This window comes from Anomalospiza imberbis, chromosome 1, assembly GCF_031753505.1.
Source record: "Anomalospiza imberbis isolate Cuckoo-Finch-1a 21T00152 chromosome 1, ASM3175350v1, whole genome shotgun sequence".
NCBI lineage: Eukaryota > Metazoa > Chordata > Aves > Passeriformes > Viduidae > Anomalospiza > Anomalospiza imberbis.
In genome coordinates, this window is record NC_089681.1 from 140,005,041 (window position 1) to 140,077,129 (window position 72,089).

At 36.2% G+C, this 72,089-nt stretch overlaps 2 long non-coding RNA genes across 2 annotated transcripts; one reads left to right on the forward strand and one right to left on the reverse strand.

Moving 5' to 3' along the window:
* Nucleotides 1-21,077: 21,077 nt before the first annotated feature.
* LOC137484393 (uncharacterized) lies at nucleotides 21,078-30,483 on the reverse strand. The gene is made up of 5 exons (XR_011004861.1): nucleotides 30,355-30,483; nucleotides 29,904-30,026; nucleotides 22,526-22,606; nucleotides 22,375-22,425; nucleotides 21,078-21,265 (listed from the first exon to the last, which is right to left on the reverse strand). It is a non-coding gene; the product is annotated as an uncharacterized lncRNA (long non-coding RNA).
* LOC137484471 (uncharacterized) lies at nucleotides 30,411-33,193 on the forward strand. Its single transcript, XR_011004901.1, has 2 exons — nucleotides 30,411-30,613; nucleotides 33,043-33,193. It is a non-coding gene; the product is annotated as an uncharacterized lncRNA (long non-coding RNA).
* The last annotated feature ends 38,896 nt before the right edge of the window (nucleotides 33,194-72,089 follow it).

Here is a 72,089-nt window from a genome sequence, read left to right on the forward strand (position 1 = left end):
TTCAGACTTAGATATCTAAAACTGGGTGAAATGAGTCTGATCTACATGCATTGAGGAATTAGATGATCCCAAGGACTGCCAGATTTCTCCATACAGGGCTGTCTTTATGTTTTACCTACAATGGATTTTTTTTCTCTAAGAATCTGCTTCCACCAATACAATGGTAAATAGTGGCTGAGAAATGAATTAGGATCATGAAGGAAATGAGTGTGCAAGCAAATTGGCTTCTTGCCTTTTTACATATAGAAGACCAAAGTTGTGTGGTAAATGGAAGAGGAGTGTCGAGAAAGGATGGTTTAATCATTAAGACAACTAAATGCTGTGAGAATCCAGATCTTTGCATTGGTGGCATTTTTGATGGAGCCAAACAATTCACTTAAACCAAATTTTTCATCAGTAGCCTTTACTGCACATTACTCATTTTCTGATTGCTCATCTTGGGTCATATGGGGACAGATTGGCCAAAACTGAGCACTCACTGCTGCAAATGAAGTCAGTTAGGTTTGAAGAGTGTTCTAAAAAGTGTTGCTGCTCCTAAGAGGGTGTGTTTCTATAAGGGAATAAGTTTATATACTTGACAACACTGAAGTTTATCTGAGCCTCGGCTCTCTGCTCGTAGTATATGAATAATAACCCCATCAAATTCTCAGGGGCTGTGTGAAGTGAAAATCACCTCCTGTGTAAAGTATGTCACCTCCTGGCACAAAAGATCACAGAAATAGCTATAATGACCTCATATTTCCTTCAGAGGTTATCTAGTATACTCTAAACAAGATCTAGAATCACATTGCACCAGATGAATAGAAAGAAATGTTTAATAATGATCATTCACTATGTTAGGCTTGGGAAAGAAAAAAGATTTAGCTTGTCTCTGTAACTGACATAGATGGACGGGCCAGGTAGAAATTACACTGACAGCTCCCCTTCCGTGGTTCTTAAAAGCATAATGTTCTTTTCATTTTCTTTCAACATTAATATTTGGGTTGTGTTGCCTATATGTACAAAACTTTCAGAGGTTTTGAAGGTAAGGGGAACTAGAGGTGTTTATACTGCAATTTATTTTTACCCGGAATTTAAGTTCCATTGAGGATATTGGTCATAAAATTGGGATAACTTTGTTGCCAAACCCACTCAGATGAAAAGGAAAGATTTAAAAGCATTGAAGAGGTTCTGCCTCCTTTGCAGCATGGCAACAGTCAGAGATATCCAAAGGAATGAGATAATTCTGGAACTGGAAATGGAACAGCTATGTCAGCACCCAGCCCAGGTTTCCTACTGCCTGTAGGAAACATGCAGTAATCCTTGGGCTCTGCTTGGTGCTGGAGAGGCCTCCTTTGGAAACCGAGCTCTGGTTTGAACAAATCCCTTCAGGTGAGGTGCAGAGACAAGCCAGAGCAGAACAAGCTGCAGACAACATGACTGGGGAGAGGAAATACTGGGAGGAGCTGGCATTGTGCAGTATAAACGAAGGAAGGTTGAGACAGCTGGTGTCGTGAATGAGTGGTTTAGGTTGTTTAAAGAATCGCTGGCAAAAGTATTGGAAAAGCATGCTTCATATAAAAGTGAAAGCGTGACCAGGCTCACTGGCAAGGTCCACTCTACTTTTTACTTGATGGTTAAAACACACAGAGAAAAAAACAAAACAAAATTCTAAAATCAATCAATCTAAAACCAAAATCAACACAAAAACTATCTGCAGGGAGTGGGGGGAAGGTAAGGATAAGGTTAAGGATACAGGTAAGGGCAAGGGGAAGGGGAAGGGTAAGAGTAAGGGTAAGGGTAAGGGTAAGGGTAAGGGTAAGGGTAAGGGTAAGGAAAAAAAGAAATAAGGGAAACTCTCCCATTTAGTTGCAAGGTTTCAAGTAGACACTTTGCCAGACTGAGCCCTGGACTTCACCAACAGTTTAGGCCTAAATGTTTAACAGCACTTAACCGATTGCTTCAAGCAAACAATTTAAGAAAAGATTCTATAGGATTTACTGTAGAACAACAGTAACCCATTTACAGGCCTAACTTACTAATCTAAAGTATTTAAGGATCTAGGAGAGCAAAGTTCACATTTACTGCAACCTAGACATGCTTGCATGCACACAGACCTAAGGAAGCCTGTACAAAATACACTTCTGTGAAAAATTTCCCTCAAGCTCAGTGAAGTGCTCATGTCAGATGGCTTTGCATCTTCTCTGAGGGTGAAGGATGCCATGAGGAGTGGGGGAATCAGCCCAGGCTTCATCACTATTGCTCGGTGGAGGTCATCCAGGCATAGCAAACTAGAGTTTTCTCATTCTGAGAGGCCCCACTCTGAGGAAGGTTGATGGTTTCAGCCCCCTGCAGTCTAGGAGAGCTCAAAAGATCGCAGGAAGGCTGTTTATAGGGCCACAAGAGAGACATAATAATTTTCCATCCTGACTGCAATTTAGGGAACTTTCTTTGAAAGTTCAGTAACAAAAATGTTATTCCACTTATTCTCATTCAGGCAAGAAAGATAAGTCTCCAAGGCTGTCCTCAATAGACAGCACTAGTTCCTGGGAGCAGACAGTGATTCTGATAAGCTCTAGAGGAGCCGAGCCCTGGTGTTGTTCATAAAGGCCAAGACATAAAGAATTTATCTGAGATCACACACTGGCCCGAGGGGAGATGGGGCAGGGGGACAGGGGCATTGCACCACCATAGTTGGGTTTTAGGGTTTTACTACAGAACTCATAAAGTATTTAAGAATATTTCTTCCGTAGAAGAGTGGAAGAATTTATTCTCACTTTGCAAGACAAAACTAGTAGGAAATACATGAAATTGAGTTTCAGCAGGACCCATTTTAGATATCAGGAAGAGTGTATAATGTAAGCAAAACACTAACAGTGCCCATGGCACTTTGGGAACATCTATTACAGTAAGTCCTTAAGGAAAAGTTCTAAAAGTATCTCAGGATAACCAGAGGGATGGATGAGGTGAGCTATCCAGGACCTGCCAAATTTATCATTCCATACTTCTGTGTTTTAGCTATAAATCACCTCGGGTAAGGCAAATTAACTTATGTTAAAAGCACTACTCTGCACTCTAGTGATTATAATGTTTCAAGAATCCCAGATATTTACTCTGTAATGGAACTGAAGAGATATGAGAGCTATTGCATTCTGTAGTTACCTTTAGTTATTTAAGAGCTTTCACCTAGAATTAAAGTTTGAAAGTTAGCTCAAGAGCCAGTCCTGAGAAATATCCCTCTCCAGTTGATTTTTAACACAAACTGCTATTAATGTAAGAAGAAATGCTACTTATGTAGAAGCAATAATATATATTTGCATGTAGATATTTATATGCACAGATTTATATGTACCTTTATGTAAACATAACAGATCCTTTGAAAAGGAGTCAGAGACTGAGCACTTGTGTGGTATTTTTTTTAAACTGTTCCAGTCAAATACAAGTTATAAACAATATAATTATAAGGGAAGGAAAAAAAATCTCCTCTAAAATGCTTTCATTTTACAATGCATGCATGATGTTTTATACCAAAATCTCTCTCAATAGCAAGCAGTGGTTATTCAGTTTACATTCAATAAAGCAGAAAAACAAAGAAAGTACGACGCAAAATCTTTTAGGAAAATGCTATTCTCTATAGTATGAACATAGCTTGCATTAAAGTTGTCCTGTCTTTCAGCTCCTTTTTCACACAAAATGAAAGAAAACTGTTGTATGAATTCAATCTCTAGTATTAACTGACCATGTCAGAGCACTCCCCTGAAATCAGCAGCATTTACTTGGCTGAACAAGACAGCAATCTTCTCTATTCTCAGCAATTTTCTAGTTCTATTAAAGTTAGAAAGCAAACTGATGAAGGGAAATAAGCTACATACATGAAATGGATGGAAATATATTTCATAAGCATAAAACTATCTTTCCAAAATATGCTTTATTTTTTGATTTGTATCTTTGAATTAAGGTTGTATTCATGAAGTAGCTTGCCAAGACACTCAGAGAGACTTTTATGAGGCATTTTTTAATTACTTTAAAGCACTTCTGAGAAGTATCCTGTGTTCACTGTTTTGTGTTTTTAGGGAATCTCACTCTGGTTAGAAGTTAAATTTACTTCCATTGTTGCTCATTTTAACATCTCTCTTTCTCAAGTCAGTAGTTCTGAAAATCTGACCAATTGGGCAACACATTTTAAAGTGAGATTTCTATTCTGAATGTGCAGGGATCACATTGTGCCATCTGGGCCAGCCTCCCTGCTCAGGCATGGTCTCCTAGAGCACGTGGCACAGGACTGCATGCAGGAGGTTCTGGACTATCTCCAGTGGAGGAGACTCCTCAGCCTCTGTGGGCAATCTGTTTTGTGCTTGGTCACTACACACTCCCTCATATTCAGGTGGAACTTTCTGTGCCTCAGTTTCTGCCTGTTGCCTCTTATTTCACTGTGTAAGCCCTTGAAAATATTCTTTCTCGTGACACTATATTTCTGCCACTGCCCATTTTATTTATTAAGTATCTCCACCTAATTCAGTGAAACTGAGATAAATTAAAGTACAATACTACTATATTCTTCATTACATAAGCTCTCTGTGAGCAATTGCAGTGAACAGACCATTAAATAAGTAAATAAACCTCAGTCAGAAGGTGAAAGAAAACATTTACTACTTGTCCTTGGTAAGATGGTTCTGAAAACATGAAAGGAAAAGCTTTGATAGATATTTGAAAGTAATCAGCTTCAAAGATTAGCCTGATGTTTTTATTTACTTACTTAAACAAGGTATGTCAGCAGCAGGCAGATTAAGGAAACTTTGAAAATGGTACAAGTATTTTAAATTATGAGATCAAAATATGGTGTCTAACTTCAAACCCCTCCACCCCCAAATAGTCTGCTTTATTTGTAGCTAATCATAAACTAATGAAGGATGACCTGAGACATCGAAATTCACTCTACTATTAACATTTCATGTGAAGTAGCAGTACCTCCTGGCTGTTGTGATGTGTTTATGAATGTTAGCACCAGGGCTAAAATTAGTCATCAAAAAAAAAAAAAAAAATTGCAACTAATGCTATTTAGTGTTATTAGGGCCAAGTGAAAACGCAGAGTTGAACAACCAAAGTGAGATTTACCCAAATGCCATCTGGGATTTCTCACACTCCTGCACAGCATTTGGGGACCGTGGTGGCTTGCCCAGTAAGACAGACCCAGCTGTGGGTGACCACCAGCTCCTGCTTGGGGCTGGTGAACCTGTGCCGTGTGTCTCATCTGAGGGCTGGAGAACAGCTGTGTGCTGGGAAGGTTCCACAAAGAGCTGGAGGTTTTTGCTTTGGAAAAAAAAAAAAAAAAAAAATTTGGTGTTTGGCTCACAGCTAATAATTAGTGCTGCTAAAATGATAAGAAAGTTGAAAGATGTTAGTGTTGGCTTTGAAAGAATACAATTAGCTCAGTACTTTCCTTCAACCATTTCTTTTTGAAGTTCTTTGCAGAAAATGCTAAGCAATTTCCTTTCCTTTTTAACATCAATAACCCTTCTTGGTAGAAGTCTTTGTTTAAATAGTTTTCTGTTGTCTGCAAACAAATCAAAGGAAAATAAAGTTAATTAACTGAATGAATGTGTGGCTGAGAAAGAAGTGGGGATTAGTCAGTGTTGGTTCTTTGGCTGTGAGATGTTGATTGCAGATATTTGTGCGAGGCCTCTCTAACCCGAAAAGCTGACACTGTGACTTGATGCCAAGGCTGCTGGTTACAGGGCGAGCCTCAGGCCAAGCCTGAATGACACAGCAGGCCCAAAATAAACTGTAACCTTCTCCTGTGTAATATGCTCCTTTCGATTTGGGTTCCGTGAAAAGCAGTGCTGGTGGGGTTGTTTCAGCTTTTACTGGAAAGCATGAGGTGTGGAGGAGGACGATCCAATCTCACTCTCCCTAAAAATTGCACCTGTGACTCAGACTACAGGCTAGCTGCATGTGCCTGTATGAGTACCTCTCAGGAAGTAAAAAGTAACACTGAATGCAAAAATATCTTTATTAAACAATGTGGTCTTTCCATTCCTTTCTTGGAAGAAGCAGTCTTTTAAAAATCAAATTAGTTTTCTGTGCACAAGCAGATCAAATGGGGTTTTCTCTGTCTTAATTTATTAGAAAAAATTATATACACACTAATTCCATTTAAAAAAAAAAATTATATACACACTGGATTATATATTTTTCCCTATGGTATAGAAGTAATGCTTCAGAGGTCACATATCAGTGCTGAAAGTCCATGTGTTCATGCTGGTCAGGTAGTGGGATTTTTTGATGTTTTCAAAGAAAGAGAAGGTCTCACCTGGAATACAGAAGCTGAAGTGGCTTCACACAATATTCCACACCTGTAGGCTGTCTCTCTCCGAGGATGGTAAAATTTGCCTTCCCAGAAGTTGATAAGGGCACAATGAGAGAGTTTTCTCAAAACAGTAGCAGAAAGGAATCCAAAGAAAGGATCAGACATTCAGGTCATCCTGCTATCACTAGAGGCAAGACCACAGCCATGCAGCAGTTTTTGTTGCTGCCCCTCTTCCCTGGATGTCCCTGTGATGGCTGTAACTCTCCACAGAATGGAGCCAGAGCTCAGAGCCTGCCCTTCCCTGCAGGATGAGACTGATAATGAGCAAATTGCACATGGACAAAGTCCCTAAAACCTGTCCTCAAAGTGTTTGGCTACAGATTTTTCTAGCTGGTGTTTTTTTATGCTAAGATTGTATGTTGGAGTTAATAGCTGCTGCTGTCAAGTACTTACTTCAGAACAGGAGGGACGTGAGGTCAGTGCATGAGTATTGATGATTGAAGGTGTCCCAGTGTCCCAGTGCCATCCTGGTGCAGGAAGGCCAAGCACTGGGGACATGCAAGCACCTCTGTGTGTGACGGGTCTCCAACCCACCCTCAGGGTCTGGTGCCACCACCAGCTGAAGTCCAGGTACCTGATGGCAATACCAGGAGCCTTGCCATAACCTAGTTGCTTCCTGTGAAGTGCTGCTAATCCTCTGGCAAGCAGTTACTAGGAGGAGAAAAAAGGAAATGGAGCACTTGCTGGGAGACCATTTTGGGCACGTCACCAGTGGGAGGTTTCCCTTGGTATCCACAAGCTTTGAGGATACAGCCCAGCTGCTGGGTAATAAATTACTGATTACTGCTGGGTCTGACAGAGTGGGGACATCTTAGGTGTGTGGAAATGTGAGTAGGTAAAATCCACACCAGTGATGCTTGTGAACTGCACCGTAAGGCCATTGCCACATAGAAAGCATCCTATTACCCACAGGGTTGACACAATCCTGGTTGTTGGTTAAAAAAAAGAAAGAAGAGAAACCCAATACTATTTGGTTTAGGTAATGTCATATGTCTGGGTTGCTTGCTGAGATAGTGGTTAATGATATGCAATCCTCTCTTGTAACTGCAGCATAACCATGGCAATGTGATAATAAGTAGTGGAGTCCTTTTGAAGAAAATAGCTCTTTCCACTAAGAATTATATTCCATTTTATTAAACTATGTGTTTAGGTTGCTCAATTAACTGAGTGAGCAAAATCAAGTTTTGTACTTTTTGTTAAAGGGACGTTTCTGGACAGGATGCTCTATGCATTTGTCAGGCCAAAGAATAAAACCTCTTTGATTTCAGCAGAAAAGAATGCTAATTCTGTGTCTTTATTTCTGTTCAAGCAAGCCAGTGGCTTTTTGTTATGTTAGTGTAGCTGATCAGAAATGAACCTAGAAAGAGTAGCAATTGTTAATTGGAACTTCTAATTACAATGTGGCCTGACAATAGGCAAGTGCAGTATTTATGTGTACAGAGACATCAATTTATTTTCTTTTTTTTTTTTGCCTTCCTTTTTTTACATATTTTGTATAGCTGGGAAATAAGCAGGTCTTTAATCACCACGGGAAGAAATGTACCCCAGGTCCAGTTTCAGAAGGCTGGTGGGGCAGTGCATCCTCACGGGTACCACGCAATATGCTATGGCCACTGTGAAACTGGCCCTGAGCAGCTCTTCTGTGAAACATCAGCATGAATGGGTGTGGGCTGTGCAGCAAACCCAAATTGCAACCAGAGACACCTCAGAAATACAGCTTCTCAAAACCTTTACTTCCCTCTTTTCTTCTGCAAAAGAAAAGTCCTGGGGAAAAAAAAAGGATCAGTATTGGAGTAAAAAAGGCAAATAATGCAGAAATGGATGTTGTGCTGCCTTGGCTCCTGTGCTGCCTTGGCTGGTGTTTCATAGAGTACAGATTGGCAAGACTCCTCAACAGAATTAGCTTCAGCAGGAAAATCCAATGAAGGATTGATTTATAACTGTTAGTTGAAGGGGCATCTGCCAGTTGTTGTCTCCATAATGTAAATGTTCATAATGTAATGTGACTTATTTTGAAGCAGAGAAAGCTTGTGTGCCTATTGAATACAGATATGATTCAGACCTCTCCGAGGGCTTGATTGTAAAATTCAGCTTGGTTTTAAACTGGAGTCCCTCATGATTAGGTTTGTAATATTTGAATGTATTAACTGCTTTGTCAAAAAAATTATTGCTTCTCAAATTGCAGACCCAAATTTTCATTAGGGTGGGTATGAAGAGGTGGGGACAGCTGTTTACCAGATTTTTTTTTTTTTTTACATCAGATGAAAATAACATATAGATTTCAGCATCAGAGGTGAAATTTCCTGAAATCCCATATTAGATAAGGAAAGTTTAGCACCTAAGAACTCACAAAGCTTTCCCTTCTGAAAGCTTGTTGGATTTTTGAACTGAGAAAAAACAGTATCATAGTTTAGGACGGGAGATGAATGCCATGTTATATCCATCAAATATAATGGGGAGAAAAATGATTTTGTTGTTTAAAATCTAATCTCTGACAAAGCTTCATCAGAGAATTGCTGCTAAAATCACTACTTCTACATGAAAGTTGTCCCATGATTTTTTAAAGGTGTGCTCAGCATCTATGATTAAAATTAAACTGAAAATAATGTTATCCTCATCACATTCCCTAACCATGTAGTCAAGGCCGATTCAGATGAGAAAACCACCTAATGAATCATCAGACCTTTTTCCTGCATTCCCTAGGCAGGCCACACTACCTTTAATTTCAGTTTTTCCTACAAAATAATTCTTCTACATATAAGACAGGCTGAGATAATAATTCAGTGTTGGATTTCATTTTATTAACTTTGAGCCGGTCAACATGGATTTCTTTAAGCCAACAGAGATCTAGAAAATATAGTCAATAAGAATTAAGGCTAAATTGATCTTGCCATAAGATAGGCAGTTACGCCAGGTCAGATGGATTGGTCCCTAAAAGAGAAATGCATATTCCTCTCAATTGCTTACAACCCCAGAGGAGCAGCTGAGCTGGAGATGCTGCATGCTATGCCTCTGCAGTTAGCTGGGGTGAGGAGCCTTCACAGTGTCAGATTTGCAGTACATCTGTCACATCTCCCTTTACTCTCAGGCTTTAGAAATATTCTGTTAGAACTGAATACCTCTGAAATCAAAAGTCATTTCTGGAATTTCACATCCAGAGGCTGGACCTTTTTGTAGAATTCATCCACAGCTGTAATTTCCTTGATAATTTATCCAACATTTCAGCAAAATTACTTACTTTCCATTCTTTATTAAATTTTGTAAGAAATCTCAATAAGATTCTTATTAAATGTGATGCTTTATATATTCTATTTTGTGTAATCTCCAAATCAGAAGACCTTAGTACCATTTTTTATACCTTTTTCTTATCCCTATTTTTACTTGCGCATGCATGCATATTTGGAGATACATAACTACATAACAATAATTATACAGAAATAGAGAATAATAAAACAGACACCAAACTGTGGGGTATCTAGAGATATGAATTCTGAATTGTATATGTGTGTATGGACTATTAGTTCTGTTATTATTTTAAAAACAATGTCAAAGCACACAAGGGAGATAATTGGAAATGGTAGGGTGTCAGAAAATAAAATATAAGGAAACACACCAAATTATGGGTGAATCTATAGAAAAACGTTACTAAAAATAAAAGAAGGCAATCTTGGGAGTTACAGTCTCTTCATCAGTCTGTGAGAGAGCAGAACAAAGAGATCAGAAAATGTATACTTAAAGGATGATGATTCAGAGCTCATAAGGGAATATATTATTGTAGCATGAGTAAGAGGTCTATGGGAAATATTTTTCTTGGGAGACCAGGAAATATCTGAAAAAACTAAGCCATAGGGTGCATTAAAGAGAAATAGTTCCCTGGGTCACCATTCCTTTTACAGAAGGAAAGAGGAATCTATTAAGTCAGGAGCGGACAGTAAGATCAAGGGAAATTAATGAGCTGGAAGAGAGACTTTTAGAGATGCAGTAATGCTCAGACCTGTGGGCTGCCCTGAAAGAGGATTCTGTTTTCCTGAAAAGCAGTGATAACTTCATGCAGCTGCTCATTAGATAGTGCAGATAGCAGAGGAGAAATTGAAACCCTGGATGTGCTAGATTAGCGTTTTCCCTCTATTTCCTCCATTTATTTTCCAGATGGCATACTGTTTCCCTATTATGTCTTATTTATTTATTCCTCTTCCAACTCTATTAACCTCAGTGGATCAACAACAGAAATGACTATGGCCCATTGACTGCAGAATCTTATTTGATATTGACTGTTTTCTTTAGGACCATTTGATTGACACAAATTATTGTGGTAGATGTGTATTGTAATTTGTAATGAAACATTTTATCTATTTGAATCCAGATAGCCTTTCTTCCAGTCTCCATTTGTAATGCTGCTTATTGGGATCTTTAAACCTTTATTGTATCAAATAGCAGTTATTTGTAGGGGCAGCTAAGAGCTGGGGAGGATTAATGCACAATCCTTCCACACTTAAATATCTGGCTTTTTTCATCTTGTCCTAGGTCACCACTGGGAATGAATTTGGTCACCTTACCCTGGTACATATTTACAAAACTCAAGGAAGTGCCATGGAATTTGATGCAGTTATCAGTCTCACTTTAAAGGGGTACCAGAATTGAAATGATAGAAATCTCACTGACCAGGATTGAGATACTTTGTGGGATTGTATCAAATGTTTAACACTGAGCTCCACTACATTTATTTTTCTTTTATTCTTTCTCTCTTTCTCAAGCTCTGGACTTCTTCATCATAAATATTAAATATATATTACATGTAGAGAATGTGGGAAAGGGATGCAAAAGGGGTAATGCATAATATTTGGCTGTTTTTAGCAGGACTGACAACACAAATCACTGCTTTAAAAAGCTACAGATATTGTATTAGCTTTTATTTGAAGTGAAGGAAAATATCTACTCCCTGATGCTTTGTGAATTGAAGGATAAGACCTTCTTCTTGGGTATTGAATCAGGGCAATGCATCCTCTTGGCTTGGGGGTGCACAGAGCAGAAGTCAGATTTTCTCAGGTAAATATGGCCTAAAATTTGGCCACAGATGGCTTGTCTCCACAGCCAAGTAAACTGTTTCAGGAAAAGAGGACAGGATCCAGGTTGAAGGCAGACAGATGTCAGGAGAGAGAGGCAGTTCAGGCAGCTGCTCTGCTCTCTCCTGGCACAGATCCTGTGCTCCTCCCAGAAGGTGCTGCTGGTCTGGGGCAAGGGGGGAAAACAAACCCTACCTGCAGCTGAGAAATCTGCGAAATCTGCAAAAACACCATGAATGGTAACCTGCTGCTCAGAATTGTCTCTTGAACTCCACACTGCCCATCTTACTGCTGAGGCAGCTGGGAACCCATCCCAGCACTCTGCTGATGCTGATGGGGCAGACGAGTGAGCACGAGAGAAATCCTGGATGCCAGTGTGCTACAGAGGTGAGGAATAATTGCTATGCACTATAAGTGATCAGCAGCTTCTGACACTGGCCAAGATGGAAATCAGAACAAAATGCTGTTTTGGTTTGATCTGAACTACAGCAGTTTAATTCCTCTGGCTTTTCACCAAACCAATGAAAGGAAGGAAAAAATAATCTGAATTTATTTTTCTTTGATGAAAACTGAAGTGTGTTTGATTTTAGTGAGGGTTTGTGAGGGCTTGTTTTCTCCCTTTCCCTTCTCTTTTTTTCAGTTCGATTAACGTACATTAAACTTTTGGGTAAAATATTTGCATCAGAGAGAAAATGTTTTCTATCAAATAAAATGGTCTGATTTCCTAGAATGGGTTTTTCTTTTTTTTTTTTTCTTTTTTTTTTCTTTTTTTTTTCCTTTTTTTTTTGTTGTCCACTATGCTAATTAAAAAGCACCTAAAATCTCAGCTACTTTCTCCTCAAAAAAGAAAGCAATTTTTGTGACTTAGCATTTTGAAGCATTATATTTTATTCTACACAAGAGAATCAAATATAGTTCTCCCAAAGCAACAGCACACGTGCTCAAAACATATGCCTTTTGCAGGGGAAATAACTTTTGAAAGCATTGCTCAGATACCATCAGTCTCCCTTTGTTGTATCAGCCTCAGAGGACATAGAAATATGCATTAAGAAATTTATGGCTATTTCAAATTGTATTAGGGCAGCTATCCTCCTTCACTTTACTAAAGAGCTTTCTGATACAAAGGGTCCAACAGAGTTTCCTCACTTGTGTTCTAACTAGGGTTTAAGTGACTAGAAGATCTTTCTTACTTTTCTTCTTGGAAATGGCTCACTAGCAGTTAATCAGTGTTAAATTGCACAACCCACTTACATTATGCATAGAAATAGAAAACACTTATGCCATTAAATGTTTATGTCATTAGCAGCTGTATTTTGACCTATGTTGGAGCTGTTACCAAATTAAAATAGCTTTTTTAAAATATAACATCATGTCACTCATGAAGCAGTTAGGAAGAAGGAGTTTCATAGATCAGAGACAGCTAACACAAGCAAAAAAAAGTACTTAATTTTGATATGTTAATGTAATAAAGAATATATGACATTGAATGACAGTCAACAAGAAGTGTAAAAGTGACCCTTTTTTCCAGGTGTCAATATTAAAGAAGCCTGGACTTTGAGAAGGCACCCATGCCTAAGTAAATTATGGACAAAACACTCTTCTAAGTTGTTTTGAGAGTGCCTGTTTTTCATTTAATCAAGCAAAAACTAATAAGGTAAAAATAAGAATTAACCTTCCACCTCTGGATCATTTTAAAGTCACTTGCTCTTACCTCTCTCCTAGCATGACTTTCCAAGTGGCAGAGCCACGTTTTGGTGTTTGGAAGGTTAAGGTAGACAAAAATCAAACAATAAAGAAACACCAAGTTTCCACAGTGATGAAAAATGTATTGAGTATCACCCCTCCACGGAGGAATGAAATATTCCACTATGTTCTTTGCTTACAAAAGTATTACCCCTCTTTCTACCATATGGATGTTATCTAGTGGGATGGTGTGCCTGGAGCATGCAGTGATGTGGAGAATGGAATGGGGCCTTGGCTCAGGCACTGCCCTCCTGCTCAGCCTTTACCCGGTGTGTTGGCTCTGAAACCTCTGTCCCTGCAGAGCCCCTGGAGTGATGGGAGCACTCCCAAGGGAAATGTTGCTCTCTGTGCTATACAATAGTACACAGAGCTCACAGATGAAGTGTTATAAAATCTCCTCACCATGCAAACCTATGAATCCAGTCAGCTGCACAGTACTGGGGCAATGCTTCTTTGGGAGAAAGATCCAGCATGCTAGGCTGTTCCCCTCATTCCTGTGACACAGAAGCAGGAAGGACAGGCTTTCTTTGCCATCTTTCACAGAATTTTAAGCTTTTGTGCCTGGTAGAAAGCCAAAGCTGGAATCCTGGCTTCATCTTGTTATCTGGTACACAGTGTAATGCTTGCCTTGCAGAATTCACCTCCATGCTTTCCCCATATGTGAATAATTTCAAAGGTTTTAAACTGAAAGGATAATAACTCTTGTGTCTGACCTTCTTCTTCCAAATTAAACTTCCTTTTAGTATCTTCTATCTGTTCTAGGCAGCAAGGCTGACTTTCTAAACTTTGCTAAAATAAACTTACAGATATACAGGTGTTCAGGCAGAGCATCATAATAACAGGTAAGAAAAGAAATCCAAATAAAATAATAATGAACTATTACCAATTTTAATCCATAAACCTTGAAATAATTTTGCTTCAGCATTTCAATAAAAATTCCAAGACAGACTAGATGCTTCCCTGGATTCCAGTGATTTCTTTAATGTGAACCAGAATTCACTGTTTATCTTCCTATATATTCCAGTGATTCCTACAGATTCCAGTGATTTTTTTTTTTTTTTTAATGTGAACCAGAGTTCACCTGTTTATCTTCCTCCCATGGAATTGCAGTGGAGTATAAGTGCCGGTGGAGCAGCAAGTTGAGAGCTGAAGGATAGACTGCTGGAGATCTGTTGTTACTGGAGGTCAATTGCATCATTTAGTGAGGAGTAGATACCTATTTTTAAGCACCTAAGTGCCACAAATAGGAACTTAGGTCCATTGTATAGTCAGTGGCAATATACAGACTCCTAAATTAGATGTTCTTGTTTAAAGTCTGAAGGACTCAACCTCTATAGAGTCAGTTAATATTAATATTTCCCTGGTCCCATTCTTCTACTGAATTGTGTAAGTTTGTCTTGGATTGAATACAAAGGGAATTGCCTTTGTAACCGCTGAAAACACGTATGGAATTAAATCCCACTTTCCTCATTTCTTTCTTCAAAATAAGCAATACTCTACTGACAAGCACAGGCAACTCAAGGACATACTCAGTAGATGTTTCTGAATTATTCACTTCTTTTCTCTCTCTGAGTACAGTGGGTAAGTAATGGCAATTGCAATGTGCTTAGTTTCTTAGAGAAAAGAGTAAACCATAAGGACATACAACAGTGAAATAAATCTTTTGCTGTTGTGCCTTCAACTGCAGTAACTGAAAATATAACAGAGATCTGCTGTGCAGAGCAACACATGCCAGCATGGTGGAGGACAGCTGGAAGAAGAAATGCATCTTGTGAATTGTAAGAACAATGGACAGGTGTATGAGAGTTTTCTGAACTCGGGAACATGTTCCTGAAACTTGGCACATGTTGCTGTTTGCTCCTGGGCTGACATCCAGTACAGAGTGAGAGGAAGAGAAACTGGCTGCCATTAGTTTTGCAGCGTGCACAACTTCAGATTCACCAGACACCCAGGTATACCAGAGAAACATTTCTAAATCACACCAGAGCAGCTGTCAGGCAAGAGACTATGATCACATAATGTTTGGTGTAACCTATGGTATCTTAAAAATAGGTCAGATTCACACTGAGGGCAGTGAAAGCAAAAACCTAAAGGTCACCAAAACTGCTAAAAAACTTGGGTTTACCACCTGTGATATTCTTCATAGTGGTTAATTATTTACTTAAGTCTATATTATTTGGCACTAAGGGTAGAAGTTGAGCATCTTTTCTGTTAGACATAGTGGTATCCTCAATGTGTAGCAGAGAGAGACGAGTACCCCCAGAGCTCAGATCTGCCTCTCAGTCCTACTGAATAAAGAGGGAGCCACGTTATTACTGCAGATAGACAAGGGTGAAGCCATGTAAACAGAATGCCAAAACTGAAGCAATATCTGAGTGGACAGCATAGGAAAGCACCATTATGCAGAAATCATAAATGCAAAAAAGATAATGGCACAGATATTAAACTTTTTGTATCTGCAATATTTTTTAGAGCCTGAGTAAATCCAGGCTGGGTCACACCTCCTTTTATTAGGGAGTTTATGCTGAAATTATTAACATTTGGTATACTTAAAATCTGTCTCAGTAGACTATAGAAAATAATTTATTTCACCTATTTTTAGACATCTACAGTTTAGATCTTTCAGGGGTCAAGTGAATCCCACTCAAGGCATCTGTCGGTCTTAGAAGGAGATTTCAGTCATTGTGTTTTCAAACCATGCACCTATATTTAAAAATAGATTTTCTGGTTAAATAATCTGAAAAAAGGTTTTCCTGAGGCTTTTATCAGTGACTCCAGGATGTATCCTAACCTTTGAGTATTCAAAACTGAACTCTTTCTGTAACTACTGTGATCTTACAAAAATTGTATCAAATTATACAGGGTCATTTTCCTTCTGAGAGCATGACAAAGGCATTTTTTTGATGAGGTTAAAAATCTTTTTCATCTTATAAGAAAAATAAATCAACAGATTGAAACAAAGAACTTTAACATGTTGTCATATATGCTATTCATTGAAATCTAAACGAAAATTGTCCTGCTTAGTTTCTCATATGTACATAGTCATTTCTGATAATAATTTCTTCATATGCTTATGTCTCTCAGGGTAAATCTAGAAATGCTAATATTTGAAGAGTAGTATGGAAATGAGCACAAAGGATGCCTTGGGTACAGGCAAAGGTTGGCTGCAGAAATCAAAATGAAAAGAGAGATTTAATGTCCCAAGCAGGAAGATATTTAAACATACTTTGAATTTCGAATGCCCAAAGGAATTAAAAATGTGCTAATGTTAAACACATGCTTAAGTACCCTTTCTGACTGTCAGCATTTTCTTAAACTGAACATGAGCCCATGTCTGGAAGGGAGTGTCAAATGTCAAAATAAAATTTAAAAAATTACAATAAATTAATAAATAATACACGTTTTATTCTATCTCAGCACACATAATATTTTCTGGTGTCCTGTCACACATTTAAAGAAGAAACACTGTTAGAAAAGAAGCCATCCTAAACCACAACATGAAAATCCATACTGATGATATAAATGTTGAATGATCTGTCCAAATAAATCAGGAAGACAGAGGATCACACAGCTCTTATTTGTATGAAGTTATTGTATAAGTCCATCTTAGAAGGCAGTAAAAACAACCTGGAGAATGAGATTTTTCTGGGAAAAAAAAATGAAATAAAATGTCCAAGATGCAGCATAGTAAACACTAGGACAGGATCCAACCAACTGACTTTGTTAATCTCTGCTTCATTCTCTGTGACATTAATTATCTGCATTTGACTGGCAGTCATCTATTCCCAATTTGGACGGTTTCCCATTAGTGTACCAGGCACACGGCTTGTACAGAAGTTATCAGGCAAAACAGTGACTACATTGGACTGGACTGGAACAGAATCCTGGCTGCATGAGTCAAATATCACAGGAATCTGTGTGTGGACAGTGTGTGATGTTTACCCAGACTTTTCAAGCTCTTGGAAACACATAGTAGGAAAAAAAGAAACCCTAAAAATTCCAATCCTGTTCTTTTAAAAGTCCTTGCTTTTTCACCTGTAAGCAGTCCATTACCAAGGTATTAACACGAAGCTTCTTTTTCTCTCTTTCCCAGAGTACAATGTGTCCCAAGACTTATTAATTATAAAAGTGTCAGTTCCACAGTCACAAAGCACAATCTCTAATCTCTCACTGCCTGCTGGCTCACAAATATATAGATATCTGTACATATATACATACATGTACACCCATATACAAACACATACATACAATGATTGCAATTTTCATCTATTTGCCTCCAGGGAAAAAAAAAAAAAAAAGGAACCAAAAAAAAACCCAGAAAACCCACAAAATAGTCATGACTAGAAAACTATTTGACTAGGTGAAAATTAAACCTTGTCATTCCAAGCTGATGGTATTCATATTTGAGAAAGAAAAAAAAAAAAAAAAAGAAATAAGTATAGCTTTGAAATCTGTAGTGAGGCCATGCACCCATGGAGAGAGAGATGGAGCTTGAGGCACAAACCTGGAGCAAATCACACCATGACAGCAGCATACAAAGGACCAGGTTGTGCATCTGAAAACATGAAAAAGAAACATGCTGTGTCTGAAAAGGTGTTTGAAAGTACAACAAATGTAGCTCTGATTCATTTTGTATAAGCTTGTAGGTAGAAGGACTAATTTGTTTCTAGGAATGGTTTCTTATGGTCACAATTTGACATCTAAAGCTTAACACTGTGGTATGCTGCTCTTCCTATGCAGTTTTTTCTCATCCAGACTCCTGGATCCTCTCTGTAAATATTGCAGTTTTGTCTTCCATGGGATACAGTACAAAGAGAGTGTTTTCATCTTGCTGGCAATAAATGGGCAGTTGTTTACCCCAGAGATTATGTGTAGACCCAGCAATTGAAACTGGTTTGCTATCTCCTTAACTGTCCAGTCTATAAGTACTGTTGCTTTGGAATGACATTATAACAATGTCAGGTTGAGTAGAATATTAAATACCATCCTAAATGGTATTAAATTGGCACTAAATAGACATTTCCCATGACAAAAATAACCAAGCGAGTTTTACTGTATCTGGCTAGAGCATATAAACAGTGTCAGCTGTCTAATGGGGATAAAGGGAAAAATGGTTTAGACACTTTGCTGCTTCCTAGTGCTTTCTCCTGGTTTGACCAGTCTATTCCAGCCATGCTTGTTCTTGCCAATTTCTGTGCTGTTCTATCCAGTGCTTCAAAGAAATGTGTTGTATGTGGGGGGCACATGTCAAGAGGAGAGGAGTGGAGAGTGGCAGCAGCCATCATACAGGGAGCCAATGCCTTCAAGAAACAAATTGCTGTTTCTGGAAGTGTCTTTTTCTGTCTTGAGGTAAATTATTTAAAGACTAATTGTTTGACAACAGATCTAAATGAACTTGGCAATTTCGCTGCATTGGATCAGACCTGTAAATCTTTACTTTAGCCCACTGTTTCTTAAAGGGATGAGTAAAAGTCTATTTAGAAAGTTGCATGGAACTGAGCAATTAGGAGATATCCCACTCACAGATAAATGGCTTTCTATGAAGAGTGCTTGAAAGCTGAACTAGAGTAGATTAATTCAGCTAGGAGACTGCATGGTAGGAAGGCAGATTCATGGACATGCTTTGGAAACTCAAATTTACATAGAGACCCCAAAATGAACCAGTCATGCTGGCATACCATTTAATAGAAGATTCATGGTTTGGCACCCATCTTTGCATTCACTAGCCAAAATTAACTTATTTTGTCAGATGTGGACAGAGAACAGCAGAACATAAATAGTGGAAATAAGTAGATAAAGAGCTGAGAAGGAAATCCGGCATGATACTAAAGATACAAAATAACCAACTGCATGGTTTACATAGAATTGCATATTTCAAGCCTTTTGGGTCTCTGACAAGAGTAATGTAATTTCTCTCCACTGTGAAGTAAAGTGGATACAGCTGAGATATCTGCTGCTATAAAATCACAGGTGGTACTCACCTGCCAGAAAGAGCATCAAAGCTCTGTCTGTGCCTTTATCCAGTGAAGTTGTCTTCAAGCTGACCTAGAATCTTCTAGAATTGATGAACTTTAATGATTGTGAAAGTTGTGTCCCTTTTCTTGATAACTGTCCCTGTCAGATTTTAACATTGATGCTTTTTCTCTTATGGAGGAGAACTAGTATTTGCTGATGATTTCAAACTACATCCCATGCAAAAGAAAAATAGATATATTTTCCAGGGTTCAATGAAACTTTTTAAATGCTTAAACTGATTCAAGGTAAAAATCGGTATCTCTGAGGTACATCCATATGAGTTTTGAAGGAAAATGTCACATACATCAAATTATATCTGTGGGGGCAGAATTCATTTCGGAAGTCCTAGTAAAACCAAAATTATCAGCATAAAAATGTATTAGATTAATGTTTGAAAAGAATGAAGACATTTTCCTCTGTTATAACATTGAAATGTAATGTAATTTGCAAACATGATCTGGTTTTTTTCATATCAGTTTCTAAGGGTCCTTCATGCAGATACTGAGCTCTCATGCTGACTCACCCTCTTATCAAACAGATGGATCCGTTCACTTCCAGGAATGTGAGAGAATAAGGTTGTTTCTGAGAACCAGATGGATGTAAAGGCAGAAACAACAGCAAAGGACAAGTTGGTGTTGCACTTTACAGCTTCTTTTCTGTTTCCAAGGCAGCATAAATGGCAAATCTAAGGAAAGGGGCAACTTTAGCAGAGATTCAGTGAGGGCATCAGGTGAGAAAATCCCTTCTGGCTTACATGGCTACTCATGTGCACATGCCTCAGACAGGCTGTTCTTCACTTACCTACAGTTTGTTCAGCTGGTAGAATTCCTTACTTGTCCACAAGTGGGGATTTGCCTGGAGGTTCTTCTGGATATGCTTGTACTATTGCCAAGTAAGCTCACAGAACTAAGATGAGCATTAGCAGAATTTCTCCCATGCTAACAGTTCATCTTCTCATTTTCCCCATATGGTAATTTGATATCTGCACAGCTTTCCTGATCCAACAGCTAAGTTTTGTTTGCCAGCATATGCATTTTGGACTGTGAGAAGGGATTTCTCCATAGTAAACTGATAGCCCTGAAGTAAAATAATTCTGTAGGCATTTTGTGTTGCTGTTAAGAAGACTGATCAATTATAGACAGCTCTCTGTTTGAAAAAATTCACAGAGACAGGAAATTGTTATGAAAAATAATGGAAAGAGTGGAAGCTGATTTCTGAATTACAAAAGATAAAACAACAAAACTGTTCACTACTTAGTAATATGACCTTGTTTAAATATTGTTTCTTACTGCATGTTTTTTTGTTGTGGTTTTTTTAAATAAATTATTCTTAGGAAAACATTTTTTTTCCTGCAGGGTGTCTATTTAGCATGTACTTTTTATGTAATCTGGCCTCTACAAACTTTGCAATGAATGGGACAAAGTTGAATAACTTTCTCAGAAAATAAAACTGATGAAATATTTTATAAGAGATTTTCACTGGAATGGAAGCCTGGTGTGATCCAGAGTGCAGCACTTGGCACATGTAAATAGCAAAGCATAAGAAGGATTACCAGCTACTAATTTTATGAAAGGCCACTGGCACTAAGGGCAGTGCTGCTATCACCAGACTTCAAGGATAACAGCAAACTGAAATAAATCACTCATTCCTTTTTAGCAGAAAAAATTTTGTGATAAAAATATTTTAAGGTGATGGAGAAATGAGGGGAAATGGTTTAATGTTCAGAGCTGAAGAATGGTGCTTGAAAAGCAATGGTTTTGGAGAAATTCGGGTATTGATCAGGCACAAGTGCTTTGGGCAGTCATTTACTAAGGGGCTACAGCAAAACAGAAGTAAAATTTATTTTAAACTGATAGACAAATTTTAGTGCTATAAAGACATTGGTAAGAGAATATGTTTTCCCAGAATACTTCTGATGGCAGGAGGACTTTATTCTTGGTTTTTAGCCCTAGGGCATTTGTTTCATTCTTGTTGCTTTCCACAGAATTGTTCATGTGAGTCTGGGTTATTCACATGCCTTGGAGTTATTGGTCTCACCCAGACTTTGCAATCAGAGACACAGATCCTGATACAGTTGACTGCTCTCAGAAGTGTGAATCTGGAAATACATAAGAGCATCACAGTATTTTACACTATGCAGAGGATCTTCTGACATATTTACACAGCTAAAAATTGAAATTGATGCTCATTGGTATCTTCCTGAGAGACTGTGCTCTTATGTTTCAGAAAATCACCCTAAGTACCATTCTGCCCCTTTGAATACCCCAATATGCCAAACCAATGCCTCAAGTCAAGCAGATATGTAAGTGCTTTAAGGAATAGGTAAGGTTTTCTTTCTACTTCTGTTGGGAAGGGGTGAAAAATGCTAAATATCTTCCAAGAAATGCAGATGGGAATAATGGTTAATGGGTTACACCATTTAAATGCATATGACATTGATAAAAAAAGGAAGTTATTTAATATTTTATCTAATTTTTATGTAGTTCTCTATACAATGGTATTTGTGGCTGTGTTGCAATTTTATTTTATTGATTATTCTTATATTTTGCTAACAGTGGGTTGATGAATAAAAATAGTTTGCCTGGGAGAAATTTGTAGAACAATATGCAGCAGAGGAGAGGACATTCTGGATCTCTGACTCAGAAAGAAAGGGAAATTAGCACACTAGGCCAAATTTCACATATTCTAGAGGAATATCTTTCTTTGCCAACTTCAAGGTTCCTTTTTAATGTCAGTTGTCAAGAAATACCCGCATAATAATGATAGTAAATCACTATTGTGTTTAAGAATTCTCCCTTCTTGATCCTAAAAATGGCAATTGCATACGCATAAGAAACCCAAGCACAAAAATAACAACAACAACAACAGAAACAAACAAAAAACTCCAAGGATGACACATATCTCAACATACCTTTTTAAAAAATGTAAGGGTTTGTTGCTGTTTGACCAGTTTTGGTTTTTATTCTGGATGTAAAATGATGTTTCTAATCTGCTAAAATACTTGGAGTTTACTTCCTGCAAAGCAGGTCCAAAATCAAATTGAAATTCAGGGAGAGTCTAAGTTTTAATTTCACAGTTTTCTCTATTTGGTTGATTTTTTTAGTGTTTTTCTCATGCTAGAGAGAAATTAAAATAAATTCTGAAAATTCACAGTTTCCAAAAGACAAGATCTTGTTTCCAGTTACTCTGTATTTTTAGTTTACTCACCACAGTGCCTGATTTCTAGCTAAGGTTACATCTGTCAGTCTGGAAGTTCTCCTAGAACTCAAAATTAGTTTGATAATCTGTGTGTTGCCAGCACTTTAGGTTGACATCCCAGAAGCTTTGCTGCATTACCAGATTTGAAGAGGTCTCTCACCTTTCCCTTTTCTGCAATGAGTGTGAAATTGATGCAGACATAGTTTTTGAGTAACAGGATGTCCACCAGTTGGATTGTCATCTTCCTCATACCTAAAAAAAAAATTTCTCAACCAAGATTCCTCCTCTTGTGTATAATAAAAAGAGGAAAAGAGAGAAATATCATCCTAGGATTATGTGAGTCAAAACTCCTGGAGAGGAATCAATTTCTACAGCCATGCAATTTTAAATACAAACAAATGTGCTACAAGATATTACATAAAGAGTTCATATAACTAAATTTTGTTCATGTGATCTCAAGCTAGATCTAGAACAGTAACACAGGCTTGACTAGTTATTGTTGACAGTTTCCTATTTAGTTTTATCTCTATCTCTTACATATGCAATTTTTGTGGGATTTAACCAGTACGTATTGAAACCATTTAATATACCCATTGCCATCAATATCCTATTACTAATTCCTTTAAATTTTAATTAAATGTTTTCCAAATTAATAATAATAATACTCAATTAATCATTACACAGGCCAATCATCTCAGTTCATGGAAATTACAGCATGATTTTCAGAGCACTGCAAGCATGGCAGGCAGAACTAACTATGATCAATAAACAGCCCCTCTCCTAGGATTTTCAAATATTCCTAGTTAATTCTATTCACAAAATACTGAGCAACAGAAAGCAAGAGAGAACAAAAACATTATTTACATCTCCATCACAAACCCCTTCATTAGTTCTTATTCATTGCCAATAATTTTGCTTTTAGCCATTATTGGCATTTGAGCATTTGCCTGAGTCTGGTCTGCTGTCCCTTTGTTTTAAAAGGATTTTAACTGCCAAACTTTCCTTATGAAGCAAATAGATTATAATGGTCACTCATGATACACAGAAATGGGTAATGTGTCTGTTCATTTCTGAGGTATTTTAGAAGATTTATGCTTACAAAATAGGAATTATGAATGGTGAACAAAACCATAAAAAGCACATATAAAACCTGTCATAAATCCAAAAATATTCCACCTAAATCTACATCCTTAATTCGTTCAGAAGCTTCTTCCCCTTATGTCCCATGTCCCATGCTACCTCTTTATCTTTTTTCCCCCCAAGATTTAAAGCAGATAACCATAAAATCTTACTGAGATAACAAGTTTTCCTTATTTTTGATGCTTAGAAGCAACCAAAGTCTCATGAGAAAGTTTCTGTTTATTAACTATTTTCTGCTTTACTTGAATTTTTTAAGAAGTAAAATAGAGGGGCAGTATAGAATTTCAGATGAGTACTAGAACACTTTTACTACATGGCTGAAAAGCATCTTGAGAGAAACTATTTGAAATTTACTCTCTGTGGGGGGTGTCACACAAATGTTGCTTTGAACCATAAAAGGTATAATATACTGTATAAAATGGATGATTCATATTTTCCTCTGTTTTCTTCCAAGTCCAAAACCACTCCATCTCACTTCTTATCTGCTCGTATTTAAGTCTAGTATCTTGCCAGACAGCTGTCACTTCTTACAGCTGGTTTGAGAGAGCTGTGTCAGTGTGGGACTGGGCACAAGCAAGCTGTGATTTATAGCAGCAGCCGCCTGTTGGCAGAATTAATTTGACTTAACTTGCACCATCTAAAAGGACGGGCCCTTTTCCAGCCTTGTCTTCCAGGAGCCCGTATTGTCTTTGGAGAGAAGTTGACATCTCCAGAAAGTGATGTATCTACTGCCAAAATGGGTATTATATAATATATTCCTTTTCTTTCAGCAGCAATGAGAACACCGGCGGTTGCTTAAACCAGTAACGTCACTCTCACGTGGCTGAAGCCTGATGGAATGGATACAGACTTTTCTCTTATTCAAATGGTCAGGAGAATGTACTAACTGTTCCCAGTCAGAAGTGAGTCTTTACTGGATATTTTTTTATTATTAATTTATCAATTCACAGTCTGCTTAAACCATATTAATTATAAGCCCTCAGCATGCGTGGTCATACAGAAGAGAGTAATGCAGACTTTGGCTGTGAGCAGACCAGAGCTCTTTCTCTTAAAGAAGAAGTGGGAATTTTGTTGTCTTTTCCATAAACTGAAGCAACAATACAGTGCATGAGGCCCTTCTATCTTGTTTATTGATGAGCAAAACAATGTTTCAGCTGTATTGATCTCCTTTATCTGCTAAATATGAGGATGTGGATCAGGGGAACATTGTAGGGGAGCAACAGAGTGAGGAAGGAACAGGATTTGCTTTGTATCCTGGATAGTGAGGGAATGAGGCCACAAACTCTTATATGTTTGTTGTATACCAGTCCTTATTACAAAATATGGAACAGAAAGGAAGCCAAATTTCGTTATATAGTGTGCAGAGAGAGCTGAGGCAGGTATTAACCAGGTGTTTTGCTTATTCTGAAGTTTCAGGACATGTTTTTTACTTTGTGGGTACAATGCACACAGGGAATCTGAGCCAAATCAAGGAGCTGATCATGAGCCTCTTGGCTTCAGGAGGCTTTGGAGCTGTTTCTTAGAGCTTAAGTCACTCCTGTTTATCCCTTCAGTGCTCAGAAGGACAAAGAGAGAGCTGTGAGCTCTGCACAATGCACTCCTTGTACAGCAGAGACAGGTAGGTCCCAGTTAATTATTTCTGTCTTGCCCTGACACATCAAAACAGTCTGTTACAAGTTTGTCCTTCCCTTTCCCACACCCTTTAAAAAAATCTACCACCATACTTTCAAGGATGGCATTTCAAGAGTGTCCCGTGGTCGCCTGTGACAGCCTGTAGACTGCTACTATTTGCAATTTAATTCCATCACCAATATTTTATGACTGTATCTGCAGGTACTGTCAGCTGAACAATATTTAATTCCTTGGCGCACAAACTTAACAAATACTCGTTCATGGGCCCCATTATGCTTCTAGTGGAACTTGCAGATTGCTTTTTTTTCATTTGTTCTGCTGCTTGAAATCTGGGTTTACTGTAAGATGTTCAATGTTCGTGAGCAATAAAGTCATAAAAGAATTTAAAAAATGTGATAAACAGATTAAAATCTTGTCTAGCACATTGGTTATTTAAGACAAGGAAATGGACTTCATTTCCACTTAAAAAGATATTTTGTTCTTTCCTATTAAAAAAAATAAAATATCTATTGGCCTATGCCGGGCTTCCCCTTGCCCCCATAATCTAAGGGTAATTGCAGTCTTTAATTTAAAAATATATATGCCATTACATCTTTCTTTCAGTATCATCCTACTGTTAAAAAAGTTTTAGAATGTGCCAAAGTTTAAGGTTGCACCCATGTTAATATTTCCTAAACTATGACAGTACTTGGCAGTTACAGACTTTGGCTTGTTTTCAGACTTAAAATTAGAATTTGTATTACTCAGTTGACTTTTAAGCATAATTTAAATTTTAAACAGAAAGACCATCTTTCAGAAACTATTTGTGGCAAACAAGATGACAGAGAGATTCAAGAGGTTTTCTAGTCCAGTAGCTACCAACTGATGTTGGTATATATATATATACCATCTCATATACCATATACCCCAGCATATGAGAAATGGGACAAAAAAAAAAAAAAAGAAAAGAAAATGTCCAAGCCCTCCTCTAAGATTCAGGTAATCAAATGAAAGAAAATAGAAAAATTAAAAATAATAGACTCAAATCTCAACTTTTTCTGATTGTAAATTAAGATGAATTTTGAAGAAATATACAGAATCTTTTATGGTTTCATGTAAAAAAAAAACATTTCATAGCTCTTAAATGCTTTTTAGAACATTTATGTGATACTTAGAATGACTGAATAAAGGCATTAAGCTATGACCTTTTACTGTCTAACTTATCTTAAAGATCTCCAGTGATGGCATTTCCACAAATTCTCTGAGCAGTCTGTGCCAGTGATTTAGCATTTCCTAATAGACATAAGCTATAGTTCTTACTGCACCTCGGCTCCTTCACTTTTGATTTTCTCTCACACACATGAGAACAGATTATTCTCTCCCTTTAGCAACAGCCAAAAGTGAACATAAGAATAAAATTTCTCATGTGACTAAAAATGCCTATTTACCAGAATGTAACTATAAACCCTGACCTTGCATCTCCTAAGCCAGCTACTCACATTTTTCTCGCTGAAACTCCAGAGGTGATCGAAGATGAAAAGTTTTAAATTTGTTTAACCAGAAACTATATATTCATAAAGAAACAACCTGCCCCCTTTATAGAAGGATCCACATTTGTCTGGAGAGAACTGGAAAGGTCCTAAATATGCTCATTTAAAACATTTTAGCAATAGTTCTCTGTTGCCTCTGGCAATATTCTTATGACATATTTATATTAATATATGTATTTATTTCAAATTACTTCCTCTTCCCTCTAACTGTGTCCTGCAGATTTTATGCCAGGTAATTGCTTCTCTAGACTTGAAAATTGTCAGGTTTTGTCTAAAAATATATTTAATTGTAAATTTTCAGAAACCTTGCTTGTTGCCTTAAAATTAATCAGTAGAATCAGGGAACTAATTTTAATGATGATTGCTATTTTAATGGGTGAATATTTTTAGCTAAATCTAAAATGAAAAAAGGCTTTATGGTTTGGGGGAACTTTAAGTGAGTACAAAACTGTAATACATCTACCGAGCACAGATAACAGATTATCTTAATTCAAATTATGAAGGTATTTATAGAACAGACCAGCAAGTGGCAGTACATGTTGTGCATAAATCATTAAGGATAAGACTGAAATCTTTAAAATGAAACTAAATAGACAGTCAAACAAGCTTTCATGTACAGTCTTATTCATTTTAAATGTCCTGCCAAGAATTGTAAATGCTTCATTCCACAGAATTATTTTCCTGGAAATAATAAGTATCTCTCAATTTGAGGAAAGAAAGGAAACAACTCTCGTGTAACTGCTGGGATGCATTTGTGTCTCAGTTGATCAAAATGTATGTACTATAAGCCTTATGTTGGCTCAGAGTGGAAAATGGAATTTTCCAGCAACCATAGTGTTATGAATTGCCATGACTCATAACATATTCCAATAAATAATCACTGCCTATGGGTACTGTATTGTAATGGATCTACAATGCCTGTTCCAATGGTCTTTGACCCTGATATTTTTAAAATGAACTCCATTTTATGCAGTTTATTTTCATAGGCGAAATGTTAGAAGAAACCATAATAAACCATAATATTTACTATTACAGATTCCTTCAAAGTCAGATAAATATATTGCTAGCAACATGTAATGCAGAAAAAGAAAGTGGAGAAAAAGAAGAAAAAGGAAAAGAAAAAAATTAAAGAAAATAAATAAAGAAAAAGAAAAGAAAAAGAAAGAAAAATGAAAAAAGAAAAAGAAAGGAAAAAAGAAAAAAAAAAGACTGTAGCCTTCATTCTGTGAGTTAGCCAAGAAAACAAAACTGTGTGTGTTTTGATAAAATACTACTTTGAAATCCCTGTGTGTATTAGTAAGGCGTTATAACAGAAGTATGTTTTTCTTCTCTAGAAATATTTAGAATAATGTACTGTGAGACTGTAATGACTGAGTCTCTCTGAAAATAGTGTCCATACTCAGAAGATGAACATAAACATATAGAGAGAAATAACAGAGGAACCCATTGGTCTTTCTCAAGACATCATCTCCAGAGATCACCAGTATAGGTAAATGAGAGATACTTGTACTGGAGCCCTTTTAACCCCTTCTCTGTTAGTCTGGGATATTAACTGGATTGCTAAATACTGTTCCTTGTCAATCTGAGTTTTGGCACATGTACAAGTTCTGTGTTGAATGACGTTGGCAGTTTTATCATGTGATGTCATGGAGACACACAGAAATTGCTTTCCTTTTGCATCCCTGTTCCTGAGGTTGCATAGCATGATGGTTCTGCTTGTTTCCTTCATGATACAAGGCTGTTCAAGCAGCATGCTGTGACATTTGTTAGGGAAATGCAGTTAGAGTTGACTGAAAAATGTCAACTACACTTTTGAATTTCAGAAAAAGTTTCTGCACGTTTAGGTTACATTTGCAAATGGGCCAGAAGCAGTGGGTGGTGTCATTCTCCGATGCAGCAGACCAGAATGGAAAGAATAAATTAAGGTAAAGGAGAGTAAAGATTCAGCGCCTTTTCTGACTGATGGATTTTATATCTCCCCTTTCTCCCAGAACTGTGTCTTTGCTCTGCCTTAGCATATTTTTAAGTGTGCTCTCAGGCTCTCCTTCTAAAGATGTTCACTTTTTCCTGGAATGATTTTTGAGAGCAGAAAAAAGTACCACAGCTTTTCATATCACAAATGGAAATTGTTAGGCTGAAAGGGTCATTCTTGCTCTCTGAATAAAATTTATCTCATGCAAAATGAAATATAACCAGTGGGAGAAACCAAGAGACATTCACCTGCAGATGCATAAGTGTACTGAGTTTATTCATTTTCTCTGTGCACTTAGAGATTTAAATCTCTGTCTCACAAGCTCATACTAGAAGATTCAGAGACCCAGATAATAAGACTTGGATTTGGGAGGAATTTTTCTTACTGACCTTTACTGGAGGCATTCCACTTAGTGGCAAGAGATACTTAAGTATAAAGACATGCCTATGAGGTACAAAGTATTAAAATACAGGCAACAGGACAAGGATATTCTGTACTGAGTCTTGCCCAGTCTGGATGAGAAGCTAAAGCAATATTTCTTCAGTGTAAAACTCCATTGCAAGCAAATGAGACAAGATTATCCTCCATAAAGACTGTGAAGTAGACCTTTTCCACAAGGTTGTTTCTTAGTCTGTCTCTTCCCAGCATCTCTTCCCAGAGTTACTTCCTAGCATTTACTATTCTATGGGATTGCTCTTCCATATGTGCAGAACTTTGTACTTTTATTTTTGAACCTTTTGCAGTTTATGTTGGCCCGATTCCAAGATTTATCAAGATGTTCTGGACTGAATCTCTGTTGTGATTTGATGAGACTTCTGGTCCCCAGGATGTGCCTGAACAATACCAGAAAATGCTCCTAAATTCAAGGTATATATCTTTTGCTGAAAGTCTCTAAAATACTGGTATTTTTGTATTCTTGACTTTGCTATGAAAACTACATAACCTGAAAAACTGAGAAAAGGCCATCTTGAACCATGTTTTATAATACCTCTCTCAGAAGAGAAGATGTAATTTCCTTCCTATATAATCTAGGAGAAAAGCTCAGGTTTCCTATTTTATTCATACTTCCAATTTTTTGCTCTCTAACTTGGACTCCCTAATCAGAGGGCTGTTTTACAAAATGTTGGCAGAACCATGCAGTTAATTCAGTGTATTTCTAATCACATAGAATTCTCTAAGATTATTTTAAGATCCCATTAAAAAATAAATCAAGGAGGAAATCTGGATGATCAGGCCAAGCATAAAGCAGAATTTTGCTTATTTACAGGCATATTTACCTCTGTTTCTTCTTGCTGCTCCATTTAGGAATGGTTTGGCCTTTATTTGACTATATCTTCTGAATATGGGTCTCTGAATGCCCCCTCAATTTCATTTCTCTTGGCCAAGTCCTGTAAGAGAATCATTGTCTAGGAATCATCTCACATTGACTTTTAGTGTTATATTACAGAAGTCACAGAATGAATAGGTTGGAAGAGACCTTAAGGATCATTGAGTCCAACTCATTCCCGAACACCTCCACTAAACCATGGCACCAAGTGCCACATCCACTCTTTTTTCAAACACATCCAGGGTTGGAGACTCCACCACCTCCCCAGGCAGACCATTCCAGTACTTTATCACCCTTTCTGTAAAACCTTCTTCCTAATATCCTAAATATCCTTCCTAATATTAGTGAACTCCTAAAGAAATTACCTTCTTTATTCTGGAGCTGTGTACATCTGCCTGCTGTAGACTTTGGCTACAAGACTATATGACCATATTTAATGGGCTAGAAAATGTCGATGTAAATAAGAATCAGACAAAAGTAATGCAACCCTGGCTGGAGGCTGACAATTGCCCTAGCTACAAAACACTGGATAATCAGTAACCATGGCTGTAACATCATAGTGAGGATTCCAGACATTGGGAATGGAAGATTTACAGCACCACATAAATTCTTCTGCACTTGCTATTGCTTTTGTTTTCTCTTACAAAGGTAAGGTAATCCCTCGAGTGTGTGGTAACTGGCAATGTTTATTTTGGGATATGCTGCAGACAGTGTGTCCAGGTGGTGTTTTCTGATTCAAAGCTGAGGTCAATAAAAAGTGATGGAAAATGTTAGCAAAGTCTTGGCCCAATTCTCTCTGTTCATTTAGAAATTTGAATAAGACTTTCCTGCTGTTAGAATATCTTCTTTGTTCTTCCTTGCCCAGTCTCTAACCACCCTCTTATTACATGGTAAAGGAAGATTAAAAGGAAAACATATCCTCCAGTTATTTTCCTCTGAAGTAATGATATAATAGCGATTAAAAAAAATCAAATAATGTGCAGGGGAAATAAGCAGAAGTGGAACAATGAAACAATACAAGTTCTTTGCTCAATTTTTTTCCAGAAGAAAAAGATATACTAAACTATTTCAAACCAACTATATCAAATAGAAAAAACATTAAAAAAAATTGGGAGAAACAATTAACAATAATCATAATACATCCAGCATTATAATTTTCTGACAGAAATGGAAAAGCTTTGCGATTACATCTAATCTTTTTCCAGTTTAAAAATAACTGTTCCTTTCTGTTCAAGGTTGAGTTTTCCTAATACTGTATTTTGGTGGACAACCAACAAAAAATGTTAAGCAGAGAGTGTTTTAATGAATGAGAGATCCAACAATTCACCAATATTACAGGAAAAGTAGGAAACCATTAATACAATTGCAAATGTTAACAGGTCTTCACAACCAGCTCCTGGAGCCTGTGCTGGTCTTATTCTTCCAGTCCTCAACTGTTATCTGAGTTCTCAAAAGGTGATGAACTGAAACTTTTTCATCAAGTGTATTCAGAAAAAAAAAAAGTATGAATGCAAGGTAATATCACAATCAGGTGAACTGCATGATTTATTAATCAAATAAAAAAACAGACAAAAATGTCATATTTTAGGTCAATATGTGGCAACTAGAGTGGAGTCTGCTGTTTTCAATTAAAAGAAAAATAGAGGCCCAGGAAAAGTAAATTGCTGAAGGAAGGACAAGAAAAAGAAAAAGCTATTCTGAGCCTCTAAATATAGAAATCTCTCCTGTGCTTTTTTGTAAAAGATATGACCAACTGCAAGAGTTATCCAGATCAGTACATTTTTTCATGATGTCCTGACCTCTTCCCTTACATTGAATACAAAAGTCCCAAAGCAGAAAGGATCTATATCCTTGCACTCAACTAATAAAACGAATAATAAAATAAACTAATAAAGCCAAATGGTAGTAAAAAAATAATTATTGATATACCAAAGCCCCTGGAAATATTAACTTTAATGGCTACTGCAAGTTAATATTTTTTTTTTGTGAGAATGAAGATATATTGAAGTGACATTATTAGTTTCAGTTCACTCACATATATATTTTGATTTGTCTTTGCTTGTCTTGTGGTAGTATGTATGTCCTGAGTTGAAAATATATGCTAGCAAGAAAACATAGGAGGAAATTGAAGAATAAACCCATGAGAAGATTCTCAAATATAAGGACTTCAGCAAAAGGCCTTTTGTTACATTCTAAACCTTTCAATTATTTTTTTTACATGTTGTCACTTTTTACTCAAGTTAGTTGCCTGTCCTATATAATTTTGACTTTTTTTCAAGTTTATAAATAATACCAATGAAGCAAGTGGATCAGAATCAAGTTCCAAACTTTCATTTTAAAGAATATCCCACTAAAGAATTAAATTAAAGTAGGTGCTTAAACTCATGTGTCTTGAAAAACTAATTTTTTTTATATTCTTGAATTTAAAGAGACATCAGATATTTATTAAATACCCTTTTGACTGTTCAGAGCCATCAAAACATTTCTTTTTCCGTTTACTGCACAAACAATCCTGGTACCTCCATGTCAACTGGATAGGATTGTTAAATTAACATTCATCTGGTTGTGTTTAATTTTGGAGAACAGCCTTGCTGACAGGATCTTAGGAAAGAGTGACAGTAGTTAAAAAATACAACATGTCATTTTGAGGGTTCCTTCACTTCTTGGAGCCTTACAACAATGAGGTTGAGCTACCAACTAGTAAAGAAGACTTATCTCTATGAATACTGAATAATGCTGTAAAATATATCCCTTTGTTTATTGCCCTTTATAATCTTCTTCAAAAGTTTCTAAAATATTGCTGTACTTATTTCAGAGGCACATTATAGGCTTCATAGCAAGATTGTCATGTCATTAAAGGTATATCCACTTACCATTGTAAACCATCTACTTGCAAGCCAATAGAAAACTCATTCCATTGTTGTACTTCTCTGCAGTATTTTCAAGAAACTCCAAAATAACCAAGAATTATTCCAGCCTGCACTTGCACAGGTGATTGATTCTAGATTTATGTTTTAAAATCCCACTTCTGACAAAAAAGTCCCATTTGTAGTCACATCTGTTGACTTTGCCCTCAGAAGATAGAAGCGGAAGAGCTCCAGCAACAAAAGTCACACCTGAACCACAGAAACTTATGGGCTTTCCTGTCCAAGGACCTTGTAACAGGGCAAACCCAGCTCTCAGACTTCAGCAAACTCCCAGAATACAGGATTTAGTGCCTCTGTGTTACTGGGTACTTGACTCTATTTGCTTCCTCCTAGCATATGTCAAGATTATAGATAAAGTTTATTTCTATGTCTTCATTTGTATATTTAGACATTTTTGGAAATATGCTTTTAATCCAGAAGATAAAATTAATATGATACCCATATATAAAGTCACATCAATTTTTAAAGTCCTTATTTCCTCCTCTCTCAGAGTTGTGCATTCCAAAGAAAATGGCTTCTGCATACCCTAATTGAAAAAAATTGAGTACATGCTTATAAGACAAATATATTTCATAACAAAACAATGATTAATCACAAAATTGATCAAGAATATGAGGCAGCAGAAAAGATGAGCTTTTGCGGAAAGACTAAAACGCTGAAAAAAAGACAAAATATGTTAAAATAATAATAAAGGCAAAAGGAGACCCAAAAGACAGTTGCACAAGTGGTTACAATAGATAATAACATTTCAGGCATATGAAGAGCCATATTTCAATGAATGAGAACCTAGTGTTTCTAAAGGACAGCAAATATTTAATTTATTAAAGAACCTTCAGCTGAGACCAAGATTAATAATTTTCCCTATTGTTTACTTGGAGGATAAAACCAATATCCTCACCAAAGGGAGGAGAGAGATGTACTGGTGTTAGGAAACATGCATGTTGTAGCAAAGATTGTTCTCCTGATCAGTGGTGGCTTTTCAGAAAGTCGTAAGGTTAAAAGATGCACCCACATGGATGGGATGACACACAAAGCATTAGTGCCCTCTTGAACTTAGAAAACTTCATGCCATGATTAAAATACCAACTGATGAAGTGCATCAAAGCATAATGCTTCTTGATTGTAAACAAACTTTTCCTCCATGTATTTAAAAATGGAAGGTAAATTCCATCTACTTGTGTATATTTTTTCTATGCATGTTTTCTGGTCCTATTAAACATTAATTTCTGTGAATATTATAAACATATCTTGTCAGTGGGTATTATAAATAAAGGAGAAAAAAACCTTTTATTTTGGTAAATGTCAATGGAATTTTTGCAATTAAATCTCATTAAGTGATTATTTAGATGCTAATATTTTATAGGGAAGAAAGGTACAAGGACTGGTGCAGAAAAATTTAAGTTCTTTCTCCCTCTCTTTTTTTTCTATTTGGCCCTTGAAATGCTAGAGCAGCTCAAGGCTATAGATTATCTAGATATATTAAGACTTCTAGGCATACAGTGTCTGCTTCTTGGATTTCTTGTGTATAATATGAAGACTGTAAATTTCTTCAGGTACTCCCGTGATGTTTGATTTTCTGTAATATTGTTTAAAGTGAATGGTATGCTTTTTAGGAAACAGACTTTTCAGTTAGGCAGGAATATAAGAAGTGGAAGCCAAAGCATGATCAAGTACTTGAAAGCTTATCTCAGATCTTATTCTCGGGGGTACGTACACAGCTGCTCACACTGAACATGCATATCAAACAGGTTCCCACAGGAATTCTAATATAGGTATCTCAAAACTTAGAAAATGTAGTAAAAAAGCATAATGATGTACTAAAAATTATTTGTGGAAATTCCAAAAGTAGATGAATGCAGATTATTGTAAACTGGGTTCTTGCCTTTCTTTGAAAAAATATTGCACAAAAAATTTAATTCTGTGATGAAGGTGTAAAAAATATATTGAAATCATTACAGAAAAACAATCAAGCAGATTATGACTATAAGAAGTGGAAAAGCAATTGAAGCCTAGTTTAGATTGGTACAGCAGAGTAGCAATACAAACTCTCATTCACCATCTACTGTGTCAGTTGCAAACTTCCATTGATACCAGTGGTGCAAGATAAAACTCCTGAAGCTTAAACACTTCAGTCAATATGTTGTGAGTGATCTATTTGTGCAGATAGCAAACAGGCTTAGATGAGGTGACCACTGAAAAGCCCTGTTATCACCTCTCATCTTTTTTACTCTATAAACCTATGTCATGTGAACAAAGAATCCACCATAAACTGGAAAAAATTATGAAAAGAGGAACAGGGAAATCAATAAAAATGTAAGAAGGCAGTAAAAATCAAAATTGCTTAGATAAGAAAAGGCTGGGGAGATATAGTAAATACCTTAAGCACATCAATAAAATGAAACGTCTACTTCAAAATAAGAATAAAAATAAAATCAAATGTAAGATTAAAAACATATTTCAAAATACAGATTTGAAAACTAAAAGTGTTTCTGTGTTTTCTGCTAGGCTTCCAGATATGTGTCTGATGAAATTTACTGCAACTTTGATCCCCTTGAAATGCATTCTGGTTTTTGTTTGAGGAGTGGGGTTTTTTTTTGGTCTTGAGATGGTTTTTTGTTGTCTTGTTTGTTTGTTTTTATTTGTTTTGGGCATTTGGATTTCATTGCAAGAATTGTATCTGTAAAAACTGACATTAAAAAATAAAAGCTGAGTTTCATTTACAGTTTCATACTGCCAAAATCTGGGGCTGTAGAAAAGTGACAACACTACGAATGAAGTACTATGCCCTGTGGAAGTCAACACAAAATTTTGCTTCACTGTACTGCTTCTATTTTTATGGTTAAAGTGCAAGACCTGGTAATATTGAAGAGCATTAAAGGGGTTTTTTTGATTAGCACAGTACTCAGTTTAAAATTTCAAATCCTAAAAATAAGCCTGCAGATGGCTTAGGGCTGAAACTGTTGCTGTTGAGCACTTTAGTCTTTCTCAGTGTTAGCTGGGCTAGGAACAGAAGTCATTTGCAAAGACCTGAACTTATTATTTTTAAAGGGTAAATGCAGCACTGGAGGAGGTTCAAGATTAAAGGATCTGAACTGAGATTGTTTCTATTGAAATCTAAACTGTAATGAGTACAAGTAAGCTACCTATGATGTACATGAAAGAGAGAGACCATAACTAAACCCTTAAGGAAGACATTGTAAAGGATTTAAATAAAATATATTTGTATGTAGAATTTTAAAACAAGTTTTCTATTTGTTAGGATTTATTTCCAAAGTAATGAGGAAAATATGTTAGAGACTTGATTAAAAGAGAAGATGATATTGGGGACAAAGCCTCCTCTCTGCTGTACTTGGTATTTGATACTGGGAATAGTGATAGAAAGGTTTTTCCTCCACATTAGCCAGACTGCACCTCAGCAGGGGGGACAACTAGCTTTGGTCAGGTTAAGGCATTGGGATGGGGTTCGGGAGAACTCCGAGTATTTTGGCAGTTGTTCTGGAGCAAAAAGAAATACTGGGTGACTGTAACTGGTTTTACACTGAAGAGGTAAATGCTTTCTGTGTCCTGTCTATTTAAAACAAGAGGCATAGACATCTAACACAGAGGCATAGAGGCATAGGCAAGAGGCATAGACATGCTCAGGACAGAGACAAACTGCCTTCAGATTTGACAAAGATCTTCTAAAGCAGGTTACACAATTTTTATATTATCTGTCTATTGACATTATTTCACCTCAAGTAGTGCTGAGCACAAGGAGAACTAAATGCCATTTATAAATGAAATATAAAAAAAAAAAAAAAAACAAAAACAAAGCAAAACAACAACAACAACACAAACAAAAAACCCACAATAACCATTACAGTCAGTGTATTAGTAGAGCCCGACATCTAACCAGGTAAGTTTTACTTGTGTATCATTAGCAAGTATCATTAGCTTGTGGCATGATCTTCCTTAAAAGATGTGTACTCTATCATCAGCAAGGAAGGTTCTTGACCAGTGAGTTTTACAGATTTCAGAAAAGGCCACAACACAGAGAAATCTGTTTTCTTACCCTCTCTCAGCAGAGATGCTACATTAAATCAGTGGCAATATAATCACTTTGCAGATCAAAATCAGCTTCAAGAAAATAAAATGTATGCATCTTGAAGATCACTGTACCATAACAACATTTTGAATTATTATAAAATGCACAGTATAAAAATGTGTTGGAGACAAACACATTGTATGCTCTGTATTAACATGAAGGCAGACTAAATAGCAAATTATGAAGGCCTAAATCTAGAATGTCTATGAACCTCTAACAACATGACACCTTCTGTGTGAAAAATAAAAAAAAATACATTAAAATATATATTTGGTCATAAATGCATATATATACATATGTATGTATTTTTTTAAGGGGAAAGAAATTGAATTCTAAGATATAACTCTAGAAGAGTCAGCCTGAAGGTAAACAAAGCCACAGATGCTACAGACAAAACAGCTGGATTTTTCAGTCGCATTTTCAAATTAAGCATATACAAAGCAATAACCAACCAAAGTCACCAAAGTGTCTTTAATTATATCCATCTGAGCAGAACTTCCAAAAGGTTAATTGTAAATAGAGTATGTGTAGTATGTTCTTGAAATTAAACAAGAAAATCCTCTTGTAGAAATTATATCTGACAAAATTCTCAATAATGCAACAGTAGTGTTTCACAGGTGTAGATACACATACAAAGACAGATAATTTATATTTCACGTGATGTGCAAAAACCAGCAGCAAAATGCATTTCTAAAAAAAATTCTCTGTATGCAATATTTACAAAGGCAAGGTGTCTCAGTGTCTTTCTGATAAAAAATGGTGACAGGTGCTGATGGCAGGGACTGAGATAGCAGTCTGTCATCTAAGAAGGGAACATTTGGAAAAGTCTTTGTCCCTCTGGAATTGTGATTTGTTTTCTCTGAATACACTGGGAGTTGAGGAGGGAACCAAGGAAACTGTCACACCTGTTCATAGTGGTTGAAAGAGAAAGGATTTCAACTGTGAAAATTAGAAAATGCCATGCACCTCACATGATTTCAGATTCAAGGCTGTTCTTGACTTCCACTTTTACTGTGCAATGTGTGGCTATTGGCAGTGAGCTCATGTGCAGCAAAAGAAGGATGAACATCTCCTCATTATACTTTATATTTATATGTTAACTTCAGCAGCAAGCCAAGATGGGACTCATCCCACTAGATGTACAGATGTACAATATAGTCACCCTCAGCTCTCCTTGCTGTCACTGAACATCAGGTCAGGAGAATGAGTTGTGTCAAAGACACTATTTATTTATCTTAAAGCAAATGCTTAAAGCACATTAGAATAATCATGCCTTACAACCAAATTTACTATAAAATGAGCTTACAGTGTCATCATCTCCATGTAAATGTGTAAAGCTCAGAAAAATCGTTCTTGGCAGCAAATATTGAGACATTTCTTGATGCCTTAGTTTTTCACCTTCAGTAAATGATTATTTTTGTAAGGAACTTCTTGGGCTCTTTCATCCACTTTGACTTGCTTTTAAGTAAAGCTGGGTGCAGGTCACCTCTATTAATCAAGAATCTGTGCAAAGTTCTGACACTTCTGTTCTTTCATGGAAAGGTGTGATATATGGAAAAGTTTATTACTATTTCTTATGGGAAAATACTTGATTAACTGTGATGTAGCTTTCCTTTTCTATCACCTTAGCAAGAGAGGCTGTGAAAAGTGTTGCCGTTCTACATCCAGTAAGCTGGATAGGAAAAGATTCCTTGGCGTGCTCTCCAATCACTGCAAGTGGGGATTTTGCCAGCCCTCAGAACTCCTACAAATGATGTACTGCTCTCTGCTCTGGGTATCAAAACTAGCCATCAGTCATGTAGCAGCCCAAATCTGAACTGCATGGTACAGAAGAGGGAAAGGAGAAATGCAGACATAATACGTCCCAGCAGTACTTCTGATGGTAATGTACTTTAAAGTTGAAATGTCTTTGTCTTCACCTTCACAGGGTGAGCAAGTTTGACTCCCAAAAACTCTGTGTTGCAGATGTCCAGACATATCCCCTTGATTTAAGTCATTGGTAATTTTCTGCAAAATATACACGTTTCTGCTGATTTTACCTTCATTTAAAACAATATTTCATAGCAGAGAAGTTTTTTGTCTGTTTTGGGGGGATTTTGCTTGTTTGTTTGTTAGTTTTCTAAGTCAGAAAGGATGTTTAAAGAATTTAGTGCTGAAGTGGGAACTTGATAGACTTGTGAAACCTAAAAAAATAAGATATATACATATATCTTTGAAGTTGGTGTGTTTCCCTACTTCACAAGAGAACTCTAAAAATAATCAGTCAATAGTGCAAGGTGATACAAAATTCATTGGAACCCAGTGAATGTGTAGAATCATCCCTTAATTTTAGAGTATTTTTTGTAAAATCAAGATCATGCCTGTTATCTTGCCTCTCTTATTGCTGTTTTTTATGGGAGTTTAATTTTGGCAATCATTTCTTACCTGAGGGATAGCTTTTTATAACATGATTGTCCCTCTCTGATTATTAAGACCACAATTTACTTTCATCCAAGATAATTACTGAAAAAGGTTTGTTTAATTTCCTGCCTCCAAGTTGTCCACACGGATTAAAAAAAAAAAATCCCATTGCACTTAATTTGACACAAATCAATATGATTGGCAGGCTTTTCTACAGAAGTGTCTAATGTTAAATACACATGCTGCCTGAATTTCCTCTAACAGCCTGTGGTTTAAACTTGTCTCAGTCAGGGTAGGCACATAATTTCCCAGGGCACATGGATTATAGTTTTGGCACTAGACCCAGTTGTTCAGATTTCTTTTTGTAGATTTTCAAAAGTGGCACCATTTCTACAAAGACACAGTCAAATAGGGTGGTCATGAACGATCAATGTGTTTGTAAGATCAGAGCAATCATTTCCTAATGGAGCATCTAGAGAAAGGAAGCACTGGAGGATGGAATATGCAAAAGCCTCTTGAGTGATACTTAGTAGATGCATAGGGGGATGGATAAAGACAGAGTTAAAAGATGGAGTTGCAGGGCTTGCATTATTCAGCACAGAAAAAAAGCTGACACTACCCAAGTTATAAAAGGTGAAGATGTAGGAGAATAAGTATCTTTACTGGAAATCTGGAGAGCCTAAGGAGTAAAACAAGAGTGGAGAGAGAAGAAAATAAGTTGAAGGTGTTGAAGGTGTTGAGGGAAGGGAAAATTTCAATGCTAAGGTTAGAAAGCCTCAAATATTCCTTGAAGTATTCAGCAGTCAGGTATGATAGACTGCACTGTTAATGACTCAAAAAATCCTGCAGGTGCCATGTTGTTTTGCTGAGGCCAGCTTTTCTTCAGTTTAGAGGGAGGAGATGAGTTTTTAGGGGTGTGGTGGTGATTTACATAAGACAGAGGGGGAAGCTACAATTGGACTTTGAGGCTGATAAAAGGTAAATCCTGCAGGATGAGACAGTTCCTTTTATTATAGTAATTGTTCTCCCTTACACAGCCTCAGCTGTAAAACTCCCCTTCAGTTCCCCCAGGGATGGTCTGATGGGGCATAACTGGCTCAGCTATAGTGACATTAGAAGGAGCTGTCACATCTTAGCAGAGATCATGACCCATCAAAGACCCCCAAAGCCCCCAGGCGCTTTGCTGAGGCCTTCCACCAAAGGACTGCAGTCATCCAAGCATAGCAACAGATCTAGAGTTGTGCAAAGACAGTACAAATCTCCAAGCCCAACCAGCCTGAGCCTTTATTAATCCATTGAACTCTATGTTTCATGGCACCCTCACCACTAAGAAGACCAGAAGAAGAGGACGTTCATGGATGTTGTGGGACTCCATGGAGTGGTGATATTTTTCTACTTTATCTCTCCCTCTCTCACTCTCTTTCCCTCTCCCCCACTTTTAAATTTGTTTCTGACTTACCCTCTCTACATTTACAGTTGATTTTGGCATATGGTCTCTTTTGCACCTTAATTTACACAGAGGCATCTCTCTAATAATTTCAATAATCAGATCTTTATATTAAGCAAAAATAAAAGAAGGAGGTCTAGCTAAATTAATATACCAAAAAAAGAGTCCAATGAGAATATGACACCACTGATTTAATATGAATAATTTTGATTAATTATGTAGTTCCAAGCTATTGCATCGAGATTTACCTTCTTTGGAAAAAAATATTAAAATACAATCATGCAATTTAACTATATCCTGGAGTCTCACCAGTAGCTTAGCTACTCAAATAGAGAATGTTAAAGCCCTTCAATCCCTGTGTGTTACTGGAAATACATATTTGGATTCCTACAAAGGAGAAGTAAGGCCAGGAGTGACAAGGGACTTTGCACAAAGCTTCAAGCCTATAGTAGTCTATGGACATATTTAAAGAGCTAATGACATTGGATGCACTCCAGTGCTTTTCAAAGGAAAATCAAATTGCTCTTTAGAAGAATCTTTATGAACCGAGGAGGATTTATTGGTAGAGAGTACCATCACAATCAAATATAGGGAAATCCTTTAGTTTCTCTCTCTCTCCATGCTTTGTTGTGACATTACTGTCAAGCTGAAAATGGAAATAGTGCTGTTCTGCAGTGAACTTCTCTTTGTCTTCTTCAGGAAGAGAATATGTTAAGATGCTTTGAGGGAGTCAGATTCTCTTTTCACTTATATCTGGAATATTGCTTTTCATGCAGAAGCAATGACCCCATCTTCCCTCTTGCAGTACCAGTTTAGCACCAAGGCTACAGCTCCCCATCCTCCCCAAGCACAGATCCTAGGGGCATTTTCCCTGCATGAGGCCATTCCAGTTCCTGTGCTATATTGCAATATACCAGAAATCTCTGTTACTAAGCTACCAGGAAGTACACTATGGAGTAAAATCTGGTTCAAAATAACCCCGTCTCTACATCTTCAGCAGTGTTCCAGGTGTTTTTCTTCCTGATTTAATTATAGAATAAAATATTCCTGCAGGAAATGGCCTGTGCTGATCTATACAGTCAGTCAAATGTCCTATTGGCAGAAGCAGCAGCTACAGCTGTTATGACAAAGTGTTTGCTGTGGAAACATTTTTCAAAGAAATAAGATTATTTAAATGTATTACTCTGCCATTCATGTATGCTGTTAAATGTCTGAGAAGAGATTAGATTGCAACTCATTCTGTGGCATTTCTTCATCAGATAATTGGTTTCAAACAAAGTTTTATTCCTGGGACTCAAAATTCCTGTGCTGCTTTATAGGCATGTGGTTAAAATTATTTGTAGAACAGTAGTTATGAATGGAGCAGGGCTTTTCTTCATGAGAGTTTTAGAAAATACCAAAATTGGTTGCTTTCTTAAATTATTTCCTTTTCCTTTTCATTTTTTTCCTTTTCCTTTTCCTTTTCCTTTTTTTTCCTTTTCCTTTTCCTTTTCCTTTTCCTTTTTTTTTTTCTTTTTCCTTTTCCTTTTCCTTTTTTTTCCTTTTCCTTTTTTTCTTTTTCCTTTTCCTTGTTTCCTTTTCCTTTATCTTTTCCTTTTCTTCCTTTATCTTTTCCTTTCCCCCTTCCCCCCCCCCCCCTTTCTCCTTTCTTCCTTTCTTTCCAAAGAGAATTTCTCAGCTCCACAGGATAAAATCCAATCCAACACATCAGTAGGAGGAACAAACAAAGCCTGAGCTGTGATGCCCTGCCTGCTTACTAGAAGGCTGCATAGTGGCCTTGAGGCTACAAATGTTCAGCTGCTGCAAGCCCGTCAGGAGAAAGCCCAGGAGGCCACACCTGTGAGTGTGTGAATGGAGCGTGGCCGCCCTCCCACACAGCAGGAATGCCATCAGAAGGATGTGCTCTGTGCAGGAGGAGGAAAATTAATCTGTTTGGTGCATCACTAAGGAAACCCAGACACAATGTCACTGCCAAAGCACCAAAGACAGCTCAGTTTGTGACTATGACTCAAAATTGCTAAAGCAGAGTTCTTTAAAGGATGTTGATAAAGCAGGAAAATATTACATAAAGGGGAAACATTATTTTTAAAAAAAAGATACATGAAATATAATATTCCCTTTTTGCATCACTGTAACAATAGGTCATTTCTTTCCTGTGGGGTATTGAGGTTATGTATTCTGAAAAGATATTCTCTTCATAGACAATAATAAGAATTACATTTTACTCACAATTTCTAAACTCTAAGCAGTCTATCTATTCAGAGATTCTGTTTCAAGAGGGTTTTTTTTTTTTTTTGTGATATCTTGGAATTGTAGCAGTGTAGAAAGGAGCATTGCATGGCTGTATGTGTAAATGCAAATTATTTTCCCTTTGGACCACTGCTTTGCTCTTTGATTTAAGTAACATTTTCCAGACTATCAAGAATATAAGGATAAAAATTGCAGGTATGCAGCCTCCCAGTTGTTCTACATACAGATTACAGCCATATCTTAATCTCAGAGAGTCACTGGATTAAGAGCAACATGCATAATTGCAGAAAAGTGGTCCTCTGAAACAGCTGAAATATTGTGGTATTTATAGATTGCATATAGTTTACTGGACCCCATGATCTAAGTATTATCAAAACTCAAAACCAAAAAAAAAAAAAAGAGTGAACACAGCAATTTTTCTTAGATAAGAGATTATTGGATTCAATGTAAACTCTTTTTATTAAGGCAGTTCTGCTCTGTTTATGTGATTTAAGTAAATGTTATTTCATTACAGAAGAGAGAGGAATATATCTTTGGTTTTCAAGCTATAGTTTCACTTCCTCCTCCCTCACCCCTCCCAACATTGTCATTTATTATTTACTGCAACACCTTAGTCACAATAAGAAAGGGAGTGTTAAAATCCACAAGGTCATTTGAAAATTGGCAGTAGGAAAGATAGTTTTTTATAGCACTCTTTAACACAGCAAAACAGATAGAAAATTATTGGATAAAATTTCCACCAGTAAAAAGCTTATTGGCCAGTGGTGGGTCTGTTTATCTATTCTTGTTAACAGAAGTGCAAACATCCTGAAAAATATTGTTCTGTACCTTGTAACTGTGTATATTGTACATTTTATTATTTAGTTCTTTTGGCTGGTAGCTTGAAACAGATGGGACTCCTAGAAAATAAATATTTAACCCAGCAGGCCAGTAGCTAATGTTTGAAATCATATCTAGTGAAAGTATTATGGCATTTATGGCATCAATAGCTATACAAACATGCATATAACATTTTTCCCTATCCTTCCATTTTCATTTGTTCATAATTTTATGAAAATGTGCCCTTTGTAGCTAAGTTTCCTTACCTTGTTGAGCTCAAACATGTTTTGTATAGAAGGTTAGAAGAGAAAGAAAAATCTTTTCAGCTGTTTTTAAGATATGTGAAATTGGAAAAATATGTTCTTATTTATGCATTTTATTTATTTTTGTATGCTTCAGAAATTACTCCTTTTTGAAATAAACAAAAAAAAATGCTATCAGTGAAATGGAACTTTTCCTAGCTGGGAAAAAAACCCCAAACAAATCCAAAAAAACTAAACTGAAAATCTTAAAGGCATAACTAAAAAAAATGAAGGTTTAGAACCCTGAAATTCTCATGCTGGGCACCTCAGTGTACACATACAAAAGGACAACTGTATTAGCAAGGCCAGATGATGTAAAGCAGTATGACTACAGTGAATCCACAAAAAAATCATCAATTTACATATTGAGCTGAGTCCAAGGGCCTGTTGAGCTTCCTCTCTGTGAGAATATCAAATTGCATCTATTTCTTTGCAAAAAAAGCCTGAGAATTCTTCCATATTATTAGGATTTTGCATCTGAGAGGGCAAGGCAGTGAATGTCTTCCTGAAACATTTTTAGAAAAAAAATTTTAGAGGTTTTCAGGTAGCATAGGACTCTACTGTAAGGAAGTGAGTTCTTGACCTGTAAGACCACCTTGTTGCATCATTCAGATTTGCACTTTTCTTGGGTGTAACACTCAACTATGGACAAAAGCTCTCTTAGGTCATGTGTGAGGCTGAAAAAATGACAGTTGTCAAGGAGTGGTGCATTGAAAAAGAGATTGCAATAGGTTTCTTCCAGGAAAAAGAAAAACTGATTAACAAATTCTCCATTAGTCAATATCTCTTTCCCAACTCATGCATCAAAGAGATTGGCTCTGGCAATTTTGATACTCCTAATACCCCCAACAACATAAAGATTATCCATGTAGTGAGGTGGCAAATTCTGCCTTCCAAATAGAAGCTGGGGTGTAAATGCCTAAATACAGAACAAAAGAAATTCCCTAATTTTCATTTCTGGGAGTGCACCTTGTACTTTGCTCTGATCTTACCACAGTACTGTACTTGTTACAAGGTTATAACCTTCCCTGCATTATGGGCACCACAATAAAATATTTGTTTAGTAAGACTGATTTTAAAGTTTCGTATCTTTTGAGTTTGACAATGCAGAGTGCCGTGACGCAACCATTGCAGACATAGGAACCCTGTATGAAAGTTAAACTTTGATTACTTGCTTGCAACACTAGGCCAAAAAAATGAGGGAGGAGATAGAGAGGAATCAGCTTTCTTCCTTGAACTTGCAGCTGGTGCTGGGCGTCATTACGATTACTACACTCCACACTTTGCAGAATAAATTCCTAGATGGTATTGGTAGTCAGCCCAGGGCTACCAGCTGATGTTCTCATCACACCTATTGGAAGAATTTTAAATACAAAAGGACCTCTATCTTTTAAATATATGGCTTGGAAATTGCCTTTGTTTGGTGTAATTCTTTACTCTTGTTTTCTTTGCAATAAATAATGAGCTTAGGAAAAAATGCCTTTTGTTTTCTTACCTCCTTCGTATTTTGAATTGTTGAATTCACGCACCATCACAGCACTTGCATGTTCTGTTTACTGTGCAGCCATGTAAAACCTTATTTGTTTACCCTTTAGTGGAAACCTGAAAACTTAAATCTACAAAAATATAGTGCAATTGACACAAAAAGAATGAGAGGACCATGCAATAAAATCAAGGCTACACAGCCAATCGGCCAGTCTTCAAATGATATGAGAAACTAAACTAGTGGCTGTGGTTGTCTTCAAAGATTCTGCCACTGAATTGTGGAAGTGGCTGGGCAAGTATGATAGAGACACAGGTGTGTCAAAGCTCTAGCAGTCTATATTTGCAGCAAATTCAGATCAGAGCAATCTATTTTCTGTCTTTTCAGGTAATGAAACTTGATATAGCAATGTTATCAGTATTTTTATTAGAGGAAAAAAAAAGGTAGAGGAAAAAGAGTAGAAGACTGTCAAAATCTGCATCTGCACTAGTTAAAAACTTTACTGAAGCCTTGAAAATTTCCTGATGCTTATTGAAATCTATAAGCTGGCATTTATGTCAGTATAAATGGAATTGTGCTGTCTTCACTTAGAGCCTAGTGCTTTAGCTCTCTATGGATACACTTCACTTTCAATTCACACTAGGCCATTAGAGTAAAAAGAGCTTTTCTAATTTCAGATGGAAAATAATTTTCTACTATTGTTTCTATGGCTTACATATAGTAAAGGGTTTGGCTTTGAAACATGGTACATTTTCTCATCATTGAATGATATTCTGTGCTATATAGACAGCCAGATGCATAAACAGTTCACTTCTCTTGCCTCTTTTTGTGGCAGTGTCACATCCCTGAACAGTCAGTGAAGTCAGTTCTTCTGCCTCACTTCTAATCAGCACCTTGGTTCCTATCACCTCCAGAGAGAACACATTACCATTGGTTCCTATTATCTCCAGAGAGAACACATTACCACTAATTATTTGAAATTTAGAGAATAATAACTCTAAATTCTAACCACTACAGTTAAGGTTTCTTGTGAAATCAGTATTACTTTTTTGTTTACATCACTTTTGGTATTCAAAATTTCTGAGTGAACTTAATGAAATTAAATACTTTTCTTTGATCCTGGTGTGGTTTTGAAGAGGTTTTCTTTTTTTTTTGGTAGAATTCTCACTATACATTTTGGATTTTCATAGTTCTGTTATTTATTTCAGCAGTCATTTAGACCTCATAAATATAATAACCATAACAGGACATGACTCACAACTGTAAGGCTCATAAATTAAGATAACTTATCTTTTCCCCCCTTTACAGGATATCTGCTGCTTTAAATCACTGCTCCAAGTTTAATTTACTGTATATTTTTCTCCATTTTCACAAAGAAGTGTTTTCATGGGAATGAGAAATATGTGAAGGAATAAATTAACGCAAAGAACTTGCTTCTGGGGAAATTAACAATTTTTTTCTGTCTGGGAATAATAGAACCTATATCCTTCCTAGACAATCACATATATTACAAGAATACCCTAAATCTACTGTATATAGTTCTAACTCAACTTTTAAATGGAAATGAGCAATTGATTTTTATGTTGGTAATTTTTTAGTCTCATGAATTTCTTTAAAGAGATTTTACTGTGCAATATGTGAAATGAAGCCTGCTTTACCCATATGCTAAAAGTAAACTTGGATAAATTATTCATTGTAGAAATACTTGGTTGCAAATGCATCCCTTTTCCTATTAATTAATCATAAGCACACTAGTCCTAATTTGTAAAGTATATTAACAAGGTCTAATTCCCCTTTTTGTTATACTAACTGTAGGATGATGTGCTAAAATAGAAAAATGTAGGTTTAAAGAACTATTTAAAGGAAAACAATTATTTATGTTCATTAAAACTTTCTAAAGAATGATTATTAGACTGACCAGTTGTTTGCAAGAAGTTAAACAATTCTTGTAAGTTCGTAGTGAGTGCAGCTGCTTACTCGTTCTCCAGAGATTGTGTTTCACTCTATAGGTTGTTGTTTCCTATATGGGATCTTTTAAAGACTAGAAAGAACTCATTAGGTCAAATAAAGGCCTTTGGAGTTAGTTTTCACATGGAAAGATTTATTTTTGTTTGAGTGTATGATTCAGGGCTTTCTCTTTACTACAGAGAGTTCTGTATGAATAATGGCTGCCACAATTTCACAAAGCAACCAGAACCTCAACTCTTCTCTGTGCAGGAACATGTGTGAGCCAGTTTTTACTCTGTATGCAGTTAAAATGAGAAAGAGAGAGACAAAGGGACTGAAAACAGAGGAAAAGATTGAGTAGTCTGTTATTTAGTCTCTGTTGTCATGTTTCATATATAATCTCAGCAGTTGTATCTCAGATGCTTAGCTGTCAACACCTTAATGAAATATTCAGTAGATCAAATTCTGTCTGTACCTTAGCACACATGTAAGCAGAGATTGAATCTCCATCAGTTTTACTTGCAAAAATGTGGACATTTTCCTCTCTTGCCGTTATTTATTATTATTATTATTACCCTAATATAAATATTATTTAAATTAAATATTTTGGTGTTGTATGAAGTCTTGAGCATAAAAGAGAACTGATTATTTCTATTTTGTGGAGTTTTCTACAAGCACTATATAGGAGCCAGTTTCATATGGTTAGAGCAAGGTGCTAACAACACATAGGTCATGGGTTTGAACCCCATATAGGCCATTCATTAAAAGTTGGACTCACTGATCCTTGTGGGTACTTCCAATACAGAATATTCTCTGATTCTGTGATTCCATGTGTTGGATTTTGGCTTAAGCCTCCTTTTATATCCTTTGGTGGTATAAGAGTTCCCGGTAGTAAGCACATGCAGTGTGATACAATCAACTCCTGATTTCCCCTTTTGGGAGACTGGGGCTGTGTTTGCTAGCAGCTTATTATGAAGTCCAGGTGTGTCACTTGTCCTGTGGGGAATGAAGGAGAGACTGACAGATCTATACCTCCTACCTGCCTCTTCTGAAAGTAAGGAATTAATAACTTTGCAATTGGTCTTTTTTCCACACTCCAACTTGACTTTGTGTATTATCAAAATGCATATTCATGTGAAGGGAGAAATATTGGCCACGTCTCTGCCTATAATTCTCAAGAGTAAAGAACATCTTTTCCTAGAGGGACAAGAAATGGACTATCAATTGTATTGCTAAGGCAAAAATGCCTGAGGGTAATTTAACACCTAACAGTTGTTCTATGCAAGAGCAAGAATGTGAACTTTTATTGTTTGCTTTAGAGTATCAACAGTTCAAACAGCAAAGAAAACCTGCTATGTTACACCTTCCGAATAGAGGGGGTGTAAGTACACATTAGGCACATATTTTGAATTACTGATAGCCTGGGTTTAAGGAGATGAAGAACAAAGAAACACACTGAGAGATTGTCTGAATCATGTTCAAAATAAAACACTCCCTGTACTTGACCCTGGAGATTTATAGTTGCATTCTTTAGTTTATCCCAGACTTTGGCAAAGGTCCTAATTTCTGAGTAATACCCCTGTAAAAACCTTGAGATTCTTGCTTTCATGCAGTAAAGTTAGTCAATAATTCATGAGGGGATTATTTAATGCGAAGGCAACCTTTTTTTCCCCCGGGACAAAATTTTAAAATCAGGAATATATGGATTACAGATTAACTAAACCAAAATAAAAATGTATAGCTTTTTATGCTCCTAGTACTGCCTTTAAAATATCTCATGGTAACATAAGCCAGTGTTTTCAAAGTACAAAGACACTAGAACAGAAGTTTGATTTCCAAGAACACTGTGTACTTACAATATAGTAAGATTATGAGAAGTCACTGCCCAGTACTGTTTTGAAAAAGTCTAAATTCAGAGACTGTTTGAACAATCTGTCTTTCAGAATCCAGAGGTAAAATTGAATTAAAGGATTCTCTCCAGTGAAGGAAGCCTCTTGCAAATGTCACAGAAGGCTTTCCAAACTGTCATTGGTGTAACAGCTTTGAATTCCCCAATTCTTTTTCTTCACAGAGGAAGGGGAACTCTGAAGGGACGATGAAGATCAATGGTAGCACCTTTCTTTGTTTAGGGCCATCAGTTATGAACTTTTCCTTCCACTGGGAATTTGAGCAAGTTGATTTTTCTTACAGAAAACAAAAAATCCACCTGCCTGCCCCTTCACACTTCAGGGCGTTTAATTGTTGATGGAAGGAACAGAAATCACTAAGGTGCAATTTCAAAATTGTCCTGCACTTCCAAACCTCATTTGCCCAACCTCAAAATAGCAATTTGAGCCTGAGTTTCAGATGTCCTAGACAAGCAATTTAATCTGTACAGTATGAATTAATTCATGCTCTTCTACTCCTGAAGTGTGTCTTGTTGGATTTTTTTCACACCATACACCAGATTAAATGCTCATTGGTACAAGGATCTGAACATTTCATCTTGCTAATAACTTACCCTTAGGTTATATAATTGCATACTTTCTGCCTCTTCTGGCTACCATTCTTTCCCTCTCCCCTCATTTTGCCGGCCAGTGATTATTTATTATTTCATACCAATGTAAATTCAAGTGGTGTTTGAAGAAAGAAGTGCATGCTGTAAGATGCTTTAAAAAGCACTTCTTGCTTAAATGTTGCTGTGGATCTAGCTCCAAATAACTACATTTCTGTGTAGGTACCATGCTTACAAGTGGTTTTAGATGATGGATAGGACAATTACTTTCTGAATGTGTTTTCTAAAGCAAATAAAAGAGATTTTTCTTAGTGGCATATTTCATAGTTGTGATATTTTTCATAAAATCTCACAATATTATAATGGTATGCAAAGTGTGAAGATAGTAGAAGAATGTCAGAAACAGATACCATTGACATGGACAGTAGGTTAGTATTTGAAATAACATTTGAAACCTTAATTAAAGTTCTTCTGAAGTCAATTAAAAGACTATCATTGCATCAGAACATTATGCATTAAGGTCCCCAAAGCTGCCACTGTTCATTATCATCAGCTCAATATATTTTTCAGATAAAAATTGTAATGCTTCTATTGTTATTTACTATAAAAATAGAACTATAATTGATTTTACTTTCAGGGAACTTGCACTGTTCCTAGATCTTCTTTACTGCCACTATCTGCCAACATTTCAGAATGTGCAAATAGGTAATCACAAAACTGAAAAAGCCCTTCAATGAAAGTACTGTAGCCTTATTCCCCAAGTGCAAACCTCTGAAGCCTGGGTCTAGGGCAAAAACTTTAAAGGCTGATCTAGTCCCAGAAAAGACCAAACACCATCAGAATCCAAAACTCCCTGAAGTCCGACTAACACTTCAAGGGCCTTTGTACTCCTTATTGTATTGAAACAACATCTGAAAAGTCCAAAGGCTACTATATTGTAACCTGCCTCCAGGAGGCAGCCAGAGGGACAGACAGAATTCTCTGAAAGTGTGTCCCAGTCAAGGCATTTCATCTTCTGATTTCAACAAACTGTACTCCACAAAAAAATAAATAAAATGCTTATAGAAAATTTCTGTGTCTCTCATAAGAAAAGGTTGCTGTGTAACTTTATTTTTTCCCATTTGATTAATTCAGACTGAAAATATTCACAAATGCCTTTGGTGAGATGTGAAGAAATGAACCAAAACAAAAATAATGTAAATAGTACTGTTTTCACAAATAAACAACCAAAACAAGTAAGTCTGTATGCTGCAGTAAAGATTTTCTGAAGAATTATTTGCTTACTCCCAATTTCTTCAACACAGACATTTTCCATAACTGGACAACACTTTCAGTATGCTCCAGACCAAGGATCCCCTGCACCAGGTGATGTGATAACAAACACACACAAACTCTGTCCCCAAAGAGGAGTTGGGCTATGAGAAACATGATCTGCAACTTTCCCAGCACACTTAGGTACACCAAGGTACAGCAACAAAATTTTGGATTGCACAATCTCATGTTTCTTTCTGGAAAGGAGGTATGTTTATATAAATTTTCTGTATTCAAAATTTGTCTGTAAATAGTTAATAGATTTATGGGAAAACATGTTAAATGTACTTATTTCCATCAAAATAGTCTACATCAGTAACAATAATAATTCCAGTCCACTTGGCAGATCTGGAAGTGAATAGGAGATGTTTAACTCCAGTTTGTGAAAGTTTTTTATTTGGTATACAACAGCTATTATTTAGACAATTCCTAAAAGTATAAGTTGCTATTTTATATTGACTAGTAAATGTTCTTTTCTTGACTCTCCATTAAATTGAAAAACCCTATGATGATTTTACTCCTTAAATGTATTTTTATAGTTATGAAATAACATACAAATCAGTTAAGAAATATAAATCAAAGTAAAACTCTTTTCTGAACATTCAGTTTCTTGTAAAAAGTGCCACGAACATACCAGCGGACTATTTATTTCCCATTTTGTTATTTTTTCTTCTGTAAATACATGTTTACAGTGGATCTAGCTTTCCCTGATTTAAATAGCAAGAGAATACAATTTGTTCCATTGTTATTTACGTAACAGAAACAAGCATGTGGACAACTACAAGAATTTCCTAATTAAATTGTAGCAATTTATAACTCATGAACTTGCAGGACATCAAAACAGGGTTTGAAAATCCTAAGAATTATTGAAAACATTTCCTTAACTGAGTCTGTAGTTAATTTTGAGCATGTTTGTCTAGATGAAACAAGTTAGGAATTTCCTAATAGAAGACACGTAAATCTAGATCAATCTACAAAAGGGAGATGTTTTTTATTAATTTCATATGGAAATGGTTTCTTATGAAAACTTTTTGGTCTAGAGATTACTATATAGTGGACTCAATTACTTAACAGAAACTTTGAAATGTTTCCCCATTATCATTACCAAGTAGTTGTGCCAAAGAATTAAAGAGCATCAAATAGTGTTGAAATGTACTTTGCTTAAATGGGCTGTCTTTCTTATTTGTGCTAGATTGTTATTGTCTGAACCAGAAGTGTCATCCAAGCCCAGCTTCAAAAAAAAAAGGTCTTTTGCTTTTATTCCTGAAATTACACAGAAACATTACTCACCTGATACAGAAAGGTATCAAAGGTGAAAATCGTATTCCAAATCCAGGGACCTACATTTGAATCTAATAAGGAATATTGTTGATGGCCAAGAATATGGGATGGGGACTCATAGCATGACTGGAAAAAAGCTGTATTGAAGGAGACCAAAGACGAAGGAAGGGCAGATGATCCATGCCAGCGTATATATTTGCAGCTCTGATACTGCATACAAGTTACTTCATCACTTAATTCCATTTGTGCAGTATCACCTGATGTTTCCATTGACCTCAGTGTCTGACTGACAATAATAAATCAAAAGTGTGAATATACTAACCTTCCATTTGAGCACTTTGTTCTTAAAATCAGCAATATTAGCATTAAATAATATGGCCTTTGTTCCTCAAGTAGTTTATCACCTCTGCAAAAGCAATCTCTTTGATCATCATAGCTCAAATGTTCATAAAGGTATTTTTAAAACTATGAAGTTAGTACCTGAAGGATGTTTCTTGCTTAGGTGCTTAATTTTAACCACGTGATTTTTATTAGTCTAAGTCTAAATGAATCACCTAGCCCCCACTAGATTCAATGAAAAAGAACATTCACGTCCAGAGTGTCAGAGATGACACTACATGGATAAGACATCGGGATTAATTGTGTTCTGAAAGCAAATTTCAATTGTCTAAAATTAGTGAGAAAGATGCATCAATTTGCAAATATATGTCCTTACATCTTCTGTTTAGGGCAGTAAGATTAAACAAACTGATTTGAGTCATTTGACTGACACTTGATTAATTTAAACTTATATCTGCTTCACTCTGAACCTTTAAAATTAGCTGAAATCTGAGCATTGTAAAACAGTGGTCATTAAAGAGCAGGATGCTATCTAGTTCATTCTAAGGAGACAAATAAAGTAGACCAATTGGATTATGGCCTAAAACCACCTATATCTCTCTGCTGATTATAAGGGGACCCTGGGGAATGTAAGTTAATGACTTCCCAAAATACATAAACCATGATGCACTGATACTGCTCAACAATTTATTTTCAAATTTTTGTTCAGATCCTAAATACCTGGCTCTCACATATATCACTCTTTTTTTGTGTTCACTCTAGTTAAGATAATTAAATAAGATGTTGGAGGTGTGGTGTCTAAATATACCTGGACTCAAACATTGAAAAAGCTAATGCTTAAAAACATTTTCTCATTTTACTTAGTACTACAATAATTATGAGTACCAAATGACTTCCAATATAAACACTTAAGAGAATCATGATGGGTATTCTGAGGATAAATCCTCAGCACAAGTATATTTCTTCTTAGATCTCTGTTTCCTAATCATTATTCTGCAATTAAAAATCATTAGTACAGTGAGAATGACTGAGAAAATGACCGTTTGTGCAGGATATGGAAAAGAAAAATTCAGCATTGCTCAGATAAATATTTCCTTAGCTGTTCAAAATTACTTTCAGACATAAAAAATAGGATGTCCAATGCCAGACTTTGCAATTGTCACAAATGCATTTAAAGTATTCTAAAAGTAAGCAGAGATCTGTCTTTTGAAGTCACTGATCATATTTGGAAGTAGAAGTATTGAACAATGCTACCCACTACTTCTCCCTTCAGGTACCCAATTCCATCCTGACAGTTTCTGAGATTGTTTTGTGCGCTGTTGGAAAGCAACATGCACAGGTAGCAGATGTGGCTTTTTACATTTGCAGTGCCTTTCTGTATGAGTAGTGATGTGTTGTTGATGGTTCTGATAGATATTTTGACGTGGCATGCTGAAAGCAGGGAAACAAGAATGCTTAGGATGAGATGGAAGACCACCGAAGTAATTTTAAAAAATAAAGACTGTCAAAAACAATAACATGAATACACTGATCCCTATCAAGGGTGTCACAAGACACTCAAAAGATGTTGTGTGGCAGATATCCAGAATAACTACTTATATCACTGTGTCAGGTCTGCAATGGCTGCCTTCCAAATGTCCAAAAGGTCTGAAATGTTGACCAGTTGAATTAGCAGGGACAGCAGTATCAGCTAATCTATGTGTGAATTTTCTATTTCTCGTGCTGAATTCACTCAGACAATCTTGCTTTAGTCTTCTTGAAGCTGAATGAAAATTGGTTTTGCTTAATTACAAAAAAAAAAAAAAAAACAGTATAGTATGGTTGAGCATGAGAATTGAGACAATCAAGAAATACATCCCAAAATCTCCAGTATTTCTTAAGATAAATTTTTAGCTTTAATTTTGTAATTTATTGTTTTGACTTGTTTAATTTTATTTTCTTTATTTCCATTGCCTTCAAGAAAAAGTTACAATAGAGGAAAAAAGGAAGTTACCTTTTTAAAGTAAAAACAGAGGTTCAGAAATAAATTTCTTCTGCAAAGAAGGCTGTAAAAATGCAACATTAACTGAACCTTAAAAATGACAAACACATGGAAAACTCCAACATATGCCATGTTGAAGAAGTTCTTGACAGTAAAAGTAGACTGATGTACCTAAACTCCATTAATTTTCAGTGATAATTGGATAACTAATTGCTCTTGCTGCCATTGAAATTCTTTCTATAATCAATCCTTAAAAGAATTTACATTGTGCTGCAAATTTTACTATAGAAAACAATGTACTGTGTATTAATTTCTTGCATTTTCTTTACAATTATTTAATACATTTGAAGAGCATTTCCTATTCTACTCACTTTTGCAATAAATTCATTAAAAGGACTTCTTCTTAAGGAATCACAGCACTGGGATTTCCCTAAAGGGTCATATTGCCAAGTCCACTCGTAGCTGATGATGAAAGCAGATGCTTTGTGTAAGTGTACACCTGACATTGACAAAAATGGGCATCAAAGACAAGGAGAGATCACAAACTTCCAGGGAAACCTGGATACCAACATTCTAGAAAACTCTAGCAACTGTGACTCTTAACAGTTTTAATTTGAAAATTATATATTCACTAAGTGGAAAAATTCTTATTGTCTTCAGAGTGCCAGGATTCAACTTGTTAATAGCCTAATCAATTATTACAGAAAATACTGAAATAATAATTTCACAGAAACCAGTCTTCAGATTATACCTATCTTATTTGGCCCTTCATTTAGAAAGACAATCAAACATGTTTGACCCAAACAATTGAAATATGATTTCAGCCTGCTTGTGGCTAAGGTGGTGTCCATGGTGAGATCACAGAAGGAAATTTCCCCCCAAATAGTCTAAAAGTGTTATAAGAATAATTAATTGTTTTGGTTTTCTGTGAGTAGTTCACAGGGGACAAAGTCTCAGCACTTGTGTAAATGATCCTAGTGGAGGAGCTGTCTCTACTCAGCTAGGCATGCACATGAGACAAAATTCTCAGAAAGGCAGAAGATTGGGTCACCAGAACATGAAAAAATACTATTGTTTCCTCTCTACTGCATCTCTTTGGTTGTTTGAGTGGTTTCTAGCAGCTGAGAATAGGGCCCAGCAACAGCAGCATGTTTACATAAAAACAGTAAATCAAAGAAAGCAAGGCAATGGATTTTTATAACAGATTATGATATCCTATTTGAATATTTCATAAATCCTGCTAAGAAACCTCCTATGTAATTCTAGTCCAGGATCAATAAAAGGAATATGACATAAAAAGGATTATGAGAGATGAGGAAAATGCAATTTCTGTCTTAGTAGATGGATGAGAAAACTCATTATTTTGCCTTTAATTTTTAAAAAGTCACAATGGCGTGCTAATAAATTGGTGTGGTCTTCGAGGGATACTCAGAAAACTTGTCTGCTACAGTTCATTAATCTCCCAAGGGTTTTGGAATTACCAATGCCTTCAGAACACAGAAACACAAACTGCTGGTTCAATGTCAGTTCTGAAAAAAAAGTGAATGTTTAAACAAATAATGAGATAAAAAGTAATGCATAATTAAAGGGTTTCTTCAGAAGAAGTCTGAGTTATATTTATTTTAAGGGTGGCAGTGAAATACATTTGCACCTGTGTATGCTCCAAAGGTGTCATTTTCACAAGTCTTACTGCACAAAGAGGGCCTAAGCACATAATACATTATTTAAAGGGTTCTGCATTTCAAAGAGAATAAACCTACATAAAAATAAATCTAATATTTAATTTTAATAATATATCAGGTCTTCTAGTATATAGGTCCAGAAAGAGATTTAAACAAATTATCAGTCAATGTTTTGTGTTTTGTTTTTGTTTGAAATTGTATTTATGAACAGTACAACAAAAGATTGTGTTGCATCAGTGTAATTGGCCCTACTTAGAAGGTGACAAAGGTAAGGTCTCTTCTCTGCTTTACAGTTTCTCTGGTAAAGATACTGATTTGAAATTGGTACACATTAGTACTGCAGCAGCAATATTTAACTTCCCATCGCAATCCAAACATATTTTAATTAAATCAATAACATAAGGGATATGGAATATTTGCCACAATAGGTGTCAGGCTCAGAATAGGATCCCTCTGTAATGCAATAAATCAGACAACATAAACTGGCTTCCCAGCAAGGGCCTTTCTCATATGGGGAAAACATCTCTGTAGAGTCCCTCAAAATATGACATACAATTAGTTTAATGTACTTCACTGTGAATATTAAATTAGAAAAATATCCCCTTTAGTAGTTTGTATCTAATTAGAAAGCTGCTTTTATGTGCAGTCCACAGACACATAGTAGTGGCATGTATATAGCAGCATATAGTGCACTACATCCAGCACAGATCTAGATAATAGATAATATAATATTATAATATATTAGATATAATATATTATATAATATATTATATTAGATATCTTAGATATAATATATTATGTAATATAATATATTATATTAGATATATTAGATATAATATATCCTATAATTATAATAATATAATAAATATTTATGACTAAGACCAAAAAATCCCACAGAATGGGTAAGGTTGAATGGGACCACAGTGTACACCCGGCCCAACCCCTCTGCTCAAGCAGGGACATCCCACAGCACATGGCACAGGATTGCATCCAGAGGATTCTGGAATATCTCCAGTGACGGAGACTCCACAGCCTCTCTGGGCACTCAGTTCCAGTGCACAGTCACCTGCTCAGTGAAGTTCTTCCTCATTCAGGTGGAACTTCCTGTGTATCAGTTTCTATCTATTGTCTCCTGTCCTATTGCTCAGCACCACTGAGAACAGCCTGGCTTCATCCTCTTGATACTCTCCCTTCAAATACTTTGCTAAATTCCTCTAATCCAGATACTTGCATTTTGGGACTGGAGTTCAGAATGCCTCTGGTCTGATTCCACAAGCCCATTAGAATCTGGGAATCATGAGAAGACCCTCTGGAGAGTGTCATCTGGTTTAGCTTCTACCTGAAAGGGATCTGCTCCCTGGGCTATAAGAATTTCTGTGCAAACACAGATGAGCAATGTCATTAGCAGTTATTGAAGCATCTGAATTGACTGTTGTGAACTGGTCCCATAAAGGTCTGAACATCCATCTCTTCTGCACTTCAGTGTATCACTAAATGGCATTACCTCCTAATGTAATTAAAATATTGAAAAAGGACATAGTTTGTATCATTAAACCTTGTGTTTTAATTGAAAGTTGTTTCAGGAGGCCTCAGCTGATAATAGCCAATGCTATAACTGTTCCATACTTCAATTACATGAGAATCCAAGATTTCTCCTTCTCAGGAAGACATCCAGCTATGCAAGCTAGTCATTATCTTTGGATGCCAGTAGTTAAAATTAACATTCAGTGTTACTGTCTTTCATGCATTCAAGTTCCCAGACTGCCTCAGAAGTGGTTTTGCTTTATAAATATCTTTTATACATGTGTCCAGTTGTTAACTCAAGAGTTGTCTTTGTAATTTTTACTTGAAAAGCAACAATCCAGTTGATTTTCAATCGTGTATGAAAAGTGGTTCTACACTATTGTCAGTATTCGATCGTGACCTATGGTCAAAATGTAAGAAGAAACTGATGGTGTCCTTAGGCAATGGTAGGAAGAACTGCCTTTTGCATTACTACAATACTTTTTTATTTCTGTCAAGGTTTTACATTTGGGACCAGTTTCACCAGATAATGACACATTGCACAACAGAACGACACAATGCACACGGAAAGGATGATTCCTCTAACAACTACAAAGTATTTATTGCAGATTCAAGAGGAATCCAAATATTTCTGGAAACCCTATTGCTGGAATCAGAAGCCGCTTTCCAAGAAGGAGACATTGATATGCATCATGTACTGATTCAGCCACTCAGATAATAGTCAACATCTTCAACACAACTTTTATAGGAAGTGTCTAAATAGGAAGTGTATTGTGCCTATTTGAAAAGATTGAAATTCAAGAAATACGGTGGGAAAGGATGTGAAATTCCTTGGCATTATCCCAGCTGACAACTAGTCCAAGTTATAAATTTCTTGCAGTAGCAGTAATATCCATGCTTTTCTGTTTAAATTTTTTATTTTTTTTTAAGATGAAGAGTGATAGCCTCATCTCCATTATAAATGCATATAAAACAAAATAATTTCTTGTACTAAGACTATATCTGAGGACTCTTAGTGATGATTGAAGATGGTGTCAAGGAATTCAGATATCATTAAAACTACATAGAAACAAAACTTTAAGTGTTTCTTTAATTTAAGTGTCTCGAACTCTTTCAGTTTGAGTGTTTAAACTATTTAGACATCAAAGGCAGCTGTATTCTTCTAAATAGATTCTTGGATCTTGACCACATTGTTTTTTTGGGTTTGTGGCCCTGATCCAATGGGCATGAAAGTAAATAAGACTTTTGACTTCTCCATCGTTTATTTTGTATCAAAAATAACCAAGAAATCTCATAGTAACTCCTTTCTCACTCATACACACAAATAAACAAGAAAAGTAAACCCTGTTTAGCTAACCTGAAGTCTCTAACACAATTACTTTTGCACTTAACTGCAGAGAAACACATTCAGACTCTGAGGTTCCAAAATAATTTTTCCTTTAGCTTTATAAATTAGAAATTGTGTGTCTGCTTTCTGAAGTGTTCAGACAAAATAAAAACCATGTACATTTTTCCTATACGGCATCCCTTGCACAATACATGAATATAAAACACATCTTAAGAAACAAAGTTTGTCCGTTTCTTTACATTTAAATAAAGTCTGAAATATGTGTAGTCTAACAAGGGGAATGTGCTGAAGGTAAAGGGCAAGTCTGCTTGCTGGAGTTCCATTTACAACCACGTTTATTGAGACCATGTGTAGGATTGGAACTTGGAGTACATAACCTAAATCCTCAGGGAAATGTGGGTCATTTGAACATTTTGTCAAAGGATGCTGGAGCAAATTTTACTTTATTAAATCTTGTAGATTCACACGCTAATAAGTCTGGCATTCAAGTGAGCTACATAATTCTGCCAGTAAAAAAAAAAAAAAAAAAAAAAAAAAGTACTTGTTGAATACAAATTTAATAAGAATATAGATTTTAAAATTTTTTGTCCAAGTGGTGAGTGGACAACTCAGGCAGATGTCAGTAAGGACATATAACTGGTGTGTAAGGTTAAGAACAGATGAAATGAGGTTCAGCATGAATAGCTGGGGATGTTCAACTCAGATATTACAAGAATTCAATGAATAACTCTTGTTAGAATATGCAAGTCTGGGCTGAAAGATTTTTCATGTAATTTAAGTCAGATATTATACATCATTTCAGTCATCTGAAAGTTAGAAACATAGTTGAATATGCAGGATTCCTCTTCAGCCAGAAATAACCAAACCCAAGGAGATTTACCAGCCAGTCCCAGATGTCCCTTCCTAGGAAGGATGAGCCACCAACCCCTTGGCAGCATCTCCAACTCAGCTGACTATAGAGGGAACTAAAGAACCAGAGTGGGTCAGACCTCTCCACAACACACAGTTAAAGTTTGCACTCCAGCCGTGGCAACAAGACAAAGTAAGGCACTTTCTGGAAACTGTCACACGAGCTCCAAACTCTGAATGCTGGTGGGGGAAAGGCACATTTGGAGGAGAAACCTATCTGAACTCCTCTTTCTCCTAATATTCTGGGATGTTTGGGTTCAGATATCCCTCCTCTTCCTGGAGTCAAAATCTTCAATGGAGACATATTTCTGGTCATGAAAAGTGGTATGCTGCCTAAATGTGGCTGGAGCAGATGTTCTTGTTTCTTTTCTTGGAGAAGTAGTCCATTCCTTGAGAAAGAAGCTGCAATGATCCTTCATACGCCTAAGCCTGCTTAGATCCTCATCTTCCTAGTACTCAGAGTGCACAACAGGCTAAAGAGAAGGAATCTTCACAACTACAAGAGATTTTTGCTGAATTGAAGGAAAAAACTAGACTGAACTGTTAGGCAGATACTTTGGGGTTTGTTTTTTTAATGTTTTTGATATCTGGTTTTGATATATGCTGGTTGTCTGAGGTAAAACTCACTGTGAATGCAACAGAGTCTGATACTCAATGTGTCACTGTCTTTGGGATGAGTCACCTTAGCAGGTTCATGAAATGGCAATGAGGCACATATGCCTTTCATGTTCTAGGTCCTGTTGTACTTTATTGTGCTTACTTCCATTCGGGTAATTACTTTTATTTTCCCATTTAAATTTAAAATTTCCTAGTTTTCCTCCCAAATGTAACAGTGGTGTACAAAGCTCATCTTTTGGCCACTTACATTCACTCAGTTACTTACACCTGGGATCAATTGTGTTGCTCTGCAGAGCTTCAGTGAATTTTCATTTGCATTTCTTTTTCCACAGTGCTATATTCCAATTTCACTTCATGGAAAAGGTCTTACCATAATCTTTACTGTTATTATCTCTAATTTATAAGCTACATTACTAAATGTTAAGGTTAAGAAAGACCACTATGATCTGATTTTCTACTTAACACAGGCCAAAGAACTGCAAATGTCTGGGAGATATCTCTCACCATAGAGCTTAACAATTTAGACAGATGGGTAGATATATATCTCCTTTTTAAAAACTTGAAAATATGTCAAACACGGGTTCTAGAAATAGAACCTGTTTCTGAATGGAGACTGAAACCTTTGCTTCTGGAGAAGGGTTATTTGAGTGTTGAGGTCCAGGTGATAATTGCATGCCAAGTGAGGAGAATTCTTTATTCTTTCAAACCATGATAGTTATAAACACTGAAGTCAACCTTCCTCAGACTTTTAAACCAGACACAGTTCTAAAGGCATTTTCTCTACTTAAGTTAAATAAAGCAGAGCTCATGTTACTCTCATTATTGGTTTCATACTGTCTTTGATCATGTAATATAAGAAGGACAAAGGATTAGATAATATCTTGCCTATCATAATATTTTATGTCTAAAGTCATACATAGAGAAACAGCTTAAGAAAAATTACAGTATCCTTGGCCACCTGAGCTCCTTCAAAAGCCACAGACATCAAAATCTTGCAGCAGTATCAAAATCTTATGTGAAAGGTATTTTTTGGTATAGTATACTAAATGTTACAATTGACTGTTCTCTAACAGCTCACATATTGCATTCCTAATTGTCTCTTTGTGAGGGAATTCAGCATGATGAACAAACACACCAGCAGCATAACTATATGTCTGATTTTTCATGTCTGATCAATCAATCAATCAATCAATCCATGTCTGATTTACATTGACTGATTTCAAATGCACTGGTTTCATACTAATATGCCTTTAGATTTTGAGTTACTCTAGTAATACCAAATGTAACTGCAGTCAAAAGGAGATTAATGCACATCTATATTTATGTCTCTCTCATCTCTCTATATCAAGCAGTCTGCTCGTGTTTGTGAAGCAGGTGGATATAAATAGATGAGCTTTCAAAAACAACTGTTTCGTTATCAAGGGATGGATTGAACAGACTGAATAGTAGGAATGAAATATTTATTAAGTATGTATAGAACCCACTCATGGTGAAGAAGTTTGAGTTTGGCTGGAAGCACCCTTGCTGAAATGAATCCTTGATGTGCTTGAGTTTTATTATATCCCTTTTTATTTTTTGTTATTTTTCCATCCTTCCATAGGGTACATATAATTACAATCAAAATCTCATCTGCAACTTATGTTTAATTTAATTTCATATTTTGTGTGGCATTTCAGCATTATTATAATTCTGGCAGCTCCTGAAGGAGACTATTTTAATAGTATACTAACACCCACCATTCTGATGTCGAGGAAGGCTAAAAGATATTTTAAATTATTAACATTTCTACATCATAAGCTTTCTAGTGATCTCAAATATTGAAGAAAGCACATAAGAAAGTAGGTCAAGTGACTTCAGATAACTGCAGGAGAAAGCCTCTAGGGACAAAAATGAGAAAACCAAAGCACAAAATATTATAGAACTAGAAAAATCAGTGATTAACAGCTTTGAAACAGGGCCCCAGATAGTCAATATTTGTCTTTTGTGCTGCACTTTTATTAGTTCAGTATTTATGCACCTGAAGAAGAGCACTGCACACAGTTCTATGGTAGATGTCAGAGGCATGACTATGACAACTGTAGTAGAAAATGACCAGTCATGGTTAAAGTGGGGGCAGAGGTCTAGTTTTATGTGTGTGCAGACAGTAAGACAGGTAAAAACATTGAAATGGTGTGCTGTTGTATCATCTGCATTCATGTTCTTACTGAACCTGATACTACCAATCTCTTAGCAATGGCCTAGGCCAAGTCCTGGCCTTTGAGAATAATTTGGAATTTTTTTTTTTTTTTTTAATTCTGGAGAAACACAAATTTCCCTAAGAGGACTGGAACTGCTTCTTCATATGCCAAAGTCAGAGGAATTTGTTGATGAGTAGCTGAAAGCTTAGACCAATTCCCACAGAACTCAGTGGAATAACCTGTTGATTTCCATCAGAGTCAGAAAAATGTGAAAGTAAAACTCAGAGAGGATTAGTCACAAGGATATTTTCCATCTATTTTTGGTATGCACCAGTTTTCCACTATAATTTTACTCCCTTTTAGTTTCAGACTAATACTAAAAAAAAATGCATTGCTGAATTAATTCCTACACATTTACTTCAGACAAATAGCTCTTAAAATTATATTTTTGCAGTCCTTGAGAACTAAATCTATTTGAGGATATTGGCACAGTTCTGAAAGAGCGATTAGGAAAAAAAAGAAAACAATATATATGTTAGCATATCTCTAAAAAAGCAAAAGAAAAAGATTCTCAGGATGTCTGTACCCAGACAGCAGAAGAACCAAAAATAAGAGGGAGAATGTTTTAACAAACATAAAAAGCATCAGTACCTGATAAGTACTTGCAGTGACTCAGTCAAAAAATAATGAGGTAATCAAACAAATAATATTCTACAAGGGTTAAAACTAAATCTCTAACTGACCAAAGACTGAATGAAGTTGAAAAAAAAAAGTTTCCAGTAAGCTAAGACAGCGATATTTCTTCAACATAGAAACTCTTAATTAAATGCCAAATTGCTCGTAGCTTGGCTCATGTTAACCATTCATGCTAATTATTTACTATGGATTTGTAACATATAAGGTCAATATGAGAGGCACATGTTTAATTTTACAAATCAATGTAGAGGTTACTGTCTGAGTATGTTGGAAGTCTGAAAATGAAAATACATTTATTTGAAAATCAACTTCCCTGTAGACAAAACTAATATTAGAACTTTACATGCATTCTTCAGTTAATTTGAAGAAGTGCAGCTCTCCCAGTGGTATCAAATGGAATTTTTTATGTGTTAAAAAAGTAAGATTTCATTGTTCTGAGCTATTGAATCACACGTCATGTTCATTATGAAAGTAACAGCAGTGTAACTGTGGTTTCAGAGACCAGATATCAAAGTTTTCAGGTTTTATCCTAAATAAAAACTTACTTTGGCTATTATTCTCTACTCTTGGCAAACAAAACTATTCTCTGTAGACATTGAAATGGTTTCTGTGCAGTCACTTTTGATCTCAGACAGTAAACAACTGTAAGACTCACTAGCACTTGGAGGAGAATCTATTAGAAATCTGTTGTGACACAGACGTGGGCAAGGAGCCCCTTTGGAATAAAATGTTCTTCCTTTAAGTTCTGGTATTCATTATTATAGTATGCTTGTAGAGTATAATTCTTTTTTTATGCATAATTCCAATCCCTTGGTAGCTTCAGCCAAATCCTGATCTCCCTGGAATAATTAGGAATTTTCCCACTAAAATTATTGGACAGACTCCCATTGCCTTTGAATGGATTTTCAAACAATGTTTCAGAAAGCTGAATTTTATATAAACTCTACCAAAATATTTGTATTCCTATGGCTTAGAACCTAAGAAATCCTAGAAGATAATTTATTAATAAATATTTTAAATATTGTAGAAATTAATTTTTTTATGTTGCTTTAGTCCTTCACTATCATTCTTCTCAGAAAAAGCCTACACCAAACAGAACTAATCAAATAGGAAATTAAAAGAATTATCATTCTAAAACTCAGAACACCAGTTTTTGAGTAAACTCATTTCTTAATTTATCTGAAAGGCCTGTTTTGGGTTTGTTTGCTAGCTGAAGTACTGCATGCTCACCAAGATTTCTGGAATTGGAGTTTTCCTTATAAAATGTTGCTTAAACTCAGATGTATTTTCCCTATAAAGATCTTGCAATAATTAGCAGTAGGGAAGTATAAATTTACTCTGATTTATGTTTCCTACCAAATAAAGGACCATCTTCTGAGCACATTTACAATAGCTAGCATAAAAGAACTGGAGAAAGGAAAGAACATTTGCTCTTTTTTCTTTTCCCCCATCTCACTGACTTGACCAGCACATTTGCAAGGCTATTTTTGTAAACCATGTGCCAGCTGATTTTAATGTGTTTTTCCTGTTGTTGCTTCACTGCTTAAAGGTTTTATTTATTCCCTTTAACTTGAAAAAAGGTCTTTATTTAAGACTTCTAGACACAGTGCTGAATTAAGAGTTGGGTTGATTTGCATCACTTTCATTGAATGCTGGGAGGCATCACTTCTCAAAAATTGTCCCCTGATGCTTCAACCCTTCAATATAAATGAGTTTTCTCTGGGAATCCACATCCTGAAGAGTTTTGTTCACAGATTGTAAACACAAGTAAGAGCTAATCTTAGGACATAAAAATAATTTGCCAGATTTTCTCCAAACCAATACTGAGAACAAGGACCGGAAATGCACATCAGCCTCTCAGAAGGCCTCAGAAACTTCTTCAAGCAGTTAGACAAGGCCTCCTGTAAGTCACCCTTTATTAAGAAAAAATATATTCAGCTATGAATTGTGATGGAAATGCACACTTTCTATCTCTGGAGTTTGCTTGTCCATACACAGCCACTCAAAATCCCAAGGACTATTTGAATGTTTACTGTAAAACAAAACAGTATAAGATATTATCAGAGGCTACAGAACTGACAAGTTTTATGAGTTGAGCTGTTTTGTGAAATTAATCCTCAACATCTGTCATTAGGACACAGAGGTATCAAGAGCCACTCTAAGCATTCATGAAATTCATACTGACAAGAACTGACCTTATTCATGAAAGGTGCTGCTTTTACTAGGATCTTAAATGACAATAGCAGTTCAAGCTTATAAAGCTCTTTCTGCTTTCAGAATTTTAAGCAGTGAAGGATCACATCAAGGATCACAGACTGGGACCTACCTAGATCTGGGAGTTCCACAGAGAAGGATGGGTGCCAAGCAGGGAAGACCTGGACTGAAAAACTGAGTTAGGGACATGTCCTTGGGGAGCTGCACTTCTGCCTTTTCCAAGTGAAAGGAGTGGGCACATAATTGCTGTTTCTAGGAGCAACACTTGCTCTATTGTGCCACCTACACCTCTTGCTGATGGCCCACATGTCCCTGTGTGGCTTTTCTTGAGATCAGACACTATGACAGTGCAGACAGTCAACCTTCCCTGCTCCAGCTGCTGCTTCCCTGCTGCTGCTTCTTTGGTCTTTACTCAAAATCTTTCTAATAAACAGAAACCTGATGTAGCAGATAATCCTTTTCTTTCACTGTGAATGTCTATACCATGTATTGTTATCAGTCACAATAATGATGTCCTTTTGAAGGCATCCTTAAAATAACAACAAAACCAGCTTATAGATTCTTTCTGTCTTAAAAAAATTATTATCAACAAAAACACAAACTGAAATATATTATTTATACTGGTAAATAACAGATAGAAGCAGTCTGTATTATAAATAATAATCATTCTCCATTGTTTTTTGACCTATACTAAAACAAAAGTTCCAGATTTCATGAGTCATCCTAATTAGAGCAGTAATTGAAATTAGATTTGTTTTTCCATCATAAATAGGTCATCCATTAGAATAAATCATTTTATTGTCTTGCAGAGCTGTACAGGAGCCATGCAGCACACTGGGTTCTTGAAGCACTGTGTTCTGGACAATCAATAAAGCAAATTTATGAACATGATTTGTTCAGTGAAGTAATTTAATTGTATGTAATGTGATCAGAAAGGAATTTAAAAAACAAAGTCAGGAATTGGGAAATGAATAAAGCAGATGCATAGTAACACAAAAGCAAAACCAGTAACATGAAGCTACCCAAATGTTGATTCAAGCTTTCACAGACTGGTCTATCTTCCTGGCTCAGGAAGCTTTTTTTTGTTAAACTCTGGCAAAAGCTACCCAGTGCAGTCAGACTGATACTGACAAAGCAATTTTACACAATGGGGAGAATATTGGCAATAGTCCACCCACTGGGTTTCTGCTTTTTATGTTTGCAGATTTTGAGTGGGCAGAAAGTTGCTTTAGTTCAAGGGTCTGATCTTTACTGGCAGTATAAAAAGACTTCTGGAGCTAAGTTATCACATGTCCCTTTTTTTTTTGAAAATATGAATTAATTAAAGAGCTTATACATACATTTTAAATTTCAAGGTGCTGTTTGCTACTCTCCATAAATGTCTTTATTGTTCATTACAGAACAATAAAATACACACCCAGAGTTCCATAGACAGGCTCACAGGGCACAGCTAACCACAAGAATGAGGTGAGACTTAGAGCTCAAGTCTCCCATTTTCTATTTTGCCCAGCAAAATTCTTCAAAGAGGCAGATTCTTAATTTATATCTGCAGATCTTGTAGTAAAAAAAGTCTGCAAGTGAAAATCAGCCCTTTGTGGAACTAATTGTACAAGACAAAATAAATTGATTTTACACATACATAAGAGAAATAATCATGTCTGTCTATCAGTAAGGCAAGACATGCAGTATAAACAGGACTTGTCATGTATATTGAATGGGAATTCAGCCTTCCTGGTACGAACACCACACTTTGGTTAAACAAGTCACACTCTTCCCATGTACCTCAAGTACCCTGCAGAGAGAGGCAGTATATTACCCTGGGAGCATTACTGCACTTATTCCACAATCCAAAGCTGGAAGCTCCATCTAGGAACTTGAAAACGTAAAATAAGGACATATTTATTCCTTATGCCACGAGACTGAAATGGCATAAGTAATGGAAAATCAAATATGTTCCTTCTGAACATAGTGAGAATGCTGGGCTCAGTGTTTATCATAATCCGTACATTCTCACAGGCCACAGAATCACAGGATATTTGAGGTTGGAAGGGACATCTGGAGGCCATGTCTTCCAAAGCCCCTGCATAAGCAAGGACACCAGATGCCTGGGACCATGTCCAGACATTTTTTTTAATAACTCAGAGGATGGAAATTTTATGATCTCTCTGGCACCTGTACCAGTGCTCAGTCGCCCTCACAGTGAAAAATTGTTTCTTGATGTTCAGAGGAAACCTCCCATTTTTCAGCTTGTGCCCATTGCCTCTGGTTCTGCCACGGGGCATCACAGAGAAGAGCCTGGCTCCATCTGCTTTGCACTCTCTCCCTGCAGGTATTTAGATACATTAATAAGTCACCTCTGAGCCTTCTCTTCTCCAGGCTAAACAGTGCCAGGTCTCTCAACCTGTCCCCATATGAGAGACACTTCAGTACCCCATGACCCTTTTTTGCACTCTCTTCATATTTCTCTTTTCCTGAGGGACCCAGAACTGAGTGCAGTATTCCAGACGAGGCCTCACTGGTGCTGAAGGATCACCTCCTTTAACCTGCTGGCAATGTCCTGCCTAATGCAAGATACCCTTGACCTTTTTTTTGCCATGAGAGCATAAGTGAGTACAATTGTAGCTGCTGACTTCCTGCAGCCAGGTGAGAGTGGGCTGCCTAAGCCAGAGCATGCCAAAAACACGGGCTCAGTTTACTGCAGAAGCTCAGTGTGGTGATGTCTTACACTTCTGCAGAACTTCACATGTGATTAACTTCTTACCCTTCCTCACCCTCTGAGGAACAGAACCCAGACCTAGAAATGGAGCCTGTGTCTTTTCTTTTAAACAAAAAGAAAACAACAGATTACAAATGGAAGTCAGATGGCTACGGTGGCTCTCCAGAACATACTAATGTACAGTTTAGAGCAGTTGCTGTGAAATATTTTCAAGATTCCTTTGCTCAAAAGGCAGAAATTCTTCGGCACTGAAGCTTAGGTCTTGCTGCTTAGGCCTTCCTTTGTTGCCACCTGGGGAAAGATTTTGAAAAAATCCCTTTGCAGCTAACTTCAGGTAGTAGTTTGTGTTGTGCTAGTTTGTAACCTTGTCTCTGGCTCCATCTCTTGCTCCTGACTGAACCTCTAGGATATACTCAAAGCATGATTCATCTCTTGCCTTACTGGAAGTTGTTGAGAGGCTTTGTTATCAGCCCCCGTGGACTGTGTCCCACCGGGGAAAGCGCTGACTGCCGTGGCTGCCCCTGTTTCCCAGTCCCTGAGGGAATATCCAGCCCCTTTCTGCCCCAGCAGGGCCAGTTTCCTTCCTTAGAAGGAGAGATTGGTCATGTCCGTAATGGCTCAGCTCATATACGTAGTAAAAGTCCATAAAAAGAGTGTCTTGTGAATTTAAGATCTTTAAACAAGATTAGGGGCCAAATGAGCTGTTGCATGAAAGTTTTCTATCATTTTCTGTGTTAATAAAGTTAAATAGTTTCATGGGTATATGGAGAACAGTTAAGATTCCACAGAAACTGTTAAAAGATTTAGGGAAAAAACCCTATTTCTTTTCCCTAGGAATGTTCAGTCTTTCAATCTTTTTGTTTCCAAGTTATGTAAGTGATGAAGATGCATAAAAGCCAGAAAAAATATGCTGAAAAATATTCAGATCTATTAATATCAAGATAAAATGAAAATATTTCTATTTTTGCATCATTTTTGTAACAATTTCTGAAAAAGCTTCTTTGAATAATTTTTTGAATAATTTTAAAAATATTTCCTGACAAGTTGGGATTTACTTTAAAGAGCCTCATACTTAATAAAATTATTTTTTAATTTTAAAAGGATAAACAAAAATTATTTATAGACAATAAAAATGTCTAGAAGATGGTGCAGCATGCTATTTCAATCACTGAGAAAACTACAGAAATATGACATAACAGATGCATTAAAATTTAGTCCTAATTAAAAAACTATTGGAACATTTTTAAAGATCTACATAGGCCCACACGAAGGACGCAAAGGCAAACTCACACCTTGGACTATGAATGAAGAAAAAAACAAAATACCAGGTAACTGCTAAAAAATGGACAAAATTGTTATTTTTTAAAATCTGACATGGCTTTCTAAATTCACTATGAATTATAAAATTCTGTGAACTTAATGTCTTTTTCTAATCATTCAATCATCATGTTTTATGAAGCTAAGAGATATAAATGTGTTAAACAAAATAAGAGCATAAGAGAAAGACTGAACTTTTCCATAGAAAAGTTTATAATAGGAAATTCCCAATTACATTCTTCATGTTTCAAAAAATCTTGGAATATAGGGAAGTCCAGCTCACCTGAGGCTTTACACACCTATTAGAGAAGGGTGATGATAAATATTCTGGAGTGAATCAGGCCTGGCTTCCATATCTTATGTTTTAAATACTTGTTAGCAGCATTGTTTTGCTGACTGCATGAGAAATGGTCTAATTCTTTCCAGTATCTGTGTCCATGATGTAATCTTCGAAGAATTTGTTGCTTACTCACTAATGAAAAAAGACAACTTTGCTGAAGTGCAGCTTGATAAGACGGGTGTTTCTATACCAATGCAGAGATATGTACCAGGACAAAACACCAAAAGAATTTAAATTTAGGTGGTATTTTTTTTCCAACAACAGTATTTTTAACATCTCAGATGGATTTAAATGGAATAGAAGAAATAGAAATTTAGCCAAAAAGCAAACTAACAACAAACCAAAATTGTGTAATAAAAGAGTTTTGAACAAATAGAGAAACTTTTGCTTAGTTTAATAAATCATAAGACCCTATGTGGGAATTTAGGTGACTGCTTAAGAAAGAATTACTGTTCAAGGCAAATATCAACTTTGTCTTAGTTCTCAGCCATCATTCTTACTGCATTTTAGATGTTTGTAAAAGCCTAATTTTCACAATAGACATCTGTTTTTATATCTGATCTAAATTTTTAAAAAACACAAATCAAAAAATTGCATGCTATAATAAGTGGAGGATAACCTCTGACCAGTGTGGCACATTTTCCAAGTGTTTATTTTAAAGGAATTACTAATGTCTAAGAAATTTGTCTAAGAAATTATTTTGCTTGAGAAAAGTGTCAGATATTACCTACTTATCTTTCGATTTATTTGGAATTTTTATTGAATTTCAGAATTATGTCTAGGAACTTAGTTACAAATATATTACTTGTTAATGTTTCAATGAACTGGTCAGTACTACAAACATGTTATACAATTAGAGCAAAATAAATCTTCCCTCTTTTTCTTAGAACAAGGCACTAGAATTTTAGAAAAACTCAGACCCAAGCTAAATAAAATCAAATAAATATTTAACCTCTCATTCTGAATCAGATTTTCTCTTGGTTTTAGAAGGACCTAAATGTTGTTCAAAGTATCAACAATATATGATTTAATAAACTATTTAAAGTGAAAAGTGTGTTTTTATTCTCCAGCATGCATATAGAATGATAAAGCTTTCTCCTTGCTGAAATAATTCTGAATTGTTGAAGAGCTGCATTCTATACTAGAGATTCAAATTAGCACATTTCAGTTAGAATTACAGAAAGAAAATATATTGGCTCATTTGAGATTTCATTACAAATTCAGATATTAGTTGGGCTTGCCAATGTTTTGTATAATTTTGACTGGGCATGGGAGGAGAATCAAATTCATTTCATCTACGTTGAACAGTTCCCACCAAAACAAGGCTGAGAAAGACTGAGCCAGCTGTGCTGTCTGCCCTTGCCTTGACACAAGCCAATCCTCAGCCATTTGCTACTGAAACAAACGGTAATTTAATCTGAGAGTAAGTTTATGCAATATACACTTTTTATGTACGGGCAAAAATGGCCCTGCTGTACAGTGAAATAATGAGTTTGCTGGCCAGTTATGAATGCAGAC